The following is a 72089-nucleotide window of genomic DNA, read 5'->3' on the forward strand; positions in this document are numbered from 1 at the left end:
ACCTCTAGGTCCATAACCTATACTACCATAAGTGCCTGCATAGTGGCCATATTGGGTCCTTCCACAACCCCTAGACATGGCATTCTATTTTTTATAACAATCCCTCTCAAAGTGACCAAACTTCCCACAATAATGACAAGTGCCATCTCTTTGTGAAGAAGGACTAGACCATCCTCTACCTCTAGGGAAAGATCTTCCCTTGCCTCTATGCATGAAGTCACCACGACCAAAGTTACTTCTTCCACAAGCAAAACCATAATTACTATGACCAAGTGAAGAGCCTCTAGCTCTAGATGAGCTGCCACAACCTCTTGGTGATAGAAAACACTGTCTCCACCAGTGTTTTTGCCATTGCTAGATGCATTCAATCCTAACTTGATTTCTTCTGTAAAAAGTAGCAATCCAATAAGCTCCTCAAAGTCAGGCGTATAGAGCCTTCTCTAACTGAAATAGAGGTATCCAACGATTTGAAAGCTGGTCCAAGTCCATTTAGTGTCACTAACACTAGATCATCATCATCATCAACATGTGCATTAATGGATGCAAGGTCTTCTGCAATTTGTTTGATTTCTGCTACATAGTCACTGATACTGCGATTGCCTCTCCATGCACCATGTAATCTCTGCTTGAGTTGTATCTTATGAGCCTCTGTACATGTTCCATACATTTTTTCTATGATTTCCCATGCCTCCTTACAAGTACTTGCCTTTTTTATATGATGAATCAATGTTTCTAAAATACATATGGAGATCCAATGCAAAACTTTCCTGTCCTTCCCTGTCCAATCCTTGTACGCTTTCTTTTGCTCTTTAGTTGGATGTTCAGGAACTTCAGGACATTCATCATCACCTGCTACGAGGTCCCATAGACCTCTACCCATTAGAATATTTTCCATCCTGTAAGACCAAACACAATAATTGTCTTTGGTCGATTTGTCTCCCACAATCTGAGTGATCTGTGCCGTGTTAAACATTATGGCTGCTGTAAATTCAAAAAAAAACAGCAATATAAACTGTCCACAAATGATATTCAGTAGTATACCCCAATCAGGAATACCAATGGTCCAATCTGAGACCAAAAAGCATCAAACATAGTCCAAAAATGCATGTAAAAATAGCTTCCAACAATATGATTGTCATACATTCAGTTCCCAACAAGAACCATCCAATTCGTATCCCAAACGGTGTCCGTATGACCCAAAATGCATCATGGCATCATGACCCAAAATTACAAGTAAATCATTCATTGTGTGTGATCGGGATGCTGTATCGTGGGTATCCTGATTGTTTACCTCATCATCATAGGTGATGTCTTATCTGGAACAACATCCTCAGGTGTTCATCATTCAGGGGTGTTAGAGGAATGTGCTGGAGGCTTGACTTGGTGGAACTCTAGACTTTCAGTTTTCTTGTTTACAACATTTTTTTGTCCTTATCCCATTGGTCTCCTTCAAGCATGTTGATTCTCTGGGGCTCTCATCTGCCTTGTTAGTGGCACTAGTTGTGATGTTTGTCATTGTGATGGCAGTCATCACAGTCACAAAGATTGCTGTAGGACATGTCAATACACCAAGAATGTTTTCGGATATTACGGATCAAGAGTCTGTACTTGAGCTGTTTGCAGTTATTGCTGTTGTCGTGACTGCATACATATGCCATCAATCTATTCGTCCAGTACTGAATGAGCTTGAGAATCCATCAGATTCCAAAGGCGTGGTAAGGATATCTGTGGCAGTGACAACCTGCATTTATGTAGCCATGAGTGTATTCAGTTACCTTCTATTCGGAGAATCCACAATGGACGATGTGCTATCAAATTTTGATGAAGATCTGAAAGTCCCATATAGCACTGTGCTGTGTGACATTGCTCGTGTTGGTAATGCCCTTCGATTTCTTCCTCTTTCTTGTCTATCTGGAGTCCATGGTGCTGTTTGGGAGCTCTAGAGGCGCAGAAAGCTGTTTGTGTTGAAAAATTGGAGGGTTTCGAGTCGTTTTCATAGAGAATCTGCTTCTTATAGGGTTTTTGCTCAATTTCTCAGTTCTAGCGGTGGAGTCTCAGGACTTTGCCTAGTTCTACAGCTCCGTGGTTAACTTGAGCTGCCAAGGAATTGCTGCACCTACAGTGGCCGAAGCTTCAAAATTATCCTTTTCACCACTTTTCTTCCTCAGATTTGTGATATTTATAGTAGCTAAGGGCTGTTAACATGGTAGGTGGGGCAATAGGACAGTTGACTATCTCTGGGCCGATTTTTGAGGATAATCCTAAGAAGCAATATGATTTTGGAAGCGTGTCTTCGGTTCTGAGCATGTGCTTGTATGTCCTCGATGAAGCGTGCCTTAAAGTGGCAATATCAAGCTGCTTACCTTCTCTCAAATCTAATGTCTGTATCATGTGCACACCACCATACATTGCTAGAAGAAGAAGTGGATGAAGAGATTATGATTTTTGTGGTTGCATCAAAGCATGGACATATTGCTATACTGACGAAACTCTCTGTGGTGCTGTTGAGGGATGAGCTTGGCTCTCATACCATAATAAAAACTAAAGTGGAGGGAGTCCGTGAGATAAATCAGATAAGAGGTTAGGAGCTCCATGTTTTCTTCTCCTCCATTATTCTTCTCTATTTCTCCAAAAATCCACTACTACAAGTGGTATCCTCAAAAGATAGATACCCCAAACTTAAGGACACTTTACATATGCTTCTATTTTAGATACATACATCCATAGGATATGACTTAGGATATGTCATATTTATCAACACAGCTTACTACCCAGAAAGCTCTCTATGCTAGATATTGGTGGCCATTAGATTTTGAAGATGCTTTCAATTATGTTAAGTGTTATGATGTCTGTCAAAGGCAAGATGCCAACAAGGAGAATTGTAAGCAGCCGCTAAACCTTATTTTAGCTATGTTACCCTTCAAAAAATGGGGTATCAATTTTGTTGGACCAATATACCCTTCATCGACTATGCAAAAATGTTCTATTATTGTAGAGGAAGACTACTTTACAAAGTGGTCTAAAGCTCGAGCAACGATGAAGGATAATGCTAAGGAGATAGCCAATTTTATTATGGAGTAAATTATTTGTTATTTTTGTCTAGCTAAGAAGATAATGTTTGATCGAGGGACACACATCCTGAATAAGGTTATAGTAGCCTTGATGGAAGCTCTGAAGATTAAACACAATAAAACTACCCCATATAATCCGAAAGAAAATGGTCAAGTTGAGAGTACGAATACATAGCTTGTAGGGATCTTATCTAAGATAGTGTCTAAAAGTAAGCAAGATTGGGATAAGAAACTGTATGTGGTGGTTTGGGCTTAGAATAAAACATTCAAGAGAGCTACATGTCACACCGCGTTCAAGATGGTATATGGGGAAGAGTGTGTCTTACCATTGGAGATAGAGCTACCCATTGTGCAATTTGCTCTCAATCATTCATTGGGTGAGGCAAAAGCATTGCTAGAAAGGTTTATTTCTCTTGCTCATGTTGAGGAAATTCAATTGCAGGCTCTATTACATCAAGAGATAGGGAAGAAGAGAATGAAAGGACTTCACGACCTTCGAGCTAGGAAATATTAATTTGTAAAGGGTCAATTGGTGTTGTACTATGATGCTTGTTGTGAGCTATTTCCTAGTAAACTAGAACCCAAATGGGATGGACTGTATAAAATTGTATATTGGAAAGAATGGCTCTACAACCCTTTTAGCAAATTTGAAGGGGTAGAGTTTAAAAATAAAGTTAACTTTAATAAGCTGAAGCCTTACTATGTGTAAGGGATGACATCAAACTTGGTGCCTATGTAGGTCATTTAGGATTCTGCTTTAACTTGTAGTAGGTACCAAGTCAACCGGATGGGAAGAATCATTCCTTATCTTGAGCATCTGTATTTAGAGAAACGTTACCACCAAGGTCGAGTGATCTAGTGGAGTGAAGGTTATCGGGTTATTGAGTGGCAAGATAGATCTTTCACATGGGATATTAAGGTCTACTTCCACCATTGTCATATTATTCTCACGAGTATTCTTATCAAGTTCAGCAAGGAAGGAGGGATTGTACTTGTCGTATATCCTCTCTCTCGACTCAACTTTGGTTATCATAAGTATGAGAGTGAGCTTATCAGTATGGTGTGGCCTATCATTGAAGACTGGGTCTATACTTTGTATTTTGACGGAGCTTCTAGAGGGCCCGCTAAACTTGCGAGTGTTGGTGTGGTCATTAAATATCCTCAACGTAGGGTTGTTATGAAAATGGGAGTATATTTTAGGACACTCCTTTACTAATAACATGACAAAATACAAAGCCTTTATTAAGGGGTTGAATGTAGCCCAATGTGGTGGTATCCATTGGTTATTGGTGAAAGGTAACTTGTGGTTAGTGATCAAATAGTTGAATGGGACCTATAATGTGTGGGATCCTATCCTATGGATGTACCATCATGTAGCCTTGGATATGTTACATATTTTTGAGACGGTGACTTGTCAGCTAGTTCCTCGAGAGTGGAATCACTTTGTAGATTCCCTGACTAATTATGCTTTTGTTGAAGATGTGTTTTTTCAATTGTGGTCTGGGGGAACTCTTACTATTATCTTCTAACATTAGCCTAGGACTACTTTGGGGTCTTCTTGCTAACACATCCTGTTTTGGCCACCGATGAGTTAGGTAGCAATTGAGCACCTTCCTATTTTGTCATGGACACATGGGATCATTTATCATCATATTCATCAGACACCCCTTGCTATTTATACAGGGGGTTAGCCAATAACCTGATGCATTTAGTGTAGGGCCTAAGGAGCCCTTATCCTTGGTTGATATTATGCTTTAGTAGAGTTATGTCAAGACCAAGGATTTGTCTCAACAAAACAGAACACTGTTGAATGGTCATTTTGTGAATTATTTCATTAGGCCAAGAGGGCCAGCCATTCTGTAGAGTGAAATGTCACATCTTGTTAGGCCAAGAAGGCCAGCCATTCTGTAGAGTGAAATGTCACATCTTGTTAGGCCAAGAGGTCCATGTGTCTATTTAGAGCGGGGGCCTGTTAATGGGTTTTGTTTTAGTGCTATGCTAGACAGATTTAGCAGAACCTAGAGGGAGCATCTTGCTATGCAGAAGTTTCTTGTGGCCAAATCCAAGTGATGTTCTTCCTTTATGAGTACATTCCTTTTATGCTATATGTGTTTATGTACTTGGGGAGAATTGATCTTTTGTGGGGAATTGGCAATTAAGGCATGAAGTCCCAAGTTTAGGTTAGGTATATCTGGGGAAGGTTCGAATAGTTATCTACCTCATGTAAAGACATTGTTAGGCATTGAAAATTTTGTTTTTAGTAGTCCTAGTGACCATGTTTCTACTAGCTTGCTAGCTAGCTGTTCTAGGAGTCCCTGCTAGTGTGAGGTAGTTAGAGAAGTCTGCCAAAATAAAAAGAAGAGAAAATTTTGTATTTATTTGAAATATAAAAATATAGAGGTGTGTAAAAAGGGGTCCCTTAAAATAGAAAAGCTAGAAAGAAAACAAATCTCAAGTCCAGTTGATTTTCACATTGCAAAGGCTTGGTAGGTTCCTAGGGACAAGTCAAACTTGGGACATTGATACCTTGTCTTCCTACTAGGGATGACATCTGGTTGGAAAATAAATCCTAAGGAAGGTTGGAGAAAAAACAAAAGTGGGCACAAAGAAAATATTTAATTGTCGCCTTTTGTGAGGGATTGATAGGTTCTTGGGTGCTGAGTTAAGACCTAAGGCGGATGCCTTGTTCTCATTGGATCACTAAGCTCAGCTCCCTCCTTTTTACATGCCCAAGTCTAGAAACTTGAAGGAAAAATATAATCAAGAGAAAATATATACTGGCCAGGCTATAGGAGTCCTCGCTTGGTGGTCTAGTTGACGTTAGGTAGGTAGTATAGGCCACCATCTAGGATGACTTCTTTGATGGTTCTTTTTAGCCAATCTCTGTGTTGGAGTAGTTGGTTAATCTAGATTTCTATCAGAATACGGTAGGCCTATCCCTTGAGGATTTTCATGCCTTGATTTTGTCAAGGGGTCAAGTGAGAGCTGTTGTTATGCTTTGTTGTGTTTTTTTTTTTTGTGGTAGCTTAATGCTTTTTATGGTTATTATTTGTGCAGATTAGTTTATGTGTTCTATAATTTGAGTCACCCTGTCTTGTGGTCACCAATGAGAGTGGGATTTTAGGACCCTTTTTTGAAGCAAAATTTTGTTTAAAAGGCATAAAATACAAAATTTTCATGGAAAAGGAAACGATTGTGGATCAATGAGCTAGAGTTTTCCTCGCTAGAGTTCGATGCCATGAACACAACGCAAGTCTCGGTTTGTCAATCTGAGTCCATTTAACCCCTTAGTTTTTGAAGTGAAAAAGTGCCCAAGAGGTGTAAAAGACTAAATTTTCATGGGAAATGAAACGGTTGCAGATCAATGAGTTGGACTTTTCCTAGATAGAGTTCGATGCCAAGAACGCAATACAAGTCTTGGTTCATCGATTGGAGTTTATTTGACCCCCCATTTAATCCTCATAAGGCTTTGTATTCTAAAGCAGCTATGTGATCCGGGAGTCAAAAAGCCGCGACAAAGGCTAGATTGATAGATTTTGATGATATGAAGCCACCCATCTAATCCACTTGCAAATGGAATTTCGTTTGGATCCCCATTCGACAAAAAACCACTTGCATACAATCACCTGAAGTTTGAAATAGATATTTTAGTCATTAAGTCTTCAGCCTTAATCAAAAGGCAAAAACTCAAAAAATTGAATTGGGGGGGAGGCATAGTTTTTTTTCAGTGCTCTATTTTTTTGGGTAAAAAATGGATTGTGGCACGTGTTGGCATCATGGGAAGGCAAGAGGCAGCAATATGAACAATTTTGATGCCTTCATCCGCTTTAATTTGTGCAAAAAATGGCTGAATAAATGAAGATTTCAAATTCTAGTCTTTCTATCTCCTCTCTCCTCTTGTTGTGTGTTTCCATGGTTTGATTCTATGAGAAAATGGGGTGGGATGAGATGAGATATTTTAATCGTGGGGGATGATAGAGTGTGAAGTAGTATAGATGTGGGTATCTATGCTTTTATGAAGAAAAAATACATTTAAAAATGCTCTCAAAGCCTACCACCGCAAATGCACAACCTTAAGCGATAGGGAGAAGGGGGTGTTAAGGGTTGATAATATGCTCAATTTTGATGTTTTTTTATGCATGGCATATAGGACATGTTGTTTCTAAAGTTAAGAGGGTCAAGCAGAACAAGCATGCTCGGTTGCTAGCCCGATACAATGCAACAATCTTGTTTAGAGTAAAGGCATGAAAAGAAATGTTTGTTTACCTTCACAATGTTGGTTGTTGATGGAAAAATGTTTGAGCACTATAAATCATACACAATTGCATTGCACATAAAACATGGTATCATCCTCGATGCACACCAATTGGTCTTCCAAACAATGACTTACGTTAAGGAGGTGAGATACCCTAAGCTGTAGGGTTAGAGGTTCGTTTCCTTTGGGGAATACTTAGTGAGGAATATATTACATCCCCTGGATCGATCAATTAAAAGAGTGGAGCATGTTTTGTATGTGTCCTATGTATGAACGACTCATCTTAGGGCCAATCCCCGAGGTGTAGAAGAGCTATAGTGGGACCATTGAAATCAACCGAGGGGCGCTCTCTTTATCTACGCTTACAAGGTGTATTACACTGATATGTGTAGGAACTCCCTTGGAGGAGTGTGGGAAGGGTTATCCGTTGGATTATAGTCCATACAAACGAGAAAATTTACATTAGAGGTTAGGATGGTATACCCCTTAGATGCTCCTAGCCGCGAGGCCATGTGGGGTAGTTTGGATGTGTAGTAGAGGCCTGGCTAGTGACATACAGCTAGTGTTGGGTCCATTTTAGGTCCCAATACATGTGTTTGGATACATAGATGTAGATTGGGCTGCTAGCATGATTGATAGAAGACCTACTAGTGGATTCATATTTTTCATTAGTAGTGCAACAGTTATGTGAAGCACCAAAAAGCAACCTACAGTTGCTTTATCGAGTAGATGTAGAGAAGCTTCAAAATTTTCAAAGCTTACTTAGAGCTACAAAGATATAATTGAGCTTGAGGGGGATTGTTGAGATAGCAAGCTTTAACATATGCAGGCATTAATGATGGAAGGACTGGTTAGATGGGTCCACATGTCCATACTTAGCATGTCAATGGTCATTATGATTCTCATATGGCCACTAACTTATTACTTATTATATTTGATTATTATACCAATCTACAATTGACATAGTTATAGTGCTAATCAATTAGTATAGTCAGTTATGCACTGTTTAACTTAATAAAGGCCACTTTCCTTAATGTTGTATCTTATCTATACTTTGTGTCAATTGTATTGTGTGTAGATGAAGAATAAAAAACTAGTAAGAAAACGTTTTGGCCTCCATCTCTCTCCTTGTATTCTTGAATAAGCTTCCTCTTGTGTGTATGGTATGTTTTTGGCACAGCAACTCAAGCAAGTTCCCCCATCATGTAGTTCTTGACATCTACTCCTTCTACCTATCTCTATTTCTTCTTCTTTATTACTTCTTCTCCATTTCTTTCTCCTTTCTTCTTCTTCCCCTTCTTCTCCTTCTCCCCTTGGATTCTTCTCCTTCTCTCTTTAGTATCTTTTCTTCTCCACTAGTGTCTCCCTCTCTCCTTCTCTTTTCCCCTCTACTCCTAATACACACACACACACACACACTCTCTCTCTCTCTCTCTCTCTCTCTCTCTCTCTCTCTCTCTCTCTCTCTCTCTCTCTCTCTCTCTCTCTCTGTGTGGGCATGTGAAAATTTCAAGGTGAAAGTCTAGCTTATTTAGCATTAATACTAAGGTTTATATAGCCTTATGTAAAGGCTAATGGCCTCTCCTTTCTCTTAGTCTCACTATCATCATGATCTCTTTCCTTCTCCTAGTGATGCTATTGAGGTATATTATCATCACCTATTTTTGTGGATCAATGCGCTTAATATAGTGGCTTAATCATTGACTGTTAGATCAAGGAGAAGGAGCTAATGAAGATCACAAGATCGATGGAAAATGGTAGGGATGGATTGAGTTGATGGGTGGCAACTATTTTTTATTTTCATTTTATTCTTTTCTTTGTTTTAAAAAAACTAAGGCTTATAGCTTTTGTTAGACCCCCCTCTTAAGCCCCCTTAATGCATGGGGAGGGCTGAGATGTTTTAGTGATAACATTTCTCTAAATATAGATGCGTGAGATATATAATTAATTATTCCATTTGATAGCCTTGGTACTCCCTAAAAGTTTAAACTAGATCATTGTAATATTCCACCGTAAGATTCTCCCCCGCTTTTAAACCAAACTAAAGTTAAAAAAATTTAAACGTCGCCCCCCCTCTTAGCGCCGCCACCACTGGCGAAGGGAGGGGGAGTTGAACTGAGTGTCAGCATAGGTAAAGAAGACGAGACAGAGGAGGGGCTGCGGTCGTGATGACAACATGTCAACGTGACAAGGAGGGGGAGCCATAATATTAAGAAAAGAAGATGACGATTACCGGAACTGTAGTGATGGTTAATGAGACAACGGGGAGCTTGATTCAATGAAAATGAGGATGACGTTGAAGGTGAGACGATGATGATAACAGGGAGCAGGGGACATGTGTGCCCTCTCCAACCCCCCCACTATCTCTCCTCCTCCAGGAATCACAGACTACATGGTGGGAGGGCCATTCTGGCCACCTGAGTGGAGAAAAAGGGAGGGTGGAGCCCCAAGAGACACACAAGGAAAAGGGGATTCTATTGCAAGAAAATCTATCTTGTAACATCAACAAGCTTTTATTTCATTCTTTTGATGACCAAAACAAGGAAAACAACAAATCTTCACATAGCATCATAGTAGATATCTCCCACGGATTTAATAGAATCAACCATAATCTTCAACATCTTCAAAGAATCCATCAATAGAACAAGGAACACAAAAGAATACAACACTTTGAATGGAAATCAATCACATAGTATTCATCTTCAATGTCTTCATAGTTTTCTCTCTTGATCTCTCATAGAAAGATACATTGTTTTGATAGAATTGACTATTTCTGACTCTCTCTCTCTCTCTCTCTCTCTCTCTCTCTCTCTCTCTCTCTCAATAGTACATTATCTTCTCACTAAAATACTCAAGAATCACTCATAATAATCCTTCTTAGGTCGTGGATGCACCTTCCAAGAGGTATGGGAGGTATGAAAGGGGACCAAAGCCACTACAGTGTCTCTTCATAGCTCACTACTGTCACTGTCACTTTAGTCTTCTCTTCACTCTTCAGCAGCTGCTTCTTCCATTTGTTTTAGCTCTTTTGAACTTAGATTCATCCTTTCCAAAATTTAGAAAACTTTCCCAAAGTCACACATACATTCTACAGAACATTTACAGAAGATCTACAAAACAGAATAGAACAGGAATAGAGTAGAGACAAAGGCTCTACAGAGGATTACAAAAGGTCATCAGAGAACATTAGATCCTTATAACTCATACCAAAACCATTCTAAACTATCAAAAACTATTCAATAAGCTTTCAAACTATTTCAACCTTCATCAATCATCAATCCATGCTTCATACAGAAAAAAATCAAAACAAAACAGAAGCTAAACGAAAGGTATTAGAACCAATTAGAACCTCAACAGAACCTATCTGAACATCACAAAGCCTCATATTTCCACTAAGAATCATCATGAGATTCCAAAACATAATCAATATCATCCAAAACACTATCAAACACTTCAAAAACAACCATATATCACTCAAAATCCATCAAAATAAACCATTCAGACCTCAAAAACAACAAAAATCAATCAAAAATTCAGACTTTTTCCACTCTCAACATATCCCCACACTTAGAAAGGAAGCGTCCTCACAACCTAAGGAAAAGAAAAATATAAGTTCAGTAAACATCTCAATTCGATCTTCTTTAGTATCTTCAATCATCACCCAACCACGACCCCAACTTATCACCTATATCTAGGAAAGAATACTACTAAAGGAAAACATTGTTATTCAGTAACACATCTTATAAAAATAAAAAGTCATAAAAAATTTGTAAAGGATATAAGAGGTTCCTCAGCTTTGCATCATAGGCTTGCCATCCACCATCACCATCAGTAGTCAAAAAGAGAACTCTCGAACAAGCACGAACTCATCGCATAAAAATTAATACATCACAAACACAAAATAACCATCTAAATGGCACCTCCAAAAAATATATAGCATTAAGAAGCATAGAAGATACACTCAAGGGTATCAATGAAGATGATCCCTCTTGAAAGCTTGATGATTACGAAAGCGATCCATGGATAAAGACTCATCTACAAAAGATTTTGGAGGATTCTGAAAGAAGAAAACAAGGTATTTGCTAGGTAAACAAAGAGCATGAAAATATAGGACATCCAACTATTGAGAATCAATGTTCACATTGACATTCATACAAAGCTTTGGAATGGCCTTTTGATTGTTATGGGAATGCCTATGCATATATGCTAGGTACCAAGCAAAATGGGCTATCAATCTCACTGAAGGATCTAGATATTGTGAATATTGTTAGAAAAAATGGAGATAATTTTGATACGCTTGACTAGCAGTTGTCCAGTCTCCTAGAATTAATGGCCAATTAATCTATGGTCTCGTGAGAGAATCAGTTGAGCTCCATCCTCTTCTTCTCGGAATCTGCTGATCAAATCCTTCATACCCACTAACCAACTAAGGGGATTGAGAAATAGAAGTGGTAGGAGATGGAAGAGGAATAAGTAAAAAAGGCTGAAGAGATGGGTAGGCAAAATCATAAAATGAGGAATAAGCTAAAGAAGGATTACCTGAAAATTTAAGCAAATCAGTTAGGAAAGCTGTTAATTGATAAGGAAGAAAAGTAGAAGGTATGTGGATAGATGGGGAAGGACAAGGCAGAGAAGGGAAAAAGACTCGATCTTCAATGAAAGAACAATAGGTAAAGATTGGAATTTGAGGAAAACCTTGAGGTTGGAAAAGGAGAGGTAAGATGGCTGCTGAGTTGGATTGATAAAGGGAAAAATAAGCATCATAGCGATGGGCCATTTGTTGATAATATAATAAGCTAGGAACATAGGAACCTAAAACAGATCGTCGATGGTAGGCATCAAAGAAGGATGAATCAAAGGGATGGTTCTTGGAAACATAAGCTAAGAGATCCACCCTTAGTTAGTTAGTGTTCTGCACATGAGTAGAGGCTGTATTCTGTTGTTGGTTCAGGACTACAAAATCAATCATTGAATGCCATAAAGTGTCAGGGAAAGTAGCTACTTTAGAAGAATAGCACTGGAACATTTCATCTATCCTCAACTCCAAATGGTTGACATACAAGGCAGCTTGCAAGACCACATCCCCTACATACCAAGCCATATCTACATCATCTGAAATTAACAGATCACCTCATAGATACATGTACGACAGCAACATGGTATCCGTCGTCATAGAATCTTCAAAGACCATACGAAAAATTTCTGTTAGCAAATCAAAAGACCAAGCTCCACTCTAACCATCCTTTGGAAGAGGGAGATCCATCATTGAGAGCTTAATATAAAAGGCCAACTTCTGTAGCTAATAGTGGACAAAAAAGGAATGGTCGGGAGGAAGATACTCTTGAAATTGCTCAAATATAGACCATAATAAATCCATCCTGGACTGCAATCTTTCCACTTTAGTTTGAAATAACGGACATAACCTCGCCTGTCTCTAGAGAATTGCCAAGTCCTGTTGAGATATAGAAGGAATCATGGGGACACTCAGACTTGGAGGGATGGACCGTGACTGCACTGTGATTGCACCAGTTGGTCCTTCAAATATTTAATCTGGGAAGCTTGGGTTTCCATTGTATTGTGAGCACTCTGCAAAGCTGACAGTTTTGTATCTAGAAGAGTCTTAAACTCTTGAGCTTCTTTGGACATTTTCTCTTTCTCTTCCGAAAATCTAGTGACCTCTAATTGAGCTTCTGCTAACTGAGCTTTCAAAGAAGATATTTCTTCTCTCCGGTTCTCAATCATTTGTGTCTGTTGCTCCTATGCTTAAATAGATCGGAAAGAGTGTCTTTAATGAAGGCTAGCTCTATGGTTTCCTTATGCATCTGGTCTTTGGATTGCATCAATTATTCATAGAAAGAAGCATATAACTGTTGAACACAAGCTATCACTGATAGTTCAATAGAACTCTGGATGTCATTACAAAGGAAAGGAATGGCATCCCCTATCACTAAGTTGTTCAGCGAAGGAACTGATATATCCAAAGAACCCTCTCGATGTGCCCTAAATAAGTTGTTGCATGTGAGGTAAGCAGGGAGGTCACTCCCAAAGGTAGAAGGAACTGACACTGAAGGAATTACTGGTGGAATTTTCTTTGCTTCAAGCACTTCCGCTGAATGACCAATGGAGGAGGGGAATCAATATCCTCTATGTCAATGGGTTCTGAATCTTCCGAAGGTGGAGAGGGAGGGACTGGATCAGATTGAGGAGGAGGTAAAACACCGTTCTTAAGTCCTGAATATGTCAAGAAAGCATATAAATATGAACCATAGGTTACATTGGTAACATTTCCTCTAATCACCTTCACAAAATGTTGGTCCATCTTCGTAAGAAGGTAAGTACTCCAGTCAATGGAAACCCCTTTTAAAACCATCTTGGAAGCTGTGAAGAGCTACTTGGAAAAATAGTGAGATGGTGTCTTGGCAGGCATGAACGTGTCCTGGAGAAATTGGCAGACTAGCTTTCAGAGAGGATCAGTGATCATTGAGAAAGACACGCCTGAAGTGTTAATCACCTTCTTGACATCGAGGACCCCTTTAGTCTGCTTCTGTAATAGCTTGAGGATCTCTTCTTTTGAGAATAATTGTCTGGCTGTGACGAAGGGTTCTCCTTTGTAGGGAAGAGACAAAGCCTTTCCTAACCCTCTAGGTGTCATGACCATGGAAGTACCATGAACCAAGCCCGATTTCTTACTATATGACGTGATAAAACTCATCACAAAGGGCTAGATCGTCTGGAATCAGAGGGAGTGAAGCAGCCACAAAAGATGCAATGCTAGCTTTCGCAATAGGCTCAAAAGTCAGTAGGGAAGAATAATCCCTTACTGATCAATGGGACATACTGAACAGGAGGAGGAGCTTGAGGCACCATTCAGATGGAATATACACGCACCATACACAGACAATCATAGTGAATGCCTGCAAAACAACAGAATATCTATAAAAAAGAAATTGATCAAAATAAGCACACACACACACGTGACTAACCAACTAACGACCCCAAACAATCCACATCCTAGAAAAAATTTGGCATGAACCCTACACATATGTGACCGAAAGCTTCATGCTATGCAACAAACATGCATCTGAGACCTCGTATCAAGCAGAAAAGAAAACTCAGACCACACTCATAATCGTATCACACAATCAAATCATAATACCTCAATAACCTTCTCAGGACATAACCAGAACTTTTATAAGTAATGACAGCTCAAAAGATTGCACATGCCCATCCAACGAAGCATATTTATTGAAATGGGAAAAAAGTGCAGTGAGGGGAATGATTTTAGTGAAGGGTTCGTTTTAATAAATTATTAACAATGGTTGAAATTTTATTAGGTTATAAATCTTAATAAGAAAACAACAGTTTATTTTTAAATTGTTAGTTACAATTTATTAATGTGAAATGGTGCTTTTAACAAATCGCAGACTTCAATACCCAGACTCAGGTATCTAAATGCATATTCATTGATTAAAAATTTGATGTGTCTGAAGTGCTCTTCTTTTTCAGCACGTGTAGTTTTGTGACGGCTGGTTCATTTTTATTGAAGATTAAGGTGCCTTTGAAGCGCACGTAGCACATGCAAAGTGAATAGCGGGTTGATTTTAATTTATTAGAAAAAGGTGTATTTGGCACGAGCGTGCATGCCATGCTAGTGTTTAGGATTCGTTTTAAGAATTAATCATGAATTTTGGGATAGTGAAAAATAAAAAATAGGAAGGAAAAAAAAAAACTAGAAGTGGGTATGTGTGTATGCAATGAAATGGAATGTGCATGTCTCCATCCCAAGTTGTAAGTCAGCAGTCCAAAAAGGAAAAAACCACAAACTGAAAATGATGTGGCACGTCAAGGCAAGGTTAATGGAAGTACATTTGTTTGGTGTACGCAATTTGTTTTGTTTTTGTTTTTGTTAATTGTGTTCTTAAGTTATTATTTATTTTTAATTTTTTTAATTTGTTTGTTTCTTGTTTTTTCTTAAAAATATGATCAAAATGGAATAAATGAGACACATTAATATATTGTAAATTTTGATGGTGAGATTTCAGCAGTCCACCATGAATAAAAACTAGACCATCAAATTTCAACAATGTTTCTATATTTATCTAGTATTTTTCAACTTATTTTCGAAATTGAAAATGATTTTTCCATGAATTTAAGTATTGAATTTAGCATTTTTACCTTAAAATAAAAGTTGGACAATTTGGCAAAGCATTTTTTACATATGGAATATTCTAGAAATATTCCAATGAGTTGGTGGAATTTTTTTTAAAAAATTATTTCTTATTTTTATTAATTTTGTAATGAATTTTGTTCAATTTTTAATGGATTTTGAAAGATTTTCAATATTTGTAATTTATTTACAATTTATTTTTTGCATTTTTAACCAAGAAAATAAATCAAAAAATTCCAATTTGGTAAAGGATTTTTCAGCTATTTTTCTATTTTTTAATTGAAATTTTTATATTTTAAAAGAAATTTTTAAATTTTTAGGTGTTTTCTCGGGTTTTTAATTGGGTTTTGGAATTGAAAATAGGTACTCGGGCTGCGTGTGAACAACTCCATGGAAACAACTGAGCATGCACCACCGCACGGACAAGGCCAGACACGTGTCCTCACACGTGAACACTCACTGGAAAATTTCCCACAGACTCGCGCACGAACCAGGTACACAAACACGAGAGGTTCTCCCACGTGACGCCACTCGAACACCCACACACACAAACACGCGAGCACGTGAACACGTTGTAGTGGGGGTTGGGGTAAATTTAGGGAAGGGGGGGTTAAATGTGGGGGTGGGGTAAATGGGGGGTGGGGGGGTGGTGCCCAAGGCAGGGCCCAGTAGGCGTGAAGGAGGGGAGGGAGGGTGCGGCGAGGCGAGGCCCAAGAGGGACGGCAGGCGAGGCGTAAAGGAGGGAAGGGAGGGTGCGGTGAGGCCGGGCCCAAGAGGGAGGGGAAGGCGAGGCGAGCGTGAAGGAGGGGAGGGAAGGTGCGACGAGGCGGGATGGAGGTCGGGGCGCGAGGGAGGAGACGCATGCAAACGTGGAGGAGGGGACAAGGACCCGCACGAGGACGGTTGGTAAGTGGTTTGTTTTTTTTTTTGTCTTCTTTGTTTTTTTTCCGTGAGGTGTTTTTTTTTTGTTTTTGGTTTAAAAGGTTCTCTTTTTTGTTGTTTGTTTTTTATTTTTGTTTTTTTTGTTGTGGATTGGTTGGTTTTTTAAAAAGTTTTTTTAAGTTTGTTATTTTGTTGGTTTTTTGTATTTTTGTTTTTTGTTGTTTTGTGTTTTTTTTCGGGTTTTTTTTTGTATGTGTGGTTTGTTTTTGTTTTGTTTTTTGTTTTTTTGTTTGTTTGTTTGTTTGTTTTTTGTTTAAAATTTTGGGTTTGTGTGTGTGTTTTGTTTTTTTTTAATTTGTGTTGTGTTTTTTTTTTTTGTTGGTTGTTGATGTGTTTTTGGTTTTTTGTTTTTTTTTGTGTGTTTTTGTTTTGTTTTGTTTTTTTTTTTGTTTTTTGTGTAGGGGTTTTTTTTTGTTTTTAAATAAATCCATGAAAATGTGAGCTCACCCCCGGGCGAGGCGGGAGTAAAAAACAATTTTCGTCGGCGGGAGCAGACGGGGCTGGGACGGCGACACGCGAGGCACAGACGTCACGTGGCATCCCGAGGCGCCTAAAATCGAAAACATGTGCATTCACGCACGACACGAGAGACGCGGCCACACGTCGAGAGGAAGAAAAATTAATAAAACCCAAACCGTACACCAGATCAAAAGACTATAAAAATAAAAAATGTTCCAGTAGACGAGGGGAAGATGACAGAAAAATGCGACAAGGGTGCCGGGCGAAATCAGAGTGTTCACATGGGAAAAACATGAAAAACGGCTCCAAAAATACATACGGGGATGAATATGGAAAAATCCGCTAGTCAGAACGCAGGGTGGAAAAAAGAAAAATGTGCAAAATAACGTGTCAGATAATCCTATCATGTCAAAGCACGGTTTTGACCCAGAGAGAATGCGTTCACATGGAAAAAACCCAAAAAAGAACCTGAAAATGGGCTTAAAAATTAATACGAAAAGAATCGAGCAGTGAAACGAAGGGCAGTAAAAATGAAAAATGGCCGCGGGAAGGGGATTCACAGGACTGTCACATCAACACGTAGTTTCGGGGGAAGGAGGAGGGGTTCACATGCAAAAAATACAAAAAAGACACTCGAAAACACATAAAATATTAATAACTAAAAATCCGACAGGCAGAATAGGGGGAGAAAAAAGAAAATAGGTGGAGAAAGATTGGGAGACACAGCGGTCAAAGAAAACTGGAATTCTGGTGAAAATATGGCATGTTTACATGGAAAAATATGAAAAATATGCACGAAAATGGCCTAAAAACATGCAAAAATTAAGATCGGATGAACCGTGCATCGGAAGGACAAGGAGCAAAAAGAAAAAATGTCATGGGGAAGATGGAGGTCAGGGCTGTCACGTCAGATTGCTTTCAGAAGCAATAAAGGTGCAGTCACATGGAAAACCATTCAATTTACGGTAAATGCTTCAAAAATTAATAACTCAAGAACCGTTGGTCGAAACAGGGGTTGGTAAAAGGAAAAATGGTCAATTCAAAGGGAAAAACAGGGCTATAAGGTTGGATGTGGGTTTCGGTGAACGTAGGATGCGTTCACATGGAAATATGTCACAACAAGGGATAAAGGGAAAAAGAGAAGGAACGGTCCCAAGGGTGGGTTGAACATGGGCGGGTGAGTGGGGAAGGGACCCCATCAGGATAAAATCAGATCATAGCATACATGCAGGATTAAAGTGAGGCATATGTAGGGGATATGCATCATAGACGTGCAGGGACGCATCCCTACACTTAAAACCTTAACGCACAGGGTTAGATATAGGAACACAGCCCAGGACTCATCAATCGACTGGACTCTAACATCCCCACACTTAACACATAACATACACTTGCAATCATAAGGATAGGGTTAGAAAAACTTGGCCCGATTCGTGTATGGTTGAAGGAACCGCCACTGCTACAGAAGGGTTGGAGTCGGCTGTAGGAGGTACTACAGCTCGCTCCAGCGTTTAGCCAGCATGGCAGGGACCATGCAGCAGCACCCAAGGAGGTAGCTGGTTGATAAAGCCCATCAGGGTAGGTGTCGTGGACGAAGAATAGTCACTCAACTCATGGGCACTCAGATGGGATGAGAGAACAATCACTCGCCCCATAACTTACAGCACGCAAGTGAATATTGATGGAAACCCAGATCTCACACCCGGTTTAGGAATCGACAAGGGAATGGTGCAAAGGGAGTATGCCAGGGTGCATAGTTGATGGTGCATCAGTGCATCCAATCCGTCGTCTGGCATAGGTGCAAGAAGGAAAGCCAGGAAGCCTTGTAATGCAGTGCACAGAACATGGTGACGTGTCATGTGCGGATAGCAGAGACCTATTCTGTGTGTGCATAGGGAAACGGAAATGTACCGAACTCCAATGGTCGTAACGTCCCTTAATCTCACCTCTCAAAATTTATTAAGGAGAAACACCAGTCACACTTAGCCCACCCTCTGTCTCACACTCTGTTGATAGATACAAGAGGGCAACCCATTCCTGAAACCCATTGATGTAATCCTCATTGTCACTTGTGCAGAGGTTGTATGCCTTGTGCGCATTTGATGGTGCAACTGTGCATCCCGCCCTATGCCGGCATATAGTGCAAGAAGGAAGGCCATGGAGCCTTATGGTGCAATGCACATGAACAGATCATGCATTGTGCATTGAGAGGCCCAACCCGTGCGTGCAACACTCCATTCACACATCTCGCCTCTCATTTGATTTGAAGGGAAAGACTGGTCACTCACCCCACCCTCTGTCTCACACTCTTTTGATAGATACAGAGGGTAGCCCATACTCACATTCCCATCCTGTTAGGATGAAAGCTCAAATCACTCAAGGGGTTGGTAATGAAGATCACATCAACTATTGTGGTCACTAGAGTGTTGAAGATATTGCATACCTAGGGAGGCAGCTGACACGTCTGGTACTTCAATGATTTGTATGAGAGGTCGCCTGTTAAAAGGAGGGCAGACGGACTGATATTACAGAGACTGCGCACCAAACAAGGGAGGTGGCTTCAAATTGCTTCTAGAAAGGTTTTGCTGATGAATCAACTATCCTGAACTACGGGTTCTTACCACCTTTTCCACAGTCAACTTCCCGCCCAAGGGTATTTTCACATTTTCTTGGAACGAGGCCTGCTATGATAGGGAATTGCTTCCTTTTCTCCCATAATAGTTTGTTTGTTTTTTTCTTTTCTTTTTGTTTTTTTTCGTTAATAAAGAGAATGGTAGAAATACCATGTGTCAAGACCAATCTCGCCACCGTTGCTGGATTAGACGAGAAGAGAACAAGGTAGGGTTGAGAGGTATCTGTGAGGGGCTAGCAGAATGACATCGCCTCATGAGGAAGATCATAAGGGCTATCAGGAGCACGAAGAGAAGGATAGTTCGACGCCTAAAAGGGAAAGGGTGGGTCGACTCTGATTGTCAAGATCCCTAGGGAGGTAAGTACTTCTTCAGGCGATAGCCATTTATCAGAAAAGGATCATCAGAGGCATCAACAATCTACACCTGAACAGAGCCATTAGGATCGACAACAAGTACCTTGTACAGGCCCATCCACCGTTGTTGAAGCTTGCCAAATCTCGAATCATAGGCCATGACAAGATCACCTTCTTTGGACTCCTTGTGCTTGATGAAGCTATCATGATAGGCCTTGCGTCACGCTTGAGTGGTTTCCATGCACTGTAGAGCCATCGTTCGGGTCTCATCTAAACATTCCAAGTGCAGGAGGCAGCATTGCAGTGACTCATCATCTCCCAAGCATTCTTTAATTGCCACTCGCAAAGAGGAAAATTCCAGTTCAACATGGAAGACGGCTTCGATACCATATACTAGTTGAAAAGGAGTTTGTCCTGTAGCAGCCTTATGGGAGGTTCTATATGCCCAAAGGGCCTTTGTAAGTCAATCATCCCAATCACGACGATGTGCGGCAATCGTCCTTGTCAGGATCGAGCAGAGGATGCAATTGGTGACTTCAACTTGGCCATTGGCTCCGGGGTAATATGGAGTGGACTTGCGATGGCGAATATTATACAGTTCCATCAACTCTTCCATGATCTTGTTAAGGAAATGAGTACCTCTGTCACTTACCAACTCGAGGGGATTGCCAAAACGGGTGATAATATTCTCATACATGAACAGGGCTACGATGTTACCATCATCCCGCTTCAGAGCTTTAGCTTCACATCACTTTGTGATATAATCCGTACATACTAAGATGTATCTATTCTGCTTCCGTCTAGTGGGTGGATCAATGGGACCCACGAAATCAATTCTCCACTTCTCGAACGGATTTAGGGGAAGAATAGGTTGCAGTGGCATGGCACTTGTTTTGATGGGTTTCTCCATTCACTGACAAGCATCACATCTCTTGCAGTAGTCATATGCATCCTTGTGGAGGTCGGGCATTAGTATTCTACGAGCAGAGCCTTCATGGCTGTGGCTTCTCCTACAAAATGGCCTCCACATGCTCATCATGGCAAGCTTTCAGAACAATCCCAATCTCATCTCCTGCAACACATCTTCTCAGTACTTCATCTTTGCCCTTCTTGTACAATGGGCTGCCTAACAAGGTGTAGGGGGCTGATTCTAACATAAGCTTCTTCCTTTCCTAACTAGAGATGCCATGAGGGTACTCTTGAGTTGCCAGGAGGTTGGTTATGTCTGCATACCATGGAGTAGCTGTTTTAACTAGAAACAAGGAAGCATCAGGAAGGTCTAGATCATCCTGTTCTTCTTCTGTAGTTTGAGGGATCCGTGACAGATGATCGACTAGGACATGGGAATGGTCACACTTAGTGACCACTTCAAAATCAAACTCTTAGAATAGGAGCAACCATCTCATTAGTCGTCCTTTAACATCTTGTTTGTTCATCAAGAAGGACATGGTTTCATGATCCACATAGAACTTGAAATGTGTGGATAATAGATAGTGTCAAAACTTCTCCAGTGTAAACACCATTGCTAAGCACTCAAGCTCTATCACTATGTAGTTCCACTCTCTATCAGTGACCTTTCGGCTTGCATAATATATTGGTTGATCTAATTTATAGGGGCCCTTTTGACATAGGACAACATCTAGCCCTTCAATTAATGCATCTGTGTGCACATGGAACTCCTTCGTCCAGTCAGGAGGCTACAAAATAGGTGCTTGGATAAGGCATTGTTTTAGGGTATTAAAGGCTTCTTTGCAGTCATCAATCCAAAGAAAATCCACATCTTTCCTTAGGAGCTTGTGTAGAGGGGCTGCCTTGGTGGAAAAATGTGCAATAAATCTTCTGTAGTAACCCACATGCCCAAGAAATCCTCTCAGTTGCTTGAGGTTTGTTGATGCTATCAAGGCAGCAATCTTCTCAATCTTCGCCGGGTCTGTTGTAATCCCTTGCACAGAGACAATATGGCCCAAAAGAACTCCTGATGAGACACCAAAGACACATTTGTCGGGGTTGAGAGAAATCCCATACTCTCGGTATCTGTCAAAACATTTCTCTACGTGTCCCCAATGCTCATGTATTAAGCTATAGACACAGAAGTCATCAAGATACACCTCAATGAAATCATGCATATGATTCTGGAAGGTAGCCATCATTACTCGTTGGAAGGTGGCAGGAGCATTATAGAGCCTAAATGATATCACTCTATAGGCATAGGTCCCTCATTCTATGGTGAAGGTTGTTTTGGATTGGTCCTCTTCTACGATTTGGACTTGGTTATATCCGTTGAATCCATCCAAGAGGGAATAGAGCTCATGGCTTGCCACTGTGTCTAACAGTTAGTCTGTGAAAGGGATAGGGAAATGATCCTTCTTTGTCTTTGAGTTCAGCTTATGAAAGTCCACACATATTCAAAGTTTCCCGTTCTTCTTGGGTACAACCACAATAGGCGAAACCCATTCACTGTTAGCCATGGGATAAATGAACTCGGATTCAAGAAGCTTCAATAATTCAACCTTCAGTAGAGCACAATAATTAGGATTCATACGCCTTTTTCTTTGCCTCACTGGTTTAGCATCAAGCTCTAGGTCAATGTGATGTTGGCAACTTGTGGGATCAATCCCCTTTAGATCTTTGTACGACCAAGAAAACATGTCTAAGTTCTCCTTTAGTAGATCTCGCAGGACCACTAGTTCTTCTTCTGGAAGATTGAGACTCACTTTCAGGTGACGTTCAGTACTGTCAGTATCCAAGAACGTCATTTGCCTTTCACCTTCCACTTCACGGATAAATGTCCCACGGATTGCTTCTGGATAGAGGTCTGAGTCTTTCAAGAGAGTAGTGTCATTGTTTGATGTTCCACTAAAACCAATGTCCTCCTTCTAAACAGATGACTCATTTGTCTGTTGAGATTGTTGGAAGGATATCAGAGCTTTGCTTGTTTCTGTATGAGTGGTGATTTCTTTTGGACTTAGGGATTCATCTTCAAAGGATGCGTCTAGGAATGTCACATAGCACGGACCTTCTAGAAACCATGGCTCTGATGGCTCTGGCTTCTGTTGACAAGGGACATCATCATCATCTTTTCTTCAAAATGAATGGTCACAGCGACAGAAGCCACTGGTGCACTTAATTTTTATATCTTTGATCCATTGCTTATGCAGATTCTACATACTTTGTGGTCCATTTGTCAACCCAAATGGAACCATGGTCATTCCATCCAACACCCAAGATCTTCGGCCTTTGAGGTCTCTGTAGGGACATGAACAAGATTGTCCGCTATCAGAGAAAATTCTTCATCTGCACTTTCATAACCTACTTCGTTTTCTTCCTCGTCATTTTCATCCTCTTCCTCTTGAGGCTCTATCTCTGCTTCTGTAGAGGCTCTGTAGGAGAGATCTTCTGCCTCTGCATCTGCTTCTGCTTCTGCTTCTGCTTCTATCTCTGGCTCTGTCTCTGCTTTTAACTCTGCAACTGCCACATGTAACAGGGAGAATAGTACATCCATGCTTTTATTTCGCTATCAGAGGTGATTTTAGAAGTCAATTCGGGTTGAGGCAAGAGGTATTCTCCCATGGACAAAGACTTGGCTTCCTTTGGTAGTTGGCTTACAGTGTCCACTGTTAGGGATTGTGCCTCTGTTTTCTTGGGAAAGATCTATTTAACAGCCTCTTTGTCTCTTGATGTACCATCTGTTACTTCGTTGGAGGAGTCTGTTATGACTTCAATAGATGTGGATCCATTGCCTTTTTGCGATCCATACAATTTCAACACCACTTTATGGGGTCCTCTACCGAGGGTTAGGGTTTCTTTGAACCGGTCCATCTTGGCTCTTGCCAAGGCCTTCCCAACAGCAGAGGGTATGAAGTCCCATAAGAATTTGGTTTGACCACCAGATAGTTTAGCCAATAGTCTCTTCCTGTAAGGGTTGTTTTTACATATAGGAGGATGCCCAATAGTTTAATTCTGCTTTGGTCTACTAATCTGATAAGCCACTGTGTAGGTTGAATTCCTTGTAGGCCTAGGTCCTTCATTGTCACATCCATCATTATGTTTACTGATGAGCCTCCATCAATCAATGCATCTGAAATAAAGCATCCTTCTATCCATACACTAATATCTGGGGTTCCAAGATCTAGGAAGGCGTTAGCCACATCTACTTCCTTTACAGGCTTTGGGGCCTTATTAGTCTTGGTTGGTGTTGAAGGAGCAATTCTTAATCCACGTCTTCGAGTCAAGATGCTTTTGAATTTCTTTTGGCAGCTAAGAGATAGCATTAGCAAGCTCGAAACGTTAATTTTGGTTTAAAAGTGTCTAGGTCTTTTACCAAGTCATATTCTTTGATAGGATCCATGGGCTTCTCCAGCCTGCTGGGGGATGGGGCTACACCCATTTTCATCTTTCCTTTTTCTTCTAGTAATGGCAGCATCGGCACTTCCTCTGTTTCTGGAGGTGTTTTGTATCGTCTATCTCTTGGACCTCTGGTCCTGTTTCTAGGATTGTCTCTGTAACTCTCTGTGGCACTGTAGTGCTCTGTACTACATTGTTCTATCCTGTACTACTCTGTCCCTCTATTGGCAGGTTGAACTTCACAGTCTTGGTAGGGGAGTTGTTCTCTTTCTGGACAACTAGTTCCTTCTTCTTGGCGCACATGATAGCGGCAACTTCCAACTCTATCAAATTGGAGGTAGGCTCTTGTGTCTTTTGTTGGCTATCTGTGGCATTGGCCTTGAGAGGGGGTGGACTTGGACACTCCTTTGGAGTGTGGCCTTCTCCTTTGCATCGGCTGCACAAGGGCTTGTAATCCATAGATCTTTTAGGGTTCGGAAAATTCAGTGAGACATGACCCTTTTCTCCACATTTGTAACATTCCATCTCCAATCTCTGACCACCGCCAGACTGTCGTCCTTTGTAACTTTGAGAGGGAAACATCCTTGGACCAAAATTAGGACCAAACTCCATAGGCTTTGGTCCAATGTCTTGCATTGTCATTTTGGATTCTAGCAAGTTGAATCTTGCGTTTTCATCTTTTTGTCTTCGTTCATGCATCTCTTTCAGGGAGCAAATATCCTTTGTATGGTTTTTCCTCAAAAAGTAAGAACATAAGGCTCCAGGAATGGTTGGTTTTCGGATACATTCGGTGGCTAAATGTCCCACTTGATGGCACTTTCCACACCATGTATTAGAAGGCATCACATCTCTCCCAGCTTTCGCATGAGTAGATATATTAGCGGTATTCACCTTCAATATCTGTAGCTGCTCTGTAATCACATCCATAAGCTCTTTTTTTATACTTGTGACTAAGTTGGATAAGTAGTCCTTCATATTTTTACCTCCTAGAGTACTTGTAGTAGGGTTTTGGGAAGCTTCTGTAATTGCTGCATACACTGGTTGGGTTGATCCAGAGGGTCATTTGTTCTGGTTCTGATTTAGAGCTCCTACTTGGGGTTGTTGATTCCAGTTAGTAGGGTTCCAATGTTGTTGAGTCACCATTGGAGGAATTGTTTGAGTCCACTGTTGTTGTCGTTAAACCATCATTTGAGGCACTGTCATGTGTGGCAACCACAGTGGATTAGGTGCACTACACAGCGGCACTATTTGCATCTGGGGATAGGGGTAGGGAACTGTCCCTGGGACTGCATTTGGTGGGTATACCATTCTTGGCATGGGAGGAGGTAAGACTCCTCTTCCTAGAGTCATTGACAGCCTTGCTTCGACTTCATTATACAATCTTGCACCTTCCATTGCAGTTTGCTAATTGACTAGTCTTCTCAATTCCACAAACTTGCAAACTTCTGGTTGTAGGCCTCTAAGGAACACTCCTTTCTAGATACCTTCGTCCAAATGATGGTTAGTCCATCTCTTCAGGATGGATTCCATTCACGAGACATAAGCTTCTACTCTTTCTCCGGAGGACTAACTTAGGTTCATGAACTCCTCTCACATCTGCTCTTCAAAACCTTCATGCCTGAATTTAGTGAGAAAAAGGCCACTCCCATGTGCCAAAAGTTCCTGCTGCTTGTCTCTCATACCATTGAAACACCGCGCCACCCTTGAAAGTGGCGGGAAATATTGTTTACCAATGCTCAAGGGTTCTGGCATTATTAGCCACACATGCTACCATAAACTTTGCTACATGAAGATCGGGGTCTTCATTGTACTCTCCGTTAAAGATTGACAATGGGACTACATTTGCTGGCTTGTCATCAATATTTCCACGACGAATCAGACTAGAAAGGGGACCTTGAGTCACCATGGGGACTTCTATAAAGAGTGCTTTTAGGGCGTCAAAAGAGGCTTTTGTTGCAAGCTCATTCTCGGCCTTGATTCTTGCCTTCTCTCTTCTTACATATCTCTGGACTCGTTCTAGCGCTTGCCTCTTGATTGCGTCAATCATCAGGGGGTTAGCTCCAACCAATTAGTCTGTACTCAACAAAATAGAATCAGAGAGGGCTTCAATCTCTGAAGGATTATCTGGCCAACATCTCTTCTATTTCCTTCTTTTCAACATCTCTAAATTCGGCTTTCAAACCACTACAGAGGGGGAGATATTCTGTTCTTAGAGTATCAAAACTCATTCTTCTTAGGATCGTTGTTATGCCATCATCATAATAATACCAGCTTCTGAGGGTTTCAATAGTGTATGTTTTGAAAAACACTCTGTCTACCAACTTCCAGTGGGTTGCTAATTGAAAAAACAGGAGGTTGTCAGTGCACCAAGCATCCCACATATCTTGCTGTTGAGCATCCACGAACAAATTCCAACTATTTTCCTTCTTGTTTTTGTGAACCTCCACAGAGCACAAATCTTGAAGCTTCTTCACGATCTCCCACTTGATGATGCCTGGAAACTTCTCAAATGAATGCATCTTCCATGGACGGTCATTCTCTTTGTTTCTACCCTTCAGTTTGTTCCCAAACAATTTGCCACCAAGATGCAAGTTTCTGTTGCTTCCTGTAAAAGAAGGCAGTCGTCCTGTGCATCAGAAAGTAAGGCGTATGCCTTTTGAATTGAGGGATGGGTTGTTTGAGGAGTTACAGAAGTTACAGAAAGCTGGTTTAATCTTCCCTGTACATCACACAGAATGGTGTTCACCAGTTGTCATTAGGAAGAAGAAAAATAACCAGATCTGACTATGTGTAGATTTTAGGGAGCTGAATAAGCAGACGGTTAAGGATTACTACCCGTTGCCATTTATTGACCAGATTTTGGATCAATTAGCGGGTAGGGAAATATATTCGTTTATGGATTGCTTTGCAGGATACAACCATATGGCAATTACAGAAGAGGATAAGTTGAAAACAACTTTCATTACTGTTTTTTGTACTTTTGCATACCATGTGATGGCCTTTGGTTTGTGCAATGCACCTAGATCGTGGCAACGAACAGCAGACAAAACCTTTGGTCACATCTCCCCAGATGAGTTGAAAGTATTTATTGATGACCTGGGGATAGCCACTGTAAGGGAAAGGATGTTGATTATTTTAAGAAAATGCTTTGAGCGCTGCAGACAATTTTGTATCGCTCTTAACCTACGGAAGTGTGTCTTTGGAGTGCCTTATGGGCTATTGCTAGGCCATGTGGTCAGCTCAGTAGGAATCGCAACTGACCCTGAAAAGATCAAGGTTATAGTCTCCATGAGTCCACCACGCACTTTGAAAGAGGTTCATAGCTTTCTGTCATCGATAGGGTACTATCGGTGGTTTATAAATGCCTTGGCAGAAAGGACGTTGCCATTAATGAACTTATTATCCTTTAGTTGTCTATTTGAATGGAGCGATCCTTGCAAGGTAGCTTTCGAGGATGTGAAACGGGAGCTAGTAAAAGCACCAGTTTTAAAAGTACCCAAAAGAGGCGAGATATTTTATATTTTCAGTAGAGCCACCATGCATAGTATCAGCAGTTGTTTAGCCCAAATCTGGGAGGAAAAGTGGTATCATCCGATAGCTTTTGCTAGTCAAAAATTGGGCATATCAAAAATTAACTACACCTATATGGAGAAGTTGTGTCTCGCGATGGTCTTTGCAACTAAAAAATTCAAGCACTACATCCTCTATGAGAAGGTAGTTTTCTATATGAAGGCGGAAGAGTTTAGATTGCTTATGAACAAACGGCAACCGCCTGGTCATCTGGCAAAGTGGGTAATCACTTTTGCAAGAGTTCAATTATGAGAATAAGAGTAAGCCACCGAGGTTGCAGGGTATTGTGGAATGCCTTGTGGATTTCAGGGAGCCGAAAGAGACTTTGGCTGAAGGAAGTGATATTGAAGAAATGTTTAAAATTGATACAGCTTCTATTCCATCTTGGTATGCTGCTATTACTCATTATCTATCAACAGGAGAGACTGGAGCTGGTTTATCAAAATCAGAAAAGAGGAAAATCAGGCAACAGGCTTTGAAGTTTTCCTTGATCACAGGAACACTATATCAACAGGGTATTGATGATATCTACCGTCGATGTGTGATGCCTGACGAGGTTCCTTTCATCTTAGAAGAGTGTCATGACTCTGCATGTGGAGGGCACTTCGCTGGACGGTTGACGGCACAGAAAGCTTTAAGAGTTGTATATTGGTGGCCGTCCATCTTCCAAGATTCCTTTGAGTATGTTAAGAGATGTGATACCTGTCAAAGACATGACATCAGAGGGAATAGGAAACGCCCACTTACACCTATCATGGCTATCCTTCCATTTGAGAAGTGGGGCATTGACTTTGTGGGTCCTATCACCCCGTCGTCTACTACTCAGAAGAGGTACATTATAGTAGCAACTGATTATTTTACAAAATGGTCAAAAGCACGGGCGACGAGGCAGGACAATGCAAAAGAGACTGCAAGTTTTCTTTTAGAGTAGATTATCTACCGTTTCGGTCCACCGAAGGAACTAGTGTCGGACCGTGGAACCCACTTTTTGAATAAAGTGATCAAAAGCTTTGACTGAAGCTTGGCAAATCAAGCACAATAAAATGACCCCCTATAATCCGCAAGAAAACAGGCAAGTCGAAATTACTAATAAGCAGTTTGTGGGTATCTTGTCTAAAATAGTCTCTGAGAAGAAACGAGACTGGGACAGGAAGTTGTATGTGGCAGTATGGGCGTATAATACAACGTTCAAGCGAGCCACCGGCCATACTCCATTTAAATTAGTTTATGGGGAAGAGTGTGTGTTACCCCTTGAAATCGAGTTGCAAACCATACGGTTTGCAATTAACCACTCTTTGGGAGATGAGGATTCACTCTTTGAACGTTTCACAACCATAGCCCACCTGGATGAATTGAAGTTGCAGAGCTTATTACACCAGGAGGTAGCCAAACGTCGGATGAAGCAGTTGCACGACCTTAAAGCAAAGAAGTATACCTTTAAAAAAGGGCAATTAGTTTTGTATTATGATGCACGTAGGGAGCTATTTCCAGGGAAGCTGGAACCTAGATGGGATGGCCCCAACAAGATTGTTAGGATAGGAAAAAATAGGTCTACGGCTCTACTAGCTGATCTAAAGGGAGTGGAATTTAAAAATAAGGTTAATCTTAATAAGATTAAAACTTATTATTTCTAAGTATGCTAATACAAAAAAATGCATTGCAGGTCCATGCTGGGGCTGATTTGAGACCTGTAAAAGAGCTTAAAGCTGGTTGATGGGGTGGTTAATTCCTTATTTGGAGCACCCATATCTAGAGCAGAGATACCATCAGGGGAAACTCATCTGGTGGAGCAAAGGATACAAAGTGATTGAGCAAGAAGATGGAACCTTTGTGTGAGAGATCAGAGTCTTCTGCCATCATTGCTTACGACTGTTGACAAGTATCCCTGTTGAGTTCAATGAAGAAGGTGGGATGGAGCCGTCAGTTCATTCTCTAAACATGTTAAATTTTGACTATCATAATTACAAATAGCAGAGTTCGTGATGGCAGGATGTGTAAACCCATTATGGATGTACACATTATATTTTGACAGAGCATCTAGGGGCCCTAATAGAAAAGGGAGTGTTGGAGTAGTAATCCGAGACCCCCGACGTAGAGTTATGATGAAGTTAGCTGCTTATCTCGGGGTAGGATTCACTAACAATATGGCGGAGTATAAAGTATCATCGAAATACGATGACCCTACTTGAGGAGTTTGAGAGAGTGTCTTTTCAGCTGATTCCACGTTATTGGAATCAGTTTGCGGATTCAGTAGCAAATCTTGCTTATGAAGAAGACCTTTTCTTCAACTGTGGTCCTAGTTTGGATATTGCTATTAATAATGAGACAGGACCCAGTCGCTTATGGGGAATGTTATTAGAGCATGCAATATATGGCAGACGATGGTTGATATGGGTGATGCAAAGAGTAGCCGAGACCAATCTACCGTTGTTATCCTGGACCCATAGGTTAATTAGACAACATGTTATGCGTATGCCTCTTGCTATATATGCAGGAGGGATGGGTCATAATCTTATGCATTTAGTTTAGGGCTGTGAGTCTTGGTTTTTCCTCCTCGGAAAGGAGCATATTATTGTATATCTGTACTATTTCAAGGAGGGATGTGTAGGTGCTATTCTGGTTTATTTTGTTAGGCCAAGAGGGCCGATCAGTTTTTGTAGTGAAATGTTTTATCTCGTTAGGCCAAGAGAGCCAGTTGTCTGTTTAGTACAGGTGCGGTTAATAGTTTCTTGTTTTAGTATTGTGCTAGATAGGTTCGAAGAAGAGCTTGGAAGGAGCCTTTGTTGTGTGGAAGCTTCTCGTGGCCCTATCCAGGTGATATCTCTCCTTTACGAGTACCGTGTTTTTATGTTATATGTGTCTGAGTACTTGTAAGGGGATTTTCTTTTCTTATTGGGGGGCCGGCATCCAAGGCATGAAGTCCCAGGTTTAGGTTGGGTATGTCTAAGGGAGGTCTGAGTAGTTGTTGCCTCCTGTAAAGACATTGATAAGCATCGAAAGACCTGTTTTAGAAGGCAGTCCTAATGACCTTGTTCTGCTAGCCTGCTAGGTAGCCGTTCTAGGAGTTGTTAGTTGTGAGGCAGTTAGAGAAGCCTGCGGAAGGAAAAATAATGATGATAGAGAGAAAAAAAACCTTGAATATTTCAACGAAAATAAATCTATACAAAGGTGTGTAAAAAGGGGTTCTAATCCCCTATAAAAATTGAAAAGGAGAAAGAAGGAAAATTTATAGGCAGTTGATCATCACCTTGCGGAGGCCTGGTAGGTTCCTGGGGACGAGTCAGACCCGGGGCCGATGCCTTGTCTTCCTAGGGATGGCATCTTGCTGGAAAAGAAGAAAGTAAGGAAGGTTGGAGCGAAAATAAAAGTGAGCGTCAGAAAAGGATTAAGTGTCGCCTTGCGAGGGCTTGGTAGGTTCTTGGGTACCGAGACAGGACCTGAGGCCGATGCCTTGTTCTCCTTGGGTCACTACGCTCAGTTTCCTCCTTTTTACATGCCCGAGTATGGAAAAATAAAAAACCTAAAAGAAAAAATGTATTCAAAGAAAATACTTCTTGATCAGGCTATAGGAGTCCTCGCCTAGTAGGAGCTCCTGGTTGTGTTGTCCTTAGTACGGTAGGTAGTTCAGACCACCACTTAGGGTGACCTCTTTGATAGTTCTTTTTAGTTTGGCCGTGTTGGAGTACTCGGTTAGTGACTAGCTTCGGACCTTCTATCAGATTATGCTAGGCCTCTCCTTGTGGATTTCATGCTTTGGTTTTGTTAGGGGGTAGGGTGAGCATTGTGCTGTGTTGTAATACGTATCTATTTTGTATTAGCTTGATGCTTCCTTTGGTTGTTTTGTGCAAATCTGTTGTGGGATTTGATCGTCCGAGTCACCCTATCTTGTGGTCGCCAATGAGAGCGGAGTTTTGAGCCCAGGATGTGCCTAAAATTTGCCAAAAAATCCAGAATTTAGGGAAAAAATATTCAACATCGAAGGCGGTGGCTCCAGCTAGGACGATTTTAAGCACCAAGTGAAAGGCGGCTTTTAAAAGACACTCGAGTGACACTTGTGGATTTTTGATAATTATTCCGACTTCCGTGCGGGTTGTCAATATTTTCCAGTCAATGCGGGATGTCAAGCCGGATGCCCAAGATTTTTCAGAGCTCGGTTTGGATGCCGGACGAGGAAATGGCCACAAGATGGGCAAGATTTGAAAAGGTGGACCAAAGTTTGGCCAAAAGGAGTTGTGACCTTTGGGGGTTTGGGACATTTTATGCCACATCAAATCGTGGAGAGGGAAAGAAGCATGAAACATGGGAAGAAGGTGCCAACATCTGCGCCCGAAAAATGCGCCTCCATGGATGGATCTTGGATATTGGCAGGTTACAAACACCCTATGCAACTGATCATGGCCCCGATCTTCTCCCTCTTTGCCGGTCTTATCACCTGTCTTCACTCCTGAAATGGCTGTGGGAATAAATAAATCTAATTCTAGTCTTTCTCTCTCCTCCCTCTCTCTCCCCTAAGGGGCTGTTCTTGTGTGCAAGATGAAAATGAAGAATGGTGAAGGAAAGCTTGTCCGGTTGGAACCGGATTGCTTCCGGATCGATGTAGACATGAAGATTGCTGATTGTGAAGGTGCTGGACATTGAATGTGGGCTGACCTGTAGTCCCGCAACAAAACCGAGATCCCAAACACGGAATCTAAGCGGTAATTCAATTTTTATGAAGAAAAAATGAGTTTTTATGCTATTTGATTGATGAAACATTGTTTCCATGGACTGAATATTCATTATGATGTTGTTTTCTATGAGTTTCAACAGTTTATAATCTGAAAATCAAAAAATCATAAGTGATATGGCTGAAATTAATGTTATAAAACCTATAAAACACGCGTTTAAGGGGTAAAAATAGGGTTTTTGCAAAATAAATGGGAAATATGAGACATAATACTTATAAAAACCTGAAATTTTGTTGTCAAGGAACCTAAGGGCCACAACTCACAATCAATATTAATTTTTAGTCATTTTTTATTGAAGAAAATAGAAAAAAATACCAAAATAATATGGAAAATGGGTTTTAAATGGGAGAAAATTAGGAAACGATAAAAGGAAAATTGCAAAAAATTACATGCGTGTTTGTGCAGCGTATAATGGAGGTAAAGCATGAGGTTGGCCTCGGTTTACCCTCGTTTCTATGTTTCTGTTCATGTTTATTGCTTTCTTTGTAAGAAAATACACATAAAATGACCCTTTCACCTATCAACGAATGCAAAACATTAAACGGTAGGGTGAGAGGAGAGATTGAGCATCAAAATATAAACTAAAATCTGGTTTATGTGTTGCATCATGCCAATAGGATGTTGTTTTTAAATAAAGGGAAAGGCAGCATGAGCATAAGGCTCAGTGTCTTTCCTCATTATATAAACGCTAGCATGGAAGTCATGAAAAGATTGGTTTCGCACGATGCACAATGCTGATTTTCTTTTGTTTGTGCACTAAACCGTTCACATTATGCACTATGCATAGTTCATGGAATCAAAGGAAAAGCTCCTGGACTGCGTAGCACTTGTTTACTTAGGAATTGGACCCACGATTGAGAGCGTAAGGTTATCCCTTGCCGTAGGATAGAGGGTCGATTTCCTAAGGGACTATTAAGTAAGGACACATGGTATATCTTCTGGATTCGAAATGAAGAGTGGACTTTGTTTGAATGTTTTATATGTTGAGCAGCGCATCAAGGGGCTAATCCCTGCGATGTAGGAGAGCTGCAGTGGGGCCGTGGTGTTTCTACTGAGAGGTTGCCTCCATGTATGTGATCGTGGCATTGCCAATGTATATGGGTTCTCCCTCTGTGGAATTTATAAAAAGGGAACGTTGAACTACAAAATGATGAAACTATAAACGCATGAATTAGGCTTTAGGGCAGTTTGTCCTTTAGCACTAGATTGACACTCTTGGTCCACGAGGCTGTGAGGGTGTGTTTGTCTGTTATGAGCATGAGGTTCGGCTAGTTCCATAGCCAGTGCCGGCCCATTTCAGGTCCCATCACTCTAGCTACAAGCTTAAACCCTCTGAACTTAAATATTCTACCTATGATAAGGAATTGCTCGCCGTAGTACAAGCTTTATGTCAATGGAAGCACTATTTAATGGGATCTGAATTCATGATTAAAACTAACCAACGAAGTATCAAACATCTCCTTACTAAACCACAAATCTCTGACCAACACATTAAATGGACTACTTTTATTCAAAGTTTTCATCCACTTATCCAATATCAACCCGGAAAAGAAAATGTTGTTGCCGATGCCTTGAGTAGAAGGCCAACTATTCATAATATCTCTGTGATATCTTTTGATTCCCTTATCCCTATGAAAGATACCTATGATCAAGACCATAGTTTTCAAGCTGATTGGAATAAATTAATTGTCAATAACTGGATTCCAATTGATTCATTGTCTTATGCTGATGGATTTATATTTTATGAGAAAAGGTTATGTGTAATTGTTCCATTTAGATACTTTGTGTTGCACGAAATTCATTGTCCCCCATATCAAGGCCATAGAGGTATTATTTCCACTTTACATACATTGATTGAAGATTTTTACTGGCCACAGATGGAATCTGATGTTTCTAACTTCGTATCTGAGTGTTTAATTTGTCAAAGAGTTAAGCGACACCATGGTAAGCAGTTTGGTTTATTAATACCTTTCCTGAAAGACCATGGGAACATATTTCAATGGATTTTATTACTGGTTTGCCTAACACTCAAGCTAATCATGATATGATTTGGACTATTGTAGATTGGTTTAGCAAACATGCATATTTCATTTCATGCAAGAAAACATTAACTGCATCTCAAGCTACTCAATTATTTTTGAAAATTGTTTTCACTAACCATGGTTTGCCAAAAGTTATTATTTTTTATCGTGATTCTAGATTCTGCAATAATTTTTGGACTACTTTGTTTGCAAAATTAGGAACAAAGATTGATTTTTCATCTACATTTCATCCTGAAACAAATGGACAAACAAAAGCTACAAACATTACAATCTTGGATCTTTTATGTGTATACACAATTTCAAAAGCACAAACATGGGATACACACTTGCACTTACTTCAATTTGCATACAAAAACACTCCACATACAGCTACATGGAAAGTACCTTTTGAAATCATTTATGGATATAGATTGCCTACACATATTACTTCATTGTCAAACAAAGTTAAAGCTGCTGATGATATTGCCTATATGCATGCTACTATTTTTTATGAAGTTAAAGATATGATTGCAAAAGCCCAGCAATCATATACTAAATAAGAAAACAAGAAAAGAAAAGCTATGAATTTCATAGTTGATGATTATGTTTGGTTACGAATTGAAAAGCGAAGACTACAAAGTGTTGAGAAACACCCTGTTGTAAAGTTAGCTTCTAGATTTTATGGACCTTTCAAAATCATTCACAAAATCAATGACAATGCCTTCAAATTAGAACTACCCCAACACTGGAAAATCCACAATACTTTTCATATCAGTTTGTTACGACCTTTCAAAGGCCAATTACATGTCCAGCCTATCTATGAAAATCCTCCTTTGTTAGAAGAAGAAATTGAAATCCTTGAATCTGAGACTATTCTAGATACAAACTTTATGACCACTAGAACTAGCCATAGATATTCTAGATATTTGGTGAAATTTAAAAATTATCCTATTGATGAGACCCCATGGATGCACGCTTGCGACCTAAGTGCTTACCCCTCATTGTTCGCTCCACATTGAGCTAATAGCAATTGAGGACAATTGCTATCCCACCCCATGGGGTATGATGCTAGGAGGTATATTCCACGGTGGATTCCGTGAGGTTTTGCGGTGGATTCCATAAAATTATATTTATTTTCCGGGGCTCGTACACAAGGTGGATTCCTTGTGTGAAAAGTTGATGGGGACACCTGTCCTTTTCAGGCGTCACGTTAATTTAATGTTTAATTTTATTATTTTCTAACAATTGTGAATGCTTCAGTTGATGTGTAGAGCAGGCGGCGGTGGCGCTGGGAAGCACTAGGCGATAGCGTGTATTCAAGTTATTTAGAAGAAATTATCATTTTTTATGGGCATGCGTCTTAGGCGTGGCGCCAATATTTATTTTGATGCGCTTATTTATTGAAGCGCTTGACATATATTTATTATTTTGTATGCGCATGGGTGCACAATTTAAATATTCATTATTGGTCCTTGTATTTGGGCATAGCCCGACTCTTGGGGTGCCCAATCGCTTTATTCTTTATTTGGACAAAAGCAATCACAAAAGCTAAAGCACAGTAATTGTAAATTTGGGCTATTTATGAGCTTGGAGATGAATAAAATATTAAATACATGCTTTGTGGAGTACTCACACAAGGCATGGGGGGAGATTGTATCCAATTGATCTTTTTGCTTCATGTCGTGCAAGTCTATTCTCTTGGATTTTGAGAAAAAAGTAGAGTTCTTTGTTCTTGGGGACCTTTCGGCACTCACTACATACGCATACAACATCCGATTTGCGCACCACTACCAAGAAACTGACAGTTAGGGTTTGGCTTCTAGCAACCAATAGAGATCAAATTTCCCCAAGTCCTCTTAGGGGGAGATGGCCCACTAGGGGGGCTAAGAAAGCCCTATGGTGGCCGCCATTATTGCGCCTCCTACAGCCCGCGCTACTGTACGAACTACCGCCTATCCAGAACTATGTCGTTCTGATGCCGTGCTCCTGGCTGCCCAATGTCGAGATTTGACCTACCACAAAGCTGTGCCCTAAGGTGGAGAGAAGGTTTGTAGAAGATGGCAGGAGCTGAAATGCCCTCCTATGCATGCAGCAAGTCCACCAAGGTAAGGGGGTTCAAAACAGGCTATGGAGGTGAAGAAGATAGATGAAAAATGGAGTTCTTTTTGTGCACTTAGTGGAGCTGAGGGTTGAGGAAGCTAAAGGGATCAGAGGAGGCTCTGATACCATGTGGAGAATCAGAGTTGTAGTAGGAAAAAAGTGTGCACAAGAGGGAGATAGAAGCTCAAAGTACAAGAACAAATTCTTGTTTACTAAGTTGCTCAAGGTACAACTTGGGTACACTCTATCTCAAGTTTGATAGTGACCCATAGGATGTTTATATAGCCTCTGCCTAGCTAGGGTTAGGGTTTCCCCTACCCTTTAGGCTATTCACATCTATCTGCCCTCATACACCCTTGCTTACAGTGGGTTCCTATGCCTATCTTCTAACAATCATCACCCAAGCAAACTGAACTAGAGATAGTGTGGTAGGAGTAGAACCACTCATGGCATGGTGTAACATGAAATGAAGCACCAAAATCCAAAATCCAGCACTGTACATATATAAAGTAAACCTTGGTCAATGGCATAGCATCACAAGAACTAGTTGCAAGTATCTACTCCCCATTAGAGTCATTAGTTTGCATGACATTTATTTTCTCAATTGTCACATTAGATTTCACAGGTACCATGCTGCGATTAGAGGACTTTTCCTGTACTTTTTCTTTCCCCTTCTCTTTGCACTTCGCATTGCACAACTCATGACACTGTGGGTGTATATGACATTTCTTGCCCTGCAATGATGGCATGTCACATTAGTATTTCTCCTATGAGACTTGATGTGCAACTTACCATGCGACTTAGACCTAGACTTCTTCAAGTCTCTGCCATGGCCATTTCCACGGTCATTCTTTCCATTACCATCTCTCCCTCTAACAATCAAAGTATGTAACACACGAGAGGCATCCAAGCTCTTACGATTGATCTCTTCATGCAAAAGAGCACTCTCTACATCAAGCAAGTTCAAAATAGTAGCATGAGCACATAAGGCACTGCGAAATACATCCCATGACTCACTTAGAGTCCCAAGCAAAAACAATGGAGTAATCTCATCATTGAAGGTAATGCCGTGCAAGATTAAGTTCTTGAGAATAGCATGGAACTGGATCAAATGAGCAGACATCGTATTATTCTCCTTCATGCGCATGTCCATAAGTTGCTTCAGCCAATATATCTGACTTGCTAGACTTTTCTTGTCATAAAGGTTCTTGATTTTATCAAAGTTGCCAAGCACTCTCTGCTTCCTCAACCACATTGTAATGCACATATTCAGTGAGAGACAAGTTGAGGGTGGACTTGCATAGATCATCAAGCTCCATCCATTTGTCATCCATCAGGTTGCTCTCCATGCAACCTTATGGTTTTATCTACGATTTCTACACCAATACTTGCCAAACTTGGCTTTTCCAATAGGCATAATTCTTACCATCAAGCTTAATGATGTTGAAGATAGCACTATCAGTGGAAGAAGATGCCATACTGCAGTCCAAAACGGTGCAGACATTTCAAAAATGCTTGTTGTTTTCTGTTGTAAATAACCAAAATACCACCAAAACCAAGGCAAAATGGCCACAAACTGATAGCTAATGATGCTTTCCACCAAGTGCCATCAAAAGTACATAAAATCCGCACGATTCAGTATGAAAATTCCACATCAGTCCATACATAAATGCTTGTTGTAATAAATTATAGCCAAGTACAATGAGAGCAAACTGTAGGCAAAATGAATGCACCAAGTCAACCACTAACTGTCAAATCATAACCAGCATCAAGCAGGCATAAAATAGCATGTGGCAGTCATACAGACATCGAGATCAAACACCCAAGCATGTCAAATCAATCCGTCAGTAAGCTAGCACACCCCCTGTGTAATAGGGCAAAGTGTACACAACACTAGCAAAACCTGACACAAATAGGTGTATACTCAGGGAGCGCAACACCCAAATAAGCCCAACTACATCTATGAGGATCACGACATATCAACCATGCAACATCCAAGTGAAGATCCCAATCTCAAGTATCCGAATGCTCAAGTAGCATAAACCCACCTGCTCTACATCTGTCAAGTGTATCAAGATGCCCCCGCTGGCACAAAATCCGTAAATGTCAAGCAAGAAAGCTCAAAAAAATCATGTAAGAGTACCAGTGACAAGTGTCCAAGATCAAGCATCAATGAGACATCCCAAGCACATAGGCTCTGTAGCATCCATAGCATCCATAGGCATCAAGTACATCTAAATTTTAACTTAGCAAGCCAAGAAATAGCTAAATTAAGCTTTGGGAAATCAAATGCCAAGCCCAAGTAAGCCGCAATAGCAATCAACTCCAAGACAATGTAACTAGCATGTATAGAGATAGCACAAGCCAAGCATGTCACGATAGGTGAGACATAAGAAAAGTACATGCCATAAGTACATCAAAGATGGAGATCCAAATGCTATGCAAAGTGAGCTCAAGCTCAACCAATGATCCGAGAGCAAATCCAAGCTCTATGTCAATCTCCGAGAGTCACTACATCAATGTATACATCCAAGACACATAGCCCGAATCTAATAGGCATATCCAAACATAAGCAAATGAGCTTCAACCCTAAATATTTCAGTAGCAAATAAATGTCCAAAATTGAGCAAACAGTGACTCAATCCAAGCTCAAAACCATAGGCAAACCATAGGCATACTTTCCCATATGTATAGGAACCAACCGCCGAGCATAATCAAGCATCAAATGATCATGTAGCATAAGCATAAAATGTAATGACAAGGGGCTGCCCTATTTTGAGCTACCTATGGACTATGTAAAATAGTCAATGGTTGAGAAAATTGAGCCCCAAAAGCATTTCACATCATAGGCATACATTCCCCTAGCATTCGGGGAGCATTCAAGTACCCAACCGGGCAACCAATGTCAATGCCAAAGTGGTCTAGACATAAAATGCTAATGTAGCACTACTATGGGCTGCTTGTAAACTGTGTATAATAGTCCCAAACCACTGAAGTAAATCACATCAATGCTCAATGCCAAGTCTCATGATCAAATTCCAAGCATAAACCAAGTGTATAGTGCCCAAATGAGATTGCCAATGACTGGGATGAGCTATCTAGGGGCTGCCATGAACTAGTGCAAATTCACACTACCTGAATAGAGGGTTTGCTTCTTCTACTGATGTGATTCAAGATGCTCCAAGGATTGACCACGTGTCAAGGGAGGTACACAAGAAGCCTCAAGTAGCCAGAAGGGGTCTATGATGAGATATGAAGCACATGAGCTTCAATAGTGCTGCCCCCTTTCTCTTCTCAGACCTATAGTCCTGTGAACTCAATGAAACCCTGAAGAAAATGAAGAAATACCTATGATGCAATGCCCTAATGAGGGTGCCCAAAGTGGTTGGGTAGGTGCTCAAAAAGCCAGGGAGTGACAGGAGCTCGAGAGAATCGGCTATGGCTTTTGAGAAGGAGACCCAATGAATGTAGGGATTTAATAGGAAGCTGAAGGAGTCATGAACTAAGTCAGAATACTTGAGCAACCATGCTTTGATACCAATTGAAAGGTGAGGAAGGATTGAAGCTTGCTTGGAAAAGCTATGGCAGGAGAGCAAGAGCAAGAAAGAGAGAGATGCAAAATGGGAACTCCAACTATCACAATGTGTGACCAGGCCTCCTTTATTCAAACTATCACTAAAAAAATAAAGAATAAAGTGACGATGACGGGCGCCTGCCACCTGCAGTGTGTAGTGGCAGGTTTTGTCAGTGTAGTAATACCGCGCGGTTAGGCAGAGGCGCCTTTACTCCCAACAACACACACAGTCTCTCTCTCTCTCTCATCTGCTCTCTCTCTCTCTCTCTCTCTCTCTCTCTCAATTGTTCCATATGTGCACTTTCTCCCTCTCTCTCTCATTATTTCTTTCTTTCTTTCTTTCTTTCACATGCTTGTAGATCTTGAAGTGCTATCCTCCTCTATTTGAGATTTCTCTCTGAAAGCATTCTATTTGGATATCTCTAAGCTCCCTATCTCATAATGTATAGATAGTATTGTTGAAAATTGGTGCAAGTTTTTTTCATTTTTCTACAAAAAGGGAGCATGTACTTCTGATCTATTGTGTTGGTCTTGTAGGCAAATCCCTTGGAACGATGAAACCCTTCACAATATCTCCATCACCGAATAGAGAGTCTGAACTTCTGTGTAAAAAAACAAAGAGGGAATATTGGGCTTCTCAAAAGTGGAAGTAATGAGTAGCAACAATGAAATGTGGAATGGAATGTAGTAATGTGATGCCTGATGAATCAAAGAAACAGAGGATATGTCAATCCATGGTAGAACACTTTGAGAAATTAACCATTGGAATGGATGCATGTGGTAAGAAGGAAATATTTGATGAAGTTCTTCAGTATCCTTGCTTCCATCTTATGTAATGTAACTCTAAAGAATAGGAAGTAACTGTCAAGATTGTGGGAGAGAAGGAAGGAGTCTCACTTGTAGCTTTCTTGCTTGCACAATGGGGGAATACACACAAAGGTGGAGGCTGAAAACAGTTTTCCTCTTCTTAGTTGTGTAAGCCAGAAAGAACTCAAGTACATAGAAATAAAAGAACCCTATATATGGGTCTCAAACCAAACTCAACTAACTAAGGTGGCATACTAACTGAGCCACGAACTAGAGTAGATAAGGATAGCTGTCATGTAGCTATTATTCATGGGCAGTGTACCAACCGCATCTGCAAACTGAAAAGGTGACATAAATGCACAACGGTCACCCTGGCATATCATGAGTGGAGCTCGATATCTCAACACTCCCCCTCGAGCTCAATCCCAATTCCTGCACACCAAGTAGGTCTCTGAACTTGCGCAGCTTCTCTGTGCCCAATGCCTTCGAAAATATATCAGCTACCTGATCCTCTGTGCTGACATAAACTAGATCAATAAGACCTAGTAAAACACTCTCCCGCACATAGTGATAATGCACCTCAATGTGTTTTGTTCTAGCATGATAGACTGGGTTATTTGCCAAGTGTATACTACTCATGTTATCACAATAAATGACAACTGGCCCATCTGTAGGCTGATGCATATCATAAAGTAGCTTATGCAACCAAGCTACCTCACATGCAGCCATTGTTGCGCCCATGTACTCAGCCTCTGTGCTCGACAAGGCAACTGTAGGCTGTTTCTTGCTGCTCCAAGTGATTGCAGCACTCCCAAAAGAGAACACATATCCACTAGTAGATCGTCTATCAGAAATACTACCAGCCCAATCGGCATCAGTGTATCCATGCAACTGTATCTGAACCCCAGTCTCATAAAGTGGTCCATACTGCAATGTGGACTTCACATACCTAAGTATGCGTCTAGCCGCATCCAAATGCGGTTTCCTTGGAGCCTGCATAAACGGACTTACCAATCCAACAACATAGCTCAAATTTGGCCTGGTAATAGTCATATAAATCAAACTTCCTACTATGCGTCTGTACATAGGAGGGTCTTCCAGAAGCTCACCTGCATCTGTGCTCAGCTTCACATTTTTCTTCAAAGAAACTGAAATAGGCTTACAGCCTGTCATCCCATATTTGGACAGCATGTCCAATCCATACTGCCTCTGCAAGAGCCGTATCCCACTTGGTGATCTAATCACCTCAATGCCCAAGAAATAACACAACTCTCCCAAATCCTTCATCTCAAACCTCTGCTTCAATAACATTTTCACATGAAGGATATCTTCATCACTGTCACCTGTCATAATCAAATCTTCAACATAAATGACAAGGAGCATAATACCTTTCTCTGCTTTTCTCACATAAAGTGAGATATCTGCCTTGGAAATCTAAAAGCCAATAGTGACAAGATACTGTCCTATCTTATCAGACCATGCTCTAGGTGCTTGCTTCAAGCCATACAATGCTTTCTTCAACCTGCAAACAAACTCAGGATGAACAGCATGCACATAACCTAGTGGCTGCTCCATATATACCTCTTCTTGCAAATCACCATGCAAGAAGGCATTCTTTACATCCATCTGATGTAAAGACCATTCCTTTGATGCAGCCATAGCAATGACTGCTCTTACGGTTGCCATCCTTGCAACCAGACTGAATGTTTCTTCATAATCAATGCCATATGTTTGTGCATACCCCTTGACTACTAATCTTGCCTTGTATCTGTTCACAGAACCATCTGCATTGTGCTTCACCTTATAAACCCACTTACAACCAATTGCATTCTTACCTTTACGCAAAGGTACCAATTTCCATGTAGCATTTGCTTCCAAGGCATCCATTTCTTCATCCATGGCTTTCTCCCATTTTTCTTTTCCCATGGCTTGCTCAAAAGAAGTGGGTTCTGGTTCCTGTATCACTTTGACCATATATGCATAGTGAATGGCTGTAAATCTATCATATTTCAGCCTATCCACAGGATACCTAGCTCTGGTAGACCTGCGCAAAGTAGGTTCACTCCCAGGTGCTCTCAAAACATCCCTGGTCTTCCTTACTCCAGGTGAAACAATAGAAGGAATACCCAACTCATCATCAATGCTCTATTCTGAGCCACTGGATTCACCATCCACATAAGAGTGACCTGCATTCACATCAAACATGGGCTGATCTACCTTCTCTTTTCCTTTTCGTGATACCTGAATACCACTATCTGCATTGCTTTGAGAAGATTCTCCCCATCTCAATCTGCCTGTCCATGGCGATGAATGTGAACCACTGCTAGAGGACGCTCTAGGTCCACTAATATTTTGTGACTGCTGCTGTGAATTCTGTGCAGCATTACCTTTTTGTGCATCTACATCATTGATCACATTTACTGGTTTATACTAGCTACTCATCTCATCAAAGACAACATCTCTACTCATTGTAAACTTACGAGTAGAAGGGTTATAGCATCTATACCCTTTCTGCTATGCAGAGAGTAACCAATAAAGATGCACTTCTCAGCTTTTGGATCCAACTTGGATCTCAACTCATCTGGCACATGAACATAGGCAATGCAACCAAAAATCTTTAAATGAGAAATATCTGGTTTCCTACTAGTATACCTCTCCTTTGGAGTCATCCCATGTATTGTTGCAGTGGGAGTCCTGTTCATTATGTAGACTGTTGTAGCAACTGCTTCAGCCCAGTAAAAATCTGGCAAGTCTTTTTCGTTGAGCATGGCACGAGATACCTCTCCAATATGCCTGTTTTTTCTTTCTGTAATTCCATTTTGTTGTGGGGTATGACTGCATGAATATTGCTGCTTTATGCCATGCTCCTGCAGGAACCTTGCAAACTCATTTGAGAGGTACTCTCCCCCTCCATCTGACCTTAGGCATTTTATTTGCAGGCCTGTTTCTTTTTCAACCATAGCTTTAAGAGTTTTGAAATGCCCAAAAACTTCACTTTTCTTTTTCATAAAATACACTCAAACTTTTCTGCTATAGTCATCAATAAAAGTGACAAAATAATGACAGCCTCCAAGAGATGCAGCTTTAGTAGTCCACACATCAGAATGGATTAATTCCAACGGCTTCTTACTCTCTTGAACATGTCTAGGAAATGGTTTCCTTGCCTGTTTTCCAAATTGGCAGGCTTCACATACCTTATGCATTTCTGCAACCTTGAATTTAGGCAATCCTGCAACAATATTTTGGGCCTGCATAGATTTAAGTCACTGTACATTAACATGACCAATGCGTTTATGCCAGATATCAATATCTGCAACTACACCGGTCCCATGTGCAAACATTGCTGCACTCAATTCAGACATGTCTGCATCCAACGTAAACATTATGCCCTTCTTATTTCCTTTTGCTATCAAGCGACCTTTATTTTTCATATCCTCAACAAAGCATCCATGAGGATTAAATCTGACCTGCAAGACCTACTCAACCATTTGACCAACAGAAACCTGATTCTTGGTGATATGCGGGACATGAAATACATCGAACATGTATTTCTTTTTCCCATCCTGCATAGACAAAGGAATTTTTCCAATATGCACAATAGGATGTGCAGTATCATCACCAGTCTCCACAAATCCTGGTTTTTCCATTTTTCTTGTATCCTCCATCCATTCTGCATGACCTGTCATGTGGTTTGATGCACCTGAGTCAACATACCATACATCGTTTCTTTCTTCTGCACTTGTCACAGAATTGTTCATGTGCTGCAACATAAACAAATGCTCATTTCTGTCATCACCCTGTCTACTAGAAGATGCATAATTTCCTTATTGCAATTTTCCATTCATGATGTCATTCTGCTTTTTATAGCAGTCTTTAGCCATATGACCCATTTTACCATAGTAGTAGCATTCAACATTGCTATTTGCATTTTGGCCTCTTTGCCATCTACCACAATCTCTTTGGCTCCCCTTGCCTCTAGAATTACCACGTCCTCCTCTATAGGACTGGTTTTCTTGAGTTTGCTGCATATTCTGATTTCTACCACGGCCTCTAGATCGGCCTCCTCTACCTCTGCCTCTACCTCTTCCAGCATTTGAGTAGAAGACAACTTCTTTTGAAGTTCCTCCTGAAGAAGATACACCACCATTTCTCTGCTCCTCAGAAATTAGAAGAGCAATCAACTCCTCAAAATCAAGAAATCTTCCACGAACGAAAATGGATGTTTGGAACTGTGCATAATCCTTTCCTAGACCATTCAAGGTCACAGAAACTAAATCATCATCTTCCACTGGCAACCCAATGGAAGCAAGTGCATCTGCAATCTTCTTCACCTTCATGTGGTAGTCATTGATGCTCATATTTTCTCTTTGCACATTATGCAACTCTTGCTTGAGCTACATTTTCCTGGTTTGCATATTTGTGCTATACATTTTTGACAAAGTATCCCATGCCTCCTTTGGCGTACTTGCATCTTGAATATGCACAATCATAGAGTCTGAAATGCTGATAGACAGCCAGTACATAACTTTCCTGGCTCTCTCATGCCATGCTTTAAATGCCTGCATTTGCTGTTGATTGGGAACATCAGGAAGAACTACTTCTTCTTCATTTCCTGCAAGAAATTCCCAATATCCTTTTCCCATAAGGAAATTCGTCATTCTAAACTTCCATGCTTGGAAGTTGTTCTTGTCAAGCTTTTCAGTGACAATCTGTGAAAGAGAATCAGACGCCATTACAGAACACTGCAAAAAATTCTGTCACTGCAAAGAACACAGCTTCAGCCTCACAAGGGCAAATCTGCAAAACTGACGAAAGTGGTATTTGACCACACGGTCACTTCCTAGTGACGATTTTGCATCAACAGGTAACAAGGATGATTCTGTAACTCCCAATGTCTCTGCGCACAGGCATACGATGCAATTTTCACAGTAACTTTTCACCGACCTGTAGAACAGTGGTCGCACAGCATAAAACAGGGCCTTTTCCTGAGTGCTTGCAAAAAACTTCCGCCTCCAAAACAGGCCCCGAAATGGCCTCAAATCGAAAAAACAGGGTCACCTAGGGCTAAATCCCCATCCCGCAACATATATTGCCCTCTTGCTTCACCGCGAAGGGTGTCTCAACCTGAGACAATGCACTCTTGCACTTTCCGGCTGTGCTACCTGCAGAGACTTGCTCCCAAAACAGAAAAATGAAAGCAACACTGGTCCTTACCAGAACACCGCGAACTTGGTTTGCTTTCTTGAGCTCCTTACCACGAACAAGGCTCTGATACCATGTCAAGATTGTGGGAGAGAAGGAAGGAGTCTCACTTGTAGCTTTCTTGCTTGCATAATGGGGGAATACACACAAAGGTGGAGGCTGAAAACAGTTTTTCTCTTCTTAGTTGTGTAAGCCAAAAAGAACTCAAGTATATAGAAATAGAAGAACCCTATATATGGGTCTCAAACCAAACTCAACTAACTAAGGTGGCATACTAACTGAGCCTCGAACTAGAGTAGATAAGGATAGCTGTCATCTAGCTATTATTCATGGGCGGTGTACCAACCGCATCTGCAAACTGACAAGTTGGTGACATAAATGCACAACGCTCACCCTGGTATATCACGAGTGGAGCTCGATATCTCAACAGTAACAATGTTGAAAAACATATGTAATACTTTGAATCTTGTGAACCTTTCAAGATCTTTAGATGAGTTTTTTGTAAATAAATCAATGATGATGTTGATGAATGGAGAAAGTGGGAGGCAAAGCATTAACATCAGCCAAGCTCATGAGAATCCAAAAAAGAGACCTATATAGAACCAAACATCAGCTAGCAATGGCCAATAAAGCTGATGGTTTGTTCCCTACATTTTCATATCATAGGCAAGATGGATGGAGAACCCACATCTCTCAAACTATCAAAGACTTAATCTTTTACTTTTTGATGGGTGAGACAAGGGTGTCCCCCAACAAAAAGGTTCTTACAATAAAAGACTCACTAGATGTTCATATCTAAGACATCTAGTGCACCTTTTGGAGAAGCGTACGGTAGTGATTTGTTTTATACATACCATTATTTATAGATACTACAACCTAATTTGGTGTTTTGATCCACTTACTATTGCTAATAAGTTTTGAAACATTTACTATACTAGTATGTAGCAATTCCAAATATAAGTTTTGAGTTAGTATATCTCTGTTTTTGAAGCAATGATGTTGAGGAATGGTGAAAGTAGGGTAAAGCCCTGGCATGAGTATAGTGCAAGTTGCCAAGATTGTGAGAATCTACAAAAGCAACCTATATACAGCCAAACATCACTTAGTAGTGGCAAGTGAACCCAATGGTTTGTTGCTTACATTTGATAATTTAATATATTGGTCTATAATAGTTTACAATATTATTTAGCTTATGTATTTCTAAATTTCCTAAATCACTTATCCTTGTTCTTATTTTCCAAATATTTTTGCCTTTGAACCAATGTTTCATCTTACTAGAGCTTGTAACAAGTGTTCCACTACAACTCTTTTTTGTCTTTAAATAAGTGATTTATTTTATATATCACTATTTTCTCTCTGAACTAGTTTTTCAATTTACTGGAGATAGGTACAAGCAGGGTACTATAGCTCATAGGTAAGGTATTACACCTTCCATGTCTATGCTTACCCTGACTGAAGCACAAGAGAATAAATTTCTTCTCAAGAAAATCAAATCACCTTTTTATGGTGGCAAAGGAAAGGATGTCAAATTTGGATTGGAAATTTGGAGTGCATCTATGGAGGATTACCTCGCTAGTACAGGTATACCTCCTCCAAATTAGGCAATGATAGCAAAACTTAAGTTTATAGACAAAGCCTAACTTTGGTGGAAACAATGGTGTAAGGACCAAAGATTTATAGAAGCGATCATTAATTGGGATACAAGCTAAAGGAAGGCATACATGGGCAATATATGCCACTAGTGTCTTGCATACTGAAAATGAATGAATTCTTTAACTTGAAGCTATCAAACTAAGTTTGAAAGCTTAAAATTCTAGGTTTTTGTGTCCCTTATAAAGTATGCCTCACCCATGGACATAACAGAATATGTATCAAAGTTTTGTCATAGCCTAAACTGTTGAGATGGCAAGCTCAACACGTGCGGACATTGATGATGAACCGCCTAGCTAGATGGGTCCGCATGTCTACACTTAGCACATTGGTGGCCATTATGATACTCACATGGCCACTCACTTATCACTTATTATATTTAGTTTGTTATACCTACCTAAAGTTGGCAAAGATATAGCATTAGTTGATTAGTGTAGTCAGTTATGCACTATTTGACTTAGAAGGCCACTTTCCTTTATGTTATATCTTATCTATACTTTGTGTACATTGTATAGTGAGTGGAAGAAGAAGAAGAAATCAGCAAGAAAACGTTTTGGACTCCGTCTCTCTTCTTGTGTTCTTGAGTGAGCTTCCTCTTGTGTTACAGTGTGTGTTTGGCATAGCAGCTCAAGTAAGTCCCCCCACCACACGATTCTTGACATGGTATCAGAGCCGCACCATTGAGAGAGGCTGATTTTGAAGGCTAAGTTGAAGGAGAAGAAGCAAGGTTCGAACAAGAAAGAAATGGGTAAGAAGCTCTCCCATTCTTCCACTCTCTCTCTTGGATAGTGCCTGTGGAGGCACCGGAAGTAGGGTAGAGTTAAAATCTCAAATTGCTGTGAGATTTGGTATGTGAGAAGAGCACTGCATATTGTGCAGATTATCCCTTTAGGGATTTTCCGCAGTTCGTTTTGGCATTTGAGGCTGTTTCAAGCCCCGTTTTAGAGCCGCAAGGTTGCAGACAGCAGTTTCAAGATACACTGTGATTTCAGTTGTATTGATCGAAAGTGGGTGCACAGGTTATAGATTTCGAATCTGTAATTTTTTAGGTGTTTTCCAAGAAGAAAAACATAAGGTTCATCTACAAACAGGTTGTATATTACATGTACTATTGAGCAATCAGTGAAAAAGGTTACTTGGTGTATTGTTGTATACTAATTGTGAAAGGCTGCAGAAGACTAGCTTGTATTGTATCCTTTTTTTGGTTATAATGGTAGAGAACACTGGAAATCCCATTATTGAGAAGCTTGACAAGAACAATTACCCTTCATGGAAGTTCCATGTGACGAATTTCCTCATTGGAAAGGGCCTTTATGAGTTTGTTTCAGGTGAAGAAAAGGAGCCAGAGCCGGGTATCCCTCCACGACTGCAGATGAATTAAAAGTATGGAAATAATGAAATGCAAAAGACAAAAAGGTGATGTATTGGCTATTTGCAGTCATTGATAATACGATGTTGGGACATATCAGGAATGCAGAAACTTCACATGCAGCTTGGAAAATTTTTGAGAATATGTTTTCAGTAAATACAAAGGCACGGAAGATTTAACTGAAGCAAGAGTTGAAATATACCTTGAAGAAAGGGAAAATGTATGTCAATGAGTATGTTTTGAAGGTGAGAAGCATTGCAGATGCTTTATCAGCAATTGATGCAATGCATGATGATGATGATTTGGTTTCATCCACTTTGAGTGGCCTTAATAATGAGAAGGCATGGAAATCATTTGTTACTTCACAATATGTACGGAATCCATTTCCAGATTTTGATGAGCTGATCTCTCTCATGATTACCAAATAGATCAATATACAGGGTGACTCATCTGAAAAAAATGGTGAACAGGTGTAAGCATTTTACTCAAGTTCAGGAAGGGGACATGGTAGATCCTCTTCAAGAGGCCATGGTATGGGACATACTGGTGATAACTAGCGAAACAGGTGTCAAGATTGTGGGAGAGAAGGAAGGAGTCTCACTTGTAGCTTTCTTGCTTATACAATGGGGGAATACACACAAAGGTGGAGTCTGAAAAACAGTTTTCCTCTTCTTAGTTGTGTAAGCCAAAAAGAACTCAAGTACATAGAAATAGAAGAACCCTATATATGGGTCTCAAACCAAACTCAACTAACTAAGGTGGCATACTAACTGAGCCATGAACTAGAGTAGATAAGGATAGCTGTCATCTAGCTATTATTCATGGGTGGTGTACCAAGCGCATCTGCAAAACTGATAAGTCAGTGACATAAATGCACAACGGTCACCCTGGCATATCACGAGTGGAGCTCGATATCTCAACACTCCCCCTCGAGCTCAATCCCAATTCCTGCACACCAAGCAGGTCTCTGAACTTGCGCAGTTTCTCTGCGCCCAATGCCTTCGTGAATATGTCAACTACCTGATCCTCAGTGCTGACATAAACTAGATCAATAAGACCTAGTAAAACCCTCTCCCACACATAGTGATAATGCACCTCAATGTGGTTTGTTCTAGCATGATAGACTGGGTTATTTGCCAAGTGTATACTACTCATGTTATCACAATAAATGACAACTGGCCCATCTGTAGGCTGATGCATATCATAAAGTAGCTTATGCAACCAAGCTACCTCACATGCAGCCATTGCTGCGCCCCTGTACTCAGCCTCTGTGCTCGACAAGGCAACTGTAGGCTGTTTCTTGCTGCTCCAAGTGACTGCAGCACTCCCAAAAGAGAACACATATCCACTGGTAGATCATCTATCAGAAATACTACCAGTCCAATCATCATCTGTGTATCCATACAACTGTATCTAAACCCCAATCTCATAAAGTAGTCCATACTGCAATGTGGACTTCACATACCTGAGTATGCGTCTAGCCGCATCCAAATGCGGTTTCCTTGGAGCCTACATAAACTGACTTACCAATCCAATAGCATAGCTCAAATCTGGCCTGGTAAAGGTCATATAAATCAAACTTCCTACTATGCGTCTGTATATAGTAGGGTCTTCCAGAAGCTCACCTGCATCTGCACTCAGCTTCACATTCTGCTCCAAAGGAACTGGAATAGGCTTACAGCCTGTCATCCCATATTTGGACAGCATGTCCAATCCATACTGCCTCTACAAGAGCCATATCCCACTTGGTGATCTAATCACCTCAATGCCCAAGAAATAACGCAGCTCTCCCAAATCCTTCATCTCAAACTTTTGCTTCAATAGCATTTTCACATGAAGGATATCTTCATCACTGTCACCTGTCATAATCAAATCATCAACATAAATGGCAAGTAGCATAATACCTTTCTCTGTTTTTCTCACATAAAGTGAGAAATCTGCCTTGGAAATCTGAAAGCCAATAGTGAAAAGATACTGTCCTATCTTGTCAAACCATGCTCTAGGTGCTTGCTTCAAGCCATAAAAGGCTTTCTTCAACCTGCAAACAAACTCAGGATGAACAGTATGCACATATCTTGGTGGCTGCTCCATATAGACCTCTTCTTGCAAATCACCATGCAAGAAGGCATTCTTTACATCCATCTAATGTAAAGACCATCCCTTTGATGCAGCCACAGCAATGACTGCTCTTACGGTTGCCATCCTTGCAACCGGACTGAATGTTTCTTCATAATCAATGTCATATGTTTGTGCATACCCCTTAACTACTAATCTTTCCTTGTATCTATTCACAGAACCATCTGCATTGTGTTTCACCTTATAAACCCACTTACAACCAATTGCATTCTTATATTTTGGCAAAGGTACCAATTCCCATGTAGCATTTACTTCCAAGGCATCCATTTCTTCATCCATGGCTTTCTCCCATTTTTCTTTTCCCATGGCTTGCTCAAAAGAAGTGGGTTCTGGTTCCTGTATCACTTTGACCATATATGCATAGTGAATGGCTGTAAATCCATCATATTTCAGCCTATCCATAGGATACCTAGCTCTGGTAGACCTGCGCAAAGTAGGTTCACTCCCATGTGCTCTCAAAACATCCCTGGTCTTCCTTACTCCAGGTGTAACAATAGAAAGAATACCCAACTCATCATCAATGCTCTGTTCTGAGCCACTGGATTCACCATTCACATAAGAGTGACCTGCATTCACATCAAACATGGGCTGATCTACCTTCTCTTTTTCTTTTCGTGATACATGAATACCACTATCTGCATTGCTTTGAGAAGATTCTCCTAATCTCAATCTGCCTGTCCATGGCGAAGAATGTGAACCACTGCTAGAGGACGCTCCAGGTCCACTAATATCTTGTGACTGCTGCTGCTGTGAATTCTGTGCAGCATTACCATTTTGTGCATCTACATTATCAATCACATTTACTAGTTTATACCAGCTACTCATCTCATCAAAAACAACATCTCTGCTCACTGTGAACTTACGAGTAGAAGGGTTATAGCATCTATACCCTTTCTGCTGCAAAGAGTAACCAATAAAGATGCACTTCTCAGCTTTTGGATCCAACTTGGATCTCAACTCATCTAGCACATGAACATAGGCAATGCAACCAAAAATTTTCAAATGAGAAATATCTGGTTTCCTACCAGTATACCTCTCCTCTGGAGTCATCCCATGTATTGATGCAGTGGGAGTCATGTTCATTATGTAGACTGATGTAGCAACTGCCTTAGCCCAATAAAAATCTGGCAGGTCTTTTTTATTGAGCATGGCACGAGATATCTCTCCAATATGCCTGTTTTCCTTTCTGCAATTCCATTTTGTTGTGGGGTATGACTGCATGAATATTGCTGCTTTATGCCATGCTCCTGCAGGAACCTTGCAAACTCATTTGAGAGGTACTCTCCCCCTCCATCTGACCTTAGGTATTTTATTTGCAGGAATGTTTCTTTTTCAACCATAGCTTTAAGAGTTTTGAAATGCCCAAAAACTTCACTTTTCTTTTTCATAAAACACACCCAAACTTTTCTGCTATAGTCATCAATAAAAGTGACAAAATAATGACAGTCTCCAAGAGATGCAGCTTTAGTAGTCCACACATCAAAGTGGATTAATTCCAATGGCTTCTTACTCTCTTGAACATGTCTAGGAAATGGTTTCCTTGCCTGTTTTCCAAACTGACAGGCTTCATATACCTTATGCATTTCTGCAACCTTGAATTTAGGCAATCCTGCAACAATATTTTGGGCATGCATTGATTTAAGTCGATGTACATGAACATGACCAATGCGTTTATGCCAGATATCAATATCTGCAACTACATCGGTCCCATAAGCAAACATTGCTGTACTCAATTCAGGCATGTCTGCATCCAATGTAAACATTCTGCCCTTCTTCTTTCCTTTTGCTATCAAGCGACCTTTATTTTTCATATCCTCAACAAAGCATCCATGGGAATTAAATCTGACCTGCAAGCCCTGCTCAACCATTTGACCAACAGAAACCAGATTCTTGGTGATGTTTGGGACATGAAATACATCGGACAGGTATTTCTTTTTCCCATCCTGCATATACAAAGGAATATTTCCAATCTGCACAATAGGATGTGCAGTATCATCACTAGTCTCCACAAATCCCGGTTTTTCCATTTTCCTTGCATCGTGCATCCATTCCGCATGACTTGTCATGTGATTTGATGCACCTGAGTCAACATACCACACATCGTTGCTTTCTTCTGCACTTGTCACATAATTGGTCATGTGCTGCACCATAAACAAATGCTCATTTCTGTCATCACCCTGTCTACTAGAAGATGCATAATTCCCTTGTTGCAGTTTTCCATTCATGATGTCATTATGCTTTTTATAGCAGTCTTTAGCCATATGACCCATTTTACCATAGTAGTAGCATTCAACATTACTGTTTGCATTTTGGCCTCTTTGCCATCCACCATGACCTCTTTGGCTCCCCCTGCCTCTAGAGTTACCACATCCTCCTCCATAGGACTGGTTTTCTTGAGTTTGCTGCATATTCTGATTTCTACCACGGCCTCCAGATCGGCCTCCTCTACCTCTGCCTCTACCTCTTCCAGCATTTGAGTAGAAGACAACTTCTTTTGAAGTTCCTCCTGAAGAAGATGCACCACCATTTCTCTGCTCCTCAGAAATTAGAAGAGCAATCAACTTCTCAAAATCAGGAAATCTTTCACGGATGGAAATGGATGTTCGGAACTATGCATAATCCTTTCCTAGACCATTCAAGGTCACAGAAACTAAATCATCATCTTCCACTGGTGACCCAATGGAAGCAAGTGCATCTGCAATCTTCTTTACCTTCATGTGGTAGTCATTGATGCTCATACTTTCTCTTTCCACATTGTGCAACTCTTGCTTGAGCTGCGTTTTCCTGGCTTGCGTATTTGTGCTATATATTTTTGACAAAGTATCCCATGCCTCCTTTGGTGTACTTGCATCTTGAATATGCATAATCATAGAGTCTGAAATGCTGATAGACAGCCAATACATAACTTTCCTGGCTCTCTCATGCCATGCTTTAAATGCTTGCATTTGCTGTTGATTGGGAACATCAGGAAGAACTACTTCTTCTTCATTTCCTGCAAGAAATTCCCAATATCCTTTTCCCATAAGGAAATTCGTCATTCTAAACTTCCATGCTTGGAAGTTGTTCTTGTCAAGCTTTTCAGTGACAATCTGTGAAAGAGAATCAGACGCCATTACAGAACACTGCAAAAAATTCTGTCACTGCAAAGAACACAGCTTCAGCCTCACAAGGGCAAATCTGCAAAACTGACGAAAGTGGTATTTGACCACACGGTCACTTCCTAGTGACGATTTTGCATCAACAGGTAACAAGGATGATTCTGTAACTCCCAATGTCTCTGCGCACAGGCATACGATGCAATTTCCACAGTAACTTTTCACCAACCTGTAGAACAGTGGTCACACAACATAAAACAGGGCCTTTTCCTGAGTGCGTGCAGAAAACTTCCTCCTCCAAAGCAGGCCCCGAAATGGCCTCAAATAAAAAAAACAGAGCAACCAAGGGCTAAAGCCCCATCCCGCAGCATATACTGCCCTCTTGCTACACCGCGAAGGGCGTCTCAATCTGAGACAATGCACTCTTGCACTTTCCGACTGTGCCACTTTGTAGAGACTTGCTCCCAAAAACAGAAAAATGAAAGCAACACTGGTCCTCTTACCAGAACACCGCGAACTTGGCTTGCTTTCTTGAGCTCCTTACCATGAACAAGACTCTGATACCATGTCAAGATTGTGGGAGAGAAGGAAGGAGTCTCACTTGTAGCTTTCTTGCTTGCACAATGGGGGAATACACACAAAGGTGGAGGCTGAAAAACAGTTTTCCTCTTCTTAGTTGTGTAAGCCAAAAAGAACTCAAGTACATAGAAATAGAAGAACCCTATATATGGGTCTCAAACCAAACTCAACTAACTAAGGTGGCATACTAACTGAGCCACGAACTAGAGTAGATAAGGATAACTGTCATCTAGCTATTATTCATGGGTGGTGTACCAACCACATCTGCAACTGACAAGTTGGTGACATAAATGCACAACGGTCACCCTGGCATATCACGAGTGTAGCTCGATATCTCAACAACAGGTTCAATCAAAAATTTGGTGAAATGTAGATTTCAGGAGGTTGAGGAAACTTTAGAGGCAAGGGGAGCTCTAGAGGAAGAGGTGGATGGCAGAATAGAGGTTTTGGAAATTCTGCTATTGTTTGCCATTATTGCGGCAAGATAGGTCATATTGCAGCTCATTGTTATGCTAAGAAGGATGATATTCGTAGTGGTAAATTGCAGTAAGGAAACTATGCATCCTCTTCATGATAGAATGAAGACAAAAATGAGTGTATGTTTGTTATGTAGCATATGATGAATGTAGTTACAGGAAAGGGGACACATGATGATGTATGGTATGTCGATTCAGGTGCATCTAATCATATCACCAGTCATGTTGAATGGTTTGGAGAGATGCAAGACTTACAAAATCCAGGTTATGTGCAGACGAGTGATGATTCATGCTACCCAATTTCACACATTGTAAAGGTTCCCTTGTCCTTATATGATGGCCAGACAAAGATTCTGACATATGTATTACATGTGCCATCAATCACAAAGAATCTAGTGTCTGTTGGCCAAATGGTAGAGCAAGGGTTGCAGGTTTGACTCAATGCAAAAGGTTGTTTTGTAGAATATTTTAATGATAAGTGTAGGTTGGTCACAAAAGGAAGTAGAGTTGGTTGCATGTTCACTTTGGATGCTAGAATTCCTACAATAGATACTACTATGTATGCTAAAGGAAAAGGAGTGGTTGCAGACATTGAAATATGGAATAAATGCATTAGATATGCAAATGTGCAAAGAATGAATTAATGCAGTCCAAAGGATTGGTTACATGGTTGCCTTCTTTTAGAGTTGCAGAATTTCATAAAGTTTGTGAAGCATGCCAGTTTGGTAAGCATGCAAGACAACCCTTCTCGCACGATAGAGAAGTGAGCAGAAATATACTTGATGTAGTGCATACAAATGTTTGGGGTCCTACACAAAATGTATCTCTTGGTGGCAGCAAATACTTTGTCACATTTATTGATGAATGTTCAAGGAAGCTATGGGTATATTTCATGAAGGAAAAGAGTGATGCATTTGAGCACTTCAAATCTTTAAAGGCAGCCGTTGAAACAGAAAGAGGTTTGAAAGTGAAGTTCTTGAGATCAGAAGGAGGGGGAGAGTACCTCTCTAATGAGTTTAGTGGCTTCTTGAGGACTCATGGGATAAAGAGGCAATTTACTTGCAGGTATATCCCATAGCAAAATGGTGTTGCAGAAAGAAAAAATAGGCATATTGCAGAAGTTGCACGAGCATTAATGGATGAAAAGATTATGCCAAAACATTTTTGGTCTAAAGCTGTCCATATTGTTGTCTATATTATGAACAGAACCCCCACAACTACAGTTCATGGGATGACTCTTGAAGAATGCTTTACTGGCAAGAAGCTTGATGTATCACACTTGAAGGTATTTGGCTACGTTGCATGTGTTCATGTGCCAGATGAGCTATGGAAGAAGCTTGATCCAAAGGCTGAAAAATGTATTTTTATTGGATACTCTTTAGAGCAGAAAGGGTATTGTTGTTATAACACTGTCATAGGTGAGTTCAAAGTGAGCAGGAACGTTATTTTTTATGAGATGAGCAGTTGGTATGCATCTGCTAGTGATGTATTAGATGATGATAATGACCATGATAGCTATGTGCAGAAAGAAAAGCAAGAATCACGGAGTCTTAGTGGACCAAAAACATCATTTGGTACTACACCTACAGTGAACCCTTGGTCTGGGAGACTAAGGAGTACACTTTATCCCATAGTCTCCACATCTTCAGGTGTATCTATAAGTGTTGCAGGTAAAGACAAAGGAAAGAAGAAAGTGTTGGATGGTAATGATGGATTTACTAGTCATTTGGGATTTGATGGAGATTTTAGTGGTTCAGAGAGTTTGGATGATGAGCTTGGTATTCCCTTAGTTATAGGACACCAGGTGTACAGAGAGCTCATAGTGGTAGCAGCCAAAGGTTGAAGTTTGTAGCAAATGGATGTTAAGAATGCCTTCTTGCATGGTGAATTGCAAGAAGAAGTGTATATGGAGTAGCCAATAGGTTATGAGGATTTAGAGCATCCCACATATGTGTGCAGGTTAAAGAAGGCGCTCTATGAGCTGAAGCAAGCACCTAAAGCATGGTGTGACAAGATTGAAGAGTATCTTGTCAATATTGGATTTTGTATTTCTGATGTTGATCACTCACTTTATGTGAGAAAGGGAGATGTAGGTTTGGTCATCATAGTCATCTATGTGGATGACTTGATTACTACAGGTGATAGTGACAATGGGATTGCTGAAGTTAAGGACTCCTTGAAGAAAAAGTTTGAGATGAAGGATTTGGGTGAGCTAAGATGCTTTCTTGGTATTGAGGTGATTAGATGTGATGATGGTATATGGCTATCACAAAGGCAGTATGGCTTGGATATGTTATCCAAGTACGATATATGGCTATCACAAAGGCAGTATGGCTTGGATATGTTATCCAAGTATGGTATGACAGCATGTAAGCCTCTTTCAATACCATTGGAGCAAAATGTGAAGTTGAGTGCTGACATTGGGGATGAGATAGAAGACCCTACTATGTTCACGAGGATGGTAGGGAGTTTGATTTGCATGACTATCACAAGGCCAGACTTGAGATTATTGGCCTTGTCACTCAGTTTATACAGATGCCTATAAAGCCTCATTTGGATGTACTTAGACGTATATTGAGATATGTGAAGTCCACTTTACATTATGGACTTTTTTATGAGGCAGGTAAGAATGTATAGGTCTTTGGATACACAGACGCAGATTGGACTGGTAGCATGTCAAACAGAAGATCTCCTAGTGGATTCATGTTTTCCCTTGGTAGTGTAGCAGTTACATGAAGCAGCAAAAAGCAACCTACAGTTGCTTTATCGAGTATGGAGACTAAGTATAGAGGTGCTGTTATGGCAGCATGTGAGGTGATATGGCTACAAAAGTTATTAGGCTATTTGGATGTGCAAGGCGATGGTCTAGTTGTCATTCATTGTGACAACATGAGCAGCATACAGTTAGCTAGGAATCCAATGTTCCATGCTAGGACAAAACAAATTGAGGTACACTACCACTTTGTGAGAGAGAAGGCACTTGTAGGAGAGATTGACTTGGCATATGTCAGCACACACAATCAAATAGCTGACATTTTCACAAAGGCATTGGGTGGAGAGAATCTTCGAAAGTTCCAAATCTCACTTGGAGTTGCACAAAGATAGAGTTGAGCTTGAGGGGGAGTGTTAGGATGGCAAGCTCAACACATGCAGACATTGATGATAAACCACCTGGCTAGATGGGTCCGCACATCTACACTTAGCACGTTGGTGGTCATTATGATACTCACATGGCCACTGACTTATCACTTATTATATTTAGTTTGTTACACCTACCTACAGCTAGCAAAGATATAGTGCCAGTAGTCGATTAGTGTAGTCGGTTATGTACTGTTTGACTTAGAAGGCCACTTTCCTTTATGTTGTATCTTATCTATACTTTGTGTACATTGTATAGTGAGTGGAAGAAGAAGAAGAAATCAGCAAGAAAACTTTTTGGACCCTCCATCTCTCTTCTTGTGTTCTTGAGTGAGCTTCCTCTTTTGTATACAGTGTGTGTTTGCGCACCACCAGCTCAAGAAAGTCCCCCCACCACACGATTCTTGACATAAACCCCCCAGTAGATACCCTCTCAAAGCAATGCACCCATCTAACCTATAATTCTAGCAAAGTCCATTATACAAAAACTTCAATCAACATTGAAGAGTGGAAATTTTGGGGAACAAAGTTCTCCATATAAAGGACCACGATGATATGTCAAGAGGATCTGAGGACAATACCAAATGGGCAAAGGAAGAAATCCAAGACAAGTATAGTTGGAAACTTTGTACCTGTAGTCAGCAACAAGTAGTTACCAAGATGTTTTCATTGTAATGAACTTGGCCACTTCAAAATTAAATGTCCAAAGCTAGGTCAACCAATCCACCAAGGTTAATTTTTTGGCCAGAATCAAGCAATTTCAATCACCAAGGGAAAAGTTGCTAGAGTAACCTTCAAAGCAAGGAACAAGGAAATGGATGAAGGTGAAGATTCCACTTTAGAAGTGGATATAGAAAGAGTGATGATACATGCTGCTCTCAACAACAAGAAGGGCCCCAACCACTAGTCACTAATCCAGAGACTGTAGGAACCTACCAAGGTAAAACCTTTAAGATTTTGATTGATCATGGAAGCACCCACTCATTTATCTCACTGAAGTGTGCATAGAGGCTAGGAATAAACATACTAGAAGAGTGGATTGTGAACCTGTATCTAATTTATTAGTGTAATTGGCATTCAAAGTCATGAATTTAGGAGCTTACGAGTGCCTGTTAAAAATGGATTGGCTAATCCCCATTGATGCTCATATTCATTGCGCAAAAGGTCAAATCATATTCTTGGATTGAAAAGGAGATATAGTAACCACTGAAGGCAAAGCTAGAAATCGTAGAATTCAATCAGTAAAAGCTTCTCAAATTATGAAGGGGCTAAGAAAAGAACTAAGTATTTACCTAATCAAACTTAATAAGATTGAGCAAGGAAAGGAAGCTATTGAAAAACCATCCTAGCTAAAGGAATATGTAGATGTATTCCCCGAAGAGCCGACATAACTTTCTCCACCAAGAGAAGTTGACCATGAGATCAAGTTAACGCTAGGACCTGCACAAGTAGCAAAGCAACCCTATCTTATGTCCATTTGGAAACCATTGAATCGAAAGAAAAAATCAAATGAATTTTGGACCAGGGCCACATTAGGCCGAATAATTCACCATGGGGAGCCCCGATGCTGTTCCAAAAGAAGAAGAATTGGACCCTCTATCTCTGCAAGCATCGACTACTGTAGTCTAAACCAAGTGATAATCAAGAACAAATATCCAATTCTAAGGATAGATCTTCTCAAAGCTTGATCTACATTCATGCTATTATCAAATAAGAATCAAAGAAGAAAATATTTCAAAAACTACATTTAATACAAGGTATGGCCATTACGAATTCATTGTGATGCCTTTTAGGCTAAGTAATGCACCCGCAACCTTTAAGCGGCTGATGCAAGACATTTTTCAGCCCTATCTTGATGACTCTATTCTTGTCTTCTTTGATAACATCTTGACCTACTCAAAGAATGATGAAGATCATAAACTACAACTCTGAGTTGTCCTTACAACAATGAGGTTAAACAAGCTTTACGCCAAGAAGAAGAGATGTCCCTTCTTTAAAAGGTAGATCGAGTATCTTTGATTTATAGTTTCTGACAAAGGGATTGTGGTAGATCGTACTAAGGTTAAAGATGTACAAGAATGGGCACCTCCAACAATAGCTAAGGAAGTCCAAAGGCTTTTGGACTTGATAAAATGGTACAGTAATTTTATCAAGGGTTATGTATTGATCGCCACACCCTTAACTAACTGACTCAAGAAGCAAACTACTATTGTAATCCAATATCAATTTCTCAATGCCACTTTACATCTTCTTGAGCCACTTTGATGATTGGTTGAAGTTTTGAATGAAAATGCAATTGCACAAAAATTAATCAAAAATTTTGATTGAGCATCTATGAAAGGGAAAATTTTACATTTCATACATTCATTTCCTTTAGAAAGAATTGAAAGCTACTTTGCATACTATTCATGGTTAATTACACTTGGTAAGAAAGGGATTGTCTGCAGTGATAAAAAGTATGTATATGTGTTAATTCATTCAAAAACTAAAGGGGAAGAATCAATCAACCACTAGAAACCAAACAAGAAAATGGGATCTAGAGACCATAAGAAGTTGAACCACAACAATACCAAGACAAGGGGGAAAAGGTGACAAAAATAGACCCATGAAGTACATAAGTCAAGTGAACCCTAATGCAACAAGTGCCTCGACGAAGTGTCTCTTACAAAAGAAATAGTTGCTCAATTGAGTTGCATTAGCATCATTATTACCTTAGTTACACAAGAATAAAAAGTGGTCATGTCAACATCAAGATCAAATGCTAGCAACCTAGGATTGACCCTCAGGAGTTTCAAGTCAAAGTCCAATAAAACATGGTGTAGTACGAGTAAATGGTGCAGGTAATGCATGATGGCAGACTAGCACATGCGATCATCACTGAGCTAAAAGAGGAAAGAAGGCTAGGAAAAGACATGTTGCAATAGGTCACGAGATTCACACAATCACAACGAGTTGATAGGCAAACGAAGGAAGTCAAACTTAACCAAATGCAATGCATCTTGACATTTGTAGTAGACGCACGAGACCAGGGATTAATGCTAACATAGAACGAGCACTCAAAGAAGACCTCACTCCATCCAAACTCCTAACCAAGCAACTAATAGATAGTTCAATCAATGAGTGAAATAGTACTGCACTAGCTTCCTCGATCCTAGTCGGATTAGTGATTGTGCCCAATACCAAAATCCAAACTAAAATCCTGATACCCAAAAAAATTTTGAGAAATGCATAGCAGGAGATGACCCATATAGTTTCATGGAACAATTTGAGAAAGTTTGCAAGGATAATAACCTCCAAGATCCTCATATGCAATGCATCCATTGGAAGAGAAACCATCTCACATCCAAATGCCTTGACCCTAGGCCACGCACTTGCACAAACTATGGCAGATATGGTCACGAAACAATTCATTATTTCTTGCCAAAGAGGCTACTTTTTATCAATAGTCCAACCCACTATCATTCTATCTTAAGAACAAGCAATTCAATTTTTGGAGAGGAGCTTCACTAGCCTTGCCGCCACCTAATGAGCAAAGACCAACAGTCCCTATGTTTGATATTAATCCCACAGGAATACTTAGACCACTTGGGCCCATCATAACCCATGAGTCAAGTGATACCCTATTGAACTTTGTGGAAGAACTATTGGATGAGGAGACATATGTGAACCCTTATGCTACATACGATGAAGAGAGTATCCTAGTCTTGATGGATTATAGACTAGTGTCGATTATGGCTTTGGAAAACTAATGAGGTGGAAGTCTAGGAGAAAGCTGAGGCCAAGAGCCACTCATCTATTGGGCATGCACTCAACTAAGACATATTTCATCACAATGTCTCAAGAAAGAGCAAGATAACAAGAATAAAGTGGATTTGAGATGCCTCAAATGCAGTGTCACACACTTATATGCTGTGACTACCCTAGGCAAAAACCTTCTAGTGGCTCAACAATTATGCCATCTGTGGTGCTATAACTCTTCAACATATTGAAACATTGGATGATGATGCCACCCCAATTTCCTTAAATGTAATGATATGAAATCTAGCCAAATAGGTTTGCATTTCATTACTTGGGCCTAGCAACTTGGATGCAATGTCCATAGGAAAGAAAAATCACACAATGAGGAAGAAGAAAGTTGAAGCCAAACTTACTCGATAGATAGCACCATCGCACTTACCAAAGGGAAGCATGTTACCAATGCAAAAGCCAAAAAATACACTTTAAAAACAAGAGAGAAATAAAGTTCACAAGCTGGAGATCATTCTAATCCCAAACAATAACTAAATATTGTGGATAAGGTTAGGGACTGGTTAAGAGATATGTAGGTACACCTAAAAGATGTAGAACCAATCATTGAGGATGAGATCAATGAGCTTGGTTCTCCTAAATTCATGGGGACAAAGGATAATATCACACCACAAATGCTATCACAAGGGTAGAATGAGACTGCCATGATAAGACAACCTACTCATCAGCACTCATAATAGTCCTCTAAGAAGGTTGAACTAGGATGATCCCTAAGTAGCTTACTTGCCTCACTCATCTCAACCCTAGTCTCCCTACCACCATGGCAGTTGCTTAAGCAGAGTCCAATACTATGGGAAGCTTTGAAAAGATGGATTGAAGGACATAATCAACTAAAGACAATCACCTTGCCAAGCCAAGATGATGTAGAACACGTATACCAAGCCTAACTCTAAATCCCATGTCAATGACCCTACAATTTAATTCCTTTTGGGAGGGAATATAAATGTATGGAATCCTATCCATTAATGCACTAGGTGATGCAACAAGAAGGGGAATCATTGATGTGGGAGTAGGGGTTAGCATTCTAAGTCATGCAATCTTGTAGGCATGGGGTAATCCACCTATAGAAATGGCATGATTTAATGTCACATTAGCTAATGGGATGAAAGTTAGACCATTTAGAGTATTGAAGGATTGGCTGCTTAAGATCGCAGTGATCCAATTCTCTATGAACTTCATAGTCATGAAAGGGATATAGTATGATACCCTGTTGGGAATGTCCATGGATGCAAGCAATCAAGGATTGAGGCAATGGGTTGATGTTCTTTGGCAACCACTCAGAAGTAGTTAGAATAGAGATGTGCATCTAGATGACTTCACCATCGACTCACACACTATCTCTACACTAATTATAGGGGATGCGAAGACAATGCCAAGTACGAACCTCTCACAGGTACATCCCTTTCCCTAACAACAAGCGAGACTGGATGCATATACAAGCCACATGATTGATTTTCCCTTCTCAAACAATGAAGACAAGTATAAGCATGCTATAATCACACTAAGTAGATATGATAAGCAGAAAGGAACTACCAATGTTGTAGGGGATTGACTACCACCAATTCCAATCTACATGATGTCTCTAAGTGCTGAACTAGGAGCTCACATGACCTATCATGTGCCCACAAACAAATTCGAGTTAATGAGAATCCTATAATACCTTAAGGAAAGGGTGCAAGGTAATCCATGTGCAAATCTCAAACCTCTTCAGGACCTTTTGAAAGCCCGGCATTGGAAATTGGAAGAATATACATGACTAGAATCTACTATACAATTGGGCTATCTAGAGAAGAACAAAAGCATTGATGAAGAAGGAACCATTGATAATGAATTCTATGATGCAAAAAGTACAGAGAGAACCTACATAGATGGTGAATTATAGGATGAAACCTCACACCTAGACCTTGAAACGATTGAGTATAACATTGACGGGCAAAAAATTGAGTAGATAATCATTGATTCAAAACCCACAGAACCCCTAGTGTTGTTTGTCAATGTCATAGACAAATGAATTGTAATCACACTTAGTTGAAATATCTAGAAGCACTTCACTATGAGTGAGCATAGCTCAACCAAGGTGATTCAATGACACTATACAAAATTGAAACCGCTTTAAAGATATGGCCACTTAGAGAAACACCCTCGTCTAGCAAAGGCTATGAGTTTAAGTTAGAAATCAGCTTTGATAGTGATCCAAAAATCTTGTCGCTTTCTAAAACTCAACGCACTAAAGGGGATCTTTTGGTCCACCTATGATGCAAATGGTTAAAGAAAAAAAGGAAAAAGAGCACGAAAAACTCTAATGTCAAGAAGCCAAAAAAACTGCATAATCTTCTTAAATGATTTACCAAATTCAAAAAGGGGAATATAATAGTGGTGTTGTTGGGAGCTAAATGGCAAGGGCAAGCTAGTGAACTAATAAAAGGCCCTATAAAAGTCAAAGAAGTCAACCTCATTGAGAAAGGTGAAAAACCCACACCAATGTGTATCACTGATGAGACTAAGGAGACTATCCTTATAACCCCCTTACGAGATTTCAAGGATGTGCTTGCCTAGTCACTTGAGGAGCTCAAGAGAGTAGATCCCATTATCCTCATTCATGATATTCCCATGATACTAGATAGAGCCCCAATCAAACAACCATATTCTATGAATCCCAAGCATGCACATACTATCAAAGAAGAAATTGACAAATTATTGGATGTTGGATTCATTTATAAAATAGAGCACACAAAGTGGGTGTCACTAATTGTGATAGTGATAAAGAAAAATGGAAAAATTTGAGTGTGTGTGTGTATGTGTATTACAAGAAAGTAAACATAGCAACAAAGAGAGACAACTATTTGTTTCCATATATTGAGTAGATACTAGAGAGAGTCGTAGAAAGAAAGCTTATATCTTTCTTGGCAGATTGTCAAGCTATAATCAGGTGAAGTCCATCTGAATGATAGGCATAAAATACCATTTGCTACAGTTAAATGATACATAGTTACGTATATAGTTATGCCATTTGGATTGACGAATGCTCCTGCCACTTTCTAACAACTAATGTGTACAATATTCAAAGACATGCTTTGCAAATGATTAAAAGTGTTTGTAGACAATCTTTGTGTCCATACCAACTAGGCTAAGCATGTCCAAAATCTTTGGATGGTCTTCAAATATTGTAAGCAATGTGATTTCTCCTTAAACCCCTTAAAGTGCCAATTTTGGGTAAAACAAGGATGCGTCTTAGGGCATGCGGTTTCGAAAAATGGCATTGCTATACTGACTTTTTCAAAGCTTGAGTCATTCTTGATCTACCACCACTGACAAAATACAAGGGAGTTTGATGCTTCCTCAATCACACACGATATTATCAATGGTTTGCATTGAACTATGCACTCATTGTGCAACCGTTTTACAAATTGTTGATTGAATTTGAGTGGACTAAGAATTTGAGTGAATTTGAGTGGTCTAACTGCATCCACATAAGGCTTTTAAGACATCTGCATAAACTGACTCAGACGGCCAATAGCACAACTCAAGTCTACCCTTGTGATATTCATGTAAATGAGGCTCCAATATCAGGACTCAACACATTTTTCTCCAATGGCACTAAAAGAGACCTACATACTATCATACCATACTTGGACAACATATCCAAGCCATATTACCTTTGGGACATCCATATACCATCATCACATCTAATCACCTCAATACCAAGAAAGTATCTCAGCTCACCCAAATCCTTCATCTCAAAATTCTTCTTCAAAAGATCCTTAACTTCAACAATCCCACTATCACTATTACTTCTAATAATCAGGTCATCCACATAGATGACTATGATGACCAAGCATGCATCTCCCTTTCTCACATAAAGTGAGTAATCAACATCAAAAACATAAAAACCAATGTTGGCAAGATACTCTCAGATCTTGTCAGATCATGCTCTAGGTGCCTGCTTCAGCCCATAGAGTACCTTCTTTAACTTGCACACATATGTGGGATACTCTAGATCCTTAAAACTTATTGGATGCTCCATATACACCTCTTCTTGAAATTCACCATGCAAGAAATCATTATTTACATTCATTTGCTGCAAAATCTAACCTTTGGCTACCAACAAAGTAATAACACATCTAACAATTTCCATCCTAGCAACTAGACGAAATGTATCTTCATAGTCTATGCCATATGTTTGAGCATATCCTTTTTCAATAGTCTAGCCTTATACCTACTAGTAAAACCATTTGCATTATGCTTAATTTTGTAGACCCACTTACAGCTAGATTTTTTGCCCTTAGGCAATGATACTAGATTCCAAGTTCTATTGGCTTTTAATGTAGACATCTCCTCATCCATTTTTACATCCCAATGAGCATGATTTGACAGCATCCTCAAAACAAGTGGGCTTAACATCCTCAATTACATTTACCATATAATCATAATGGTTAGCTAAATAATCTTCAAAACTAAATATTTTAATAGGATATCTGATCCTGTTAGACGTGTGTACCACCTAATCATTTAGTGGAGTCTCTACGTTACCATGTGCTCTTTGTACATGTGGTGTCCTAATTGAAGGAATAATAAGCTCATCATCCAAACTCTCTGAGATAGTGGAATCTCCATCAAATCCCAAATGAGTGGTAGATGCATAATTACTATCTATCATTTTCTTCTTCCCTTTGTCTTTACCTACAACACTTATAGATGCATTGAAGCTCCCCCCAGACCAAGGGGTAACTATAGATGTAGTACCAAATGATGTTTCTGGTCTACAAAGGCTCTGTGAATCTTGATTTTCTTTCTACACATAACTATCATCATCATCATCATCATCCAATGTATCACCACTAGATGCATACCAATTGCTCATCTCATAAAAAATAGCATCCTTAAACTCACATGTGACATAATTATAACAACAATACCCTTTCTACTCCAAAGAGTATCCAATAAAAATATATTTTTTAGCCTTTGGATTAAGCTTCTTTTGCAAATCATTTGGAACATGAACATATGCAATATAGCCAAATACTTTCAAATGTGACACATCTGGCTTCTTGCTTGTAAAGTATTATTCGAGGGTCGTTCCGCAAACTACAATTATGCGAGTTCTCTTCATAATATAGATAGAAATATGAATAGCTACAAACCAAAAATATTTTGGCATATTCTTTTTAGCCCCATCAATGCCCATGCTACTTCTACAATATGTCTATTTTTTCTTTCTACAACCCCATTTTGCTATGGGACATATCTACAAATAAACTCTCTTTATCCCATGAGACCTCAAGAAGTCAATGAACTCATTAGAGAGGTACTCTCTCCCTCCATTTGACCTTAAGCACTTAACTTTTAGGCCTACTTTTGTTTCAACAGTAGTCTTAAAAGTTTTAAAATGCTCAAATACATCACTCTTTTCCTTCATGAAATACACCCACAACTTCCTTGAGAAATTATCAATAAATTTGACAAGATATTTACTGCCACCAAGAGATATATTTTGTATAGGTCCCTAAACATCTGTATACACAACATGATTTATATTCTTTCTCACATCTCTATCATGCAAAAAAGTTGTCTTGCCTACTTACCAAACTGACATCTTCACACACTTTATGAAATTGTGCAACTCTAAAAGAAGGCAACCCTGTAACCAATCCATTGGACTACATTAATTTTAGCCTTTGCATATTTGCGTGTCCAATATTTTTGTGCCATATTTCAATGTATGCAACTACTCCTTTGACTTTAGCATACATGACAGTATTCATAGCAAGAATTCAAGCATCCAAGGTGAACATACTGTCAACTTTACTTCCTTTTGCAACCAACCTATACTTATCATTAAATTCTTCTACAAAGCAGCCTTTTGTATTAAATTGAACCTGCAACCCTTGCTCTACTATTTAACCAATAGATACTAAATTCTTTCTTATGGATGGCACATGTAATACATCTGACATATTATTTGTCTAACCATCATATAAGGACAATGAAACTTTTTCAATGTGTGAAATTAGGTGGCATGAATCATCACCCATCTGCACATAACCTAGATTTTGTAAATCCTACATCTCTCCAAACCATTCAACATGACTGTTCATATGATTAGATGCACCTAAATCAAGATATCATACATTAGTATGTGTTTGCTTTCTTGTAGCAACATTTATCATATACTGCATAACAAACCGAGCTCATTTTTATCTTCATTCTATCATGTTGAAGAGGATGCATAGTTTCCTTACTGCAATTTACAATTGCGGATATTATCCTTCCTTAACATAATAATGGGATGTAATATGACCCGTTTTTGTCACAATAATGACAAACAATACCATAATTTTCAAAACCTTTGTTCCACCATCCACCTCTTCCTCTAGAGATCCTCCTACCTCTAAAGTTTCCACAACCTTTTTAAACTTGCATTTCATCAAATTGTTGATTTAACATGTTTTGTTAGTTATCACTAATACGTCCCATACCATGGCCTCTTGAAGAGAATCTACCACGTCCCTTCCTAAACTTAAGTAAAATTCTTGGACTTGTTCACCACTTCTTTTACATGATTCACCTTGCACGTTGATCTCTTCTTAGTGATTATGAGAGAGCACAAGTCATCAAAATTTGGAAATGGCTTCTATACATATACAAAAGTGACAAATGATTTACATGTCTTCTCATTATTAAGGCCACCCAAAGTAGATGAAATCTAATCATCATCATCAAGCATTGCATCAATCGTTGTGCCAAAGCATCTATAATGCTCCACACTTTGAAAATATAATCATTGACAAATATTTTTTCTTTCTTCAAAGTATTCAACTCTTGCTTGAGTTTAAGCTTACATGCCTTTGTATTTATTGAAAAAATATTATAAAAAATTGTCCAAGCTGCATGTGAAGTTTCTACATTTCTAATATACTCCAACATAGTATTATCAATGACTGTAGATAGCCAATACATCACATTTTTTTTCTTTGCATTCCATGCTTTTCATGCCTTTAATTCATCTACAGTCACAAGGTTACTCAACTCTAGCTCCTTTTCTTAATCTGAAACAAACTCGTAAATGGTTTTTCTAATAAGAAAGTTTGTTATACGGAACGTCATTGATGGGTAGTTGTTCTTGTCTAGCTTCTCAATGATGGGGTTTCCATTGTTCTCTTCCATTATCACACAATTGATAGAAAATAGCAAGTCTTCTACAACCTTTCATTATCAAGTGCACAGCAATACACCAAGTGGCCTTTTTTTACTAACTGCTTAATAGTATATGTAATCTACAATCTTTTTGTATATAAAGATTGTGTTTACTTCCTAGCAAACACCTCAAGACTTGCATATTTGAAATATATAACCTATACACCCACTTTCAATCAGCACAATCCAAATTGTAGTATACCTTGAAACTATTGTCCACAACCTTGCGTCTGTAAAATGGTGCCTAAAATGGCCTCAAATGACCAACTAAGCAGATATATCCAAGGGAAAGCGTGAAAGAATGAGAGAGCTTCTTACCCATTGCTGGAACAAATCGCATGGTGGGGGGATCTACTTGAGTTGGGGTGCTGAACTCGCATCATACGTACAAGAGGAAGCTCACTCAAGAACATAAGAAGAGCGAGGGATGCCCAAAATATTTTCTTGCTGGTTTTTTCTTCTTTTACCCACATTATAATGTACACAAAGTATAGGTAAAATACAACATAAAGTAAAGTGGCCTACTAAGTCAAACAGTGCATAACTGACTATACTAATCTACTAGTTCTATAACTATATCAACTATAGGTAGATGCAACAAGCTAAATATAGTAAGTGATAAGTTAGCGGCCATGTAAAGCTCATAATGGACACTGACGTACTAAGTGCAGATGTGCACACCCCATCTAACTAGGTGATCCATCATCAATGTCCACACATATTGAGCTTGCCATCTCAACCGATATGAAAATGGATTGTTCCACTATTGAGAGGGAAGGATTAGCCATGGTGCTTATTGTGAAAAGTTTCGACACTATTTACTAGCAACCCCTTTTACTTTCTTTGTGGACTATTAGGCTCTATTGTACCTTGTCAACAAGCCCTACACTCTAGGCCGCATAACTAGATGATTATTTCTTCTGTCTGAATTTTACTACTCAGTAGTTGTGCAAAAGGGAAAATAGAATTACATAGCTAATCATCTTTCTCACATTCCTAACTGGGAGCCGACTGAAGTGGGCATTGTGGATGACCTGTCTATTTGGGATTTCAAAAGATGAAGATCTTTTTAAGACTAATACCACTCCTTACTAGGAAAATTATATTTTTGAGGTATTAGAAAAAGGAATACCAAATAGACCAATAGAAAAATCTAAACTACACCACCTCCTGATGAAAGCATAGCCATATCAGTTGATCACAAGACAATTGTACTGCTTAGATCAGAATGGGTTGCTAACACACTATGCTTGCAAACATGAGATGCATGATTTCTTAACAGAAGCAGACATAGGAATTATGAGAGGCCATTTTGATGGAGATTCCACTGATTGGAAAATCTTGCAATCCCTGTTGTGATGGCCTATCTTGTTTGATGATGTTGTGAGGTATGTGAAGCATTATGACAAGTGCCATCATACTAAAATTCCAATAAAAAAGCATATAATGGATCTTAACCTTGTTAATAGCAAGATAGCCTTGTGAAAAATGAAAATTTAATTTTGTCAAATCCATAAGCCCTACAACACAATACTTATAGGCATGATACATTATCATTGCCACATATTATCTAACCAAGTGGGCAGAGGCTAGAGCTACTAGAAAAAATAACATAAGGGTCACGTTTAAATTCTTATAGGAACAAATGATCTATCGATTTGACTATCAAGTGACCAAGGGACCCACTTCATTAATGAGGTGATTGCACACTTGTTGTCCACCTTTATGATCATTTCATAGAAAATATTTCCCCTACTATCACTAAGCCAATGGCCAAGCATAGTCCACAAACAAAATGATGATGAATGTCATGACCAAAATTGTATTGGCTTCTCAAAGCAATTGGGGAAATAAACTCATGGCCACTTTATGGGCATACCAAATGGCCTACAAAATAGCGACTAATCAAATGCCCTTAGACTAACATAGGGCACATATGAAATCATACTTGTAGAATTCTTTATTCCAAGTCTAAGAACAATTGTCTAAGTAAGATGGGAGGGATGAGAAGCGTGGACGAACTGCTTGCTTAAGTTAGCACAACTTTCTGAAACACGAATACTAGCTATCCATATGCTCATTTGTGAAAAAGAATGACAAAAGTCTTGGTTTGACAATATGTCAAACAATGAGATTTTGAAAAGAGCAACCTTGTGCCATTGTATTCCATTAAGAGGCATAAGAAAAAAATGAAATTTAGAGGTCTAGGTCCATTTTGGGTGCATGCCATTAGCAAAAGTAATAATATTAAACTCAAGATACTTGGACATTGAAGGCTTAGGCTTTTTTAATGGGGTAGCCACATCAAAAATCTTATCCCCCAACACACCCTCTACACAAAACCCCATTAGCACTACTAGCCACTGCGATACGAGCAATTAGAATCACCAAACTTGACATTGAGGATAAAATCCCCATAC

General features: G+C 39.9%; 2 pseudogenes; both read left to right on the forward strand.

The window, feature by feature from the left end:
- Positions 1–1943, forward strand: part of LOC148038865 (amino acid transporter AVT6A pseudogene) — a 9368-nt pseudogene extending 7425 nt beyond the window's left edge.
- A 14181-nt stretch (positions 1944–16124) lies between these two features.
- LOC148038866 (uncharacterized) lies at positions 16125–47414 on the forward strand (annotated as a pseudogene).
- The last annotated feature ends 24675 nt before the right edge of the window (positions 47415–72089 follow it).

Source organism: Lygodium microphyllum, chromosome 3 (assembly GCF_053477565.2).
Source record: "Lygodium microphyllum isolate KBCC chromosome 3, Lygodium_microphyllum_v1.1.10, whole genome shotgun sequence".
Lineage (NCBI taxonomy): Eukaryota > Viridiplantae > Streptophyta > Polypodiopsida > Schizaeales > Lygodiaceae > Lygodium > Lygodium microphyllum.